Genomic DNA, 72,089 nt, shown 5'->3' with positions numbered 1-72,089 from the left:
GAAAAGGTCCGTCTGGTGTATGGGAAATAGACAGTTCACTGTGAGCAGGCTAAACTCCATGTCTGAAGAGGACCTCACCAGCAGGAGAACCTCTCTGTATATAACACATAGACAAGGTCCGTCTGGTGTATGGGAAATAGACAGTTCACTGTGAGCAGGCTAAACCCCATGTCTGAAGAGGACCTCACCAGCAGGAGAACCTCTCTGTAGATAACGCATAGAAAAGGTCCGTCTGGTGTATGGGAAATAGACAGTTCACTGTGAGCAGGCTAAACTCCATGTCTGAAGAGGACCTCACCAGCAGGAGAACCTCTCTGTATATAACACATAGACAAGGTCCGTCTGGTGTATGGGAAATAGACAGTTCACTGTGAGCAGGCTAAACCCCATGTCTGAAGAGGACCTCACCAGCAGGAGAACCTCTCTGTAGATAACGCATAGAAAAGGTCCGTCTGGTGTATAGGAAATAGACAGTTCACTGTGAGCAGGCTAAACTCCATGTCTGAAGAGGACCTCAGCAGCAGGAGAACCTCTCTGTATATAACACATAGAAAAGGTCCATCTGGTGTATGGGAAATAGTACACTGTGAGCAGGCTAAACTCCATATCTGAAGAGGACCTCACCAGCAGGAGAACCTCTCTGTAGATAACGTATAGAAAAGGTCCGTCTGGTGTATGGGAAATAGACAGTTCACTGTGAGCAGGCTAAACTCCATGTCTGAAGAGGACCTCACCAGCAGGAGAACCTCTCTGTATATAACACATAGACAAGATCCGTCTGGTGTATGGGAAATAGACAGTACACTGTGAGCAGGCTAAACTCCATGCCTGAAGAGGACCTCACCAGCAGGAGAACCTCTCTGTATATAACACATAGAAAAGGTCCGTCTGGTGTATGGGAAATAGACAGTTCACTGTGAGCAGGCTAAACTCCATGTCTGAAGAGGACCTCACCAGCAGGAGAACCTCTCTGTATATAACACATAGAAAAGTTCTGTCTGGTGTATGGGAAATAGTTCACTGTGAGCAGGCTAAACTCCATGTCTGAAAAGGACCTCTCCAGCAGGAGAACCTCTCTGTATATAACACATAGAAAAGTTCTGTCTGGTGTATGGGAAATAGTTCACTGTGAGCAGGCTAAACTCCATGTCTGAAGAGGACCTCAGCAGCAGGAGAACCTCTCTGTATATAACACATAGAAAAGGTCCGTCTGGTGTATGGGAAATAGACAGTTCACTGTGAACAGGCTAAACCCCATGTCTGAAGAGGACCTCACCAGCAGGAGAACCTCTCTGTAGATAACGCATAGAAAAGGTCCGTCTGGTGTATGGGAAATAGACAGTTCACTGTGAGCAGGCTAAACTCCATGTCTGAAGAGGACCTTAGAAGCAGGAGAACCTCTCTGTATATAACACATAGAAAAGGTCCATCTGGTGTATGGGAAATAGTACACTGTGAGCAGGCTAAACTCCATATCTGAAGAGGACCTCAGCAGCAGGAGAACCTCTCTGTATATAACACATAGAAAAGGTCCGTCTGGTGTATGGGAAATAGACAGTTCACTGTGAGCAGGCTAAACTCCATGTCTGAAGAGGACCTCACCAGCAGGAGAACCTCTCTGTATATAACACATAGACAAGGTCCGTCTGGTGTATGGGAAATAGACAGTTCACTGTGAGCAGGCTAAACTCCATGCCTGAAGAGGACCTCACCAGCAGGAGAACCTCTGTATATAACTCATAGAAAAGGTCCGCCTGGTGTATGGGAAATAGACAGTTCACTGTGAGAAGGCTAAACTCCATGTCTGAAGAGGACCTCACCAGCAGGAGAACCTCTCTGTATATAACACATAGAAAAGTTCTGTCTGGTGTATGGGAAATAGACAGTTCACTGTGAGCAGGCTAAACTCCATGTCTGAAGAGGACCTCAGCAGCAGGAGAACCTCTCTGTATATAACACATAGAAAAGGTCCGTCTGGTGTATGGGAAATAGTTCACTGTGAGCAGGCTAAACTCCATGTCTGAAGAGGACCTCTCCAGCAGGAGAACCTCTCTGTATATAACACATAGAAAAGTTCTGTCTGGTGTATGGGAAATAGTTCACTGTGAGCAGGCTAAACTCCATGTCTGAAGAGGACCTCACCAGCAGGAGAACCTCTCTGTATATAACACACAGAAAAGGTCCGTCTGGTGTATGGGAAATAGACAGTACACTGTGAGCAGGCTAAACTCCATACCTGAAGAGGACCTCTCCAGCAGGAGAACCTCTCTGTATATAACACATAGAAAAGGTCCGTCTGGTGTATGGGAAATAGACAGTTCACTGCGAGCAGGCTAAACTCCATACCTGAAGAGGACCTCACCAGCAGGAGAACCTCTCTGTATATAACACATAGAAAAGGTCCGTCTGGTGTATGGGAAATAGACATTACACTGTGAGCAGGCTAAACTCCAGGCCTGAAGAGGACCTCACCAGCAGGAGAACCTCTCTGTAGATAACGCATAGAAAAGGTCTGTCTGGTGTATGGGAAATAGACAGTTCACTGTGAGCAGGCTAAACTCCATGCCTGAAGAGGACCTCACCAGCAGGAGAACCTCTCTGTATATAACACATAGACAAGGTCCGTCTGGTGTATGGGAAATAGACAGTTCACTGTGAGCAGGCTAAACCCCATGTCTGAAGAGGACCTCACCAGCAGGAGAACCTCTCTGTATATAACACATAGAAAAGGTCCGTCAGGTGTATGGGAAATAGACAGTTCACTGTGAGCAGGCTAAACTCCATGTCTGAAGAGGACCTCACCAGCAGGAGAACCTCTGTATATAACACATAGAAAAGGTCCGCCTGGTGTATGGGAAATAGACAGTTCACTGTGAGCAGGCTAAACTCCATGTCTGAAGAGGACCTCAGAAGCAGGAGAACCTCTCTGTATATAACACACAGAAAAGGTCCATCTGGTGTATGGGAAATAGTACACTGTGAGCAGGCTAAACTCCATGTCTGAAGAGGACCTCACCAGCAGGAGAACCTCTCTGTATATAACACACAGAAAAGGTCCGTCTGGTGTATGGGAAATAGACAGTTCACTGTGAGCAGGCTAAACTCCATGTCTGAAGAGGACCTCACCAGCAGGAGAACCTCTCTGTATATAACACATAGACAAGGTCCGTCTGGTGTATGGGAAATAGACAGTTCACTGTGAGCAGGCTAAACCCCATGTCTGAAAAGGACCTCACCAGCAGGAGAACCTCTCTGTATATAACACATAGAAAAGGTCCGTCTGGTGTATGGGAAATAGACATTACACTGTGAGCAGGCTAAACTCCATGTCTGAAGAGGACCTCAGCAGCAGGAGAACCTCTCTGTATATAACACATAGAAAAGTTCTGTCTGGTGTATGGGAAATAGTTCACTGTGAGCAGGCTAAACTCCATGTCTGAAGAGGACCTCACCAGCAGGAGAACCTCTCTGTATATAACACATAGACAAGGTCCGTCTGGTGTATGGGAAATAGACAGTTCACTGTGAGCAGGCTAAACCCCATGTCTGAAGAGGACCTCACCAGCAGGAGAACCTCTCTGTATATAACACATAGACAAGGTCCGTCCGGTGTATGGGAAATAGACAGTTCACTGTGAGCAGGCTAAACCCCATGTCTGAAGAGGACCTCACCAGCAGGAGAACCTCTCTGTAGATAACGCATAGAAAAGGTCCGTCTGGTGTATAGGAAATAGACAGTTCACTGTGAGCAGGCTAAACTCCATGTCTGAAGAGGACCTCACCAGCAGGAGAACCTCTCTGTATATAACACATAGAAAAGGTCCGTCTGGTGTATGGGAAATAGACAGTTCACTGTGAGCAGGCTAAACTCCATGTCTGAAGAGGACCTCACCAGCAGGAGAACCTCTCTGTATATAACACATAGAAAAGGTCCGCCTGGTGTATGGGAAATAGACAGTTCACTGTGAGCAGGCTAAACTCCATGTCTGAAGAGGACCTCAGAAGCAGGAGAACCTCTCTGTATATAACACATAGAAAAGGTCCATCTGGTGTATGGGAAATAGTACACTGTGAGCAGGCTAAACTCCATGTCTGAAGAGGACCTCACCAGCAGGAGAACCTCTCTGTATATAACACACAGAAAAGGTCCGTCTGGTGTATGGGAAATAGACAGTTCACTGTGAGCAGGCTAAACTCCATGTCTGAAGAGGACCTCACCAGCAGGAGAACCTCTCTGTATATAACACATAGACAAGGTCCGTCTGGTGTATGGGAAATAGACAGTTCACTGTGAGCAGGCTAAACCCCATGTCTGAAGAGGACCTCACCAGCAGGAGAACCTCTCTGTATATAACACATAGAAAAGGTCCGTCTGGTGTATGGGAAATAGACAGTTCACTGTGAGCAGGCTAAACTCCATGTCTGAAGAGGACCTCAGCAGCAGGAGAACCTCTCTGTATATAACACATAGAAAAGGTCCGTCTGGTGTATGGGAAATAGACAGTTCACTGTGAGCAGGCTAAACTCCATGTCTGAAGAGGACCTCACCAGCAGGAGAACCTCTCTGTATATAACACATAGAAAAGGTCCGTCTGGTGTATGGGAAATAGACAGTTCACTGTGAGCAGGCTAAACTCCATGTCTGAAGAGGACCTCACCAGCAGGAGAACCTCTCTGTAGATAACGCATAGAAAAGGTCCGTCTGGTGTATAGGAAATAGACAGTTCACTGTGAGCAGGCTAAACTCCATGTCTGAAGAGGACCTCACCAGCAGGAGAACCTCTCTGTATATAACACATAGAAAAGGTCCGTCTGGTGTATGGGAAATAGACAGTTCACTGTGAGCAGGCTAAACTCCATGTCTGAAGAGGACCTCACCAGCAGGAGAACCTCTCTGTATATAACACATAGAAAAGGTCCGTCTGGTGTATGGGAAATAGACAGTTCACTGTGAGCAGGCTAAACTCCAGGCCTGAAGAGGACCTCACCTGAAGGAAAACTGATGGGGCTCATGCTGAGCTTTCCCTTGACCATGATGATGGTGAGATCCCAGGTTACCGCCAGAGTCCTGCAATCTGAATGTTATACTTTGATGGGAACATTTCACAGATGACTCTTGATAAATAGAGAATTTGAGCCGATACTTTAGTTTCCTCGCACACTGGAAGGCGGACATTTCTCAGTGATTAGAGGCTCCTCTGCAGCATCATCTGAGCTCAGACCCTGTTCTCACAGGACTCGGGGTGAAGTGCGTCCATGATATGGATTCATGTTTTATGGTGATATTAAACAGTCAGGCCTCCTGCACACAAAAGTTTTTGGTTCCGTTTGGCAGAAAGCTTTTTTAATTCCATATATGGAACCATTCATTTCAATGGGTCTGCAAAAAAACGGAATGTACTCCGTATGCATTCAGTTTCCGTTTTTCATTTCAGTTCAAAGATAAAACAGGTCATATTATTGCCCGTAAGTCATGTCCCGTGGCTCCATTCAAGTCAATGGGGCTGTAAAATGAACGGATACAGAATGCATCCGTATGTTTTCCGTATCTGTTCCATTTTTTGCGGAACCGTCTATTGAAAATGTTATGCCCAGCCGAATTTTAGAATGTAATTACTGTATATGCCTTGTTTCCGTTCCTCAAAATACGGAAACCAAACGGAACGGAAACTGAGACAGTACTGAAACCAAAAAAAATGTAAAAACGGATCAGTTTAAAATGGACTGCAAAACCATCCAGTCTTCTGCAGGAGGCCTTATCATTAAAAATAAAAAACTGATTTTCTACCACTCATCTGTTCAACTTTATTTGGGCAAAATTAATTGTAATTGATCCCATACCACAAAGGGTTAAGAAGGTCCTTACGGAGTATGGAGTTTAGCCAATTCACTTTGAATCAGCTAAATGCCATCATAGTTCTGTACCTGACCACCAGGGGGCGAGAGGTCCGTGCCGTGTATGGAGTTTAGCCAAATCAATGTGAACTGGCTAAACACTAGCTCTGTTCCGGACCCGTCCACTAGGGGGCTGAGAGGCCCGTGCCGCGCATGGAGTTTAGCCAAATCAATGTGAGCTGGCTATTCCCCATACTGCAAAACGACCAGATCCGTTTGGTGTCTGGAGTTTAGACACAACCGTTCCCTTTAACCTCTCCACTGCTCGGCCCCGGCCCCGGCCCCGCCCCCTGCACTGATCACATGATGGTGACGTCACCCAAGGTCCTTCAGGTCTGGCAGTGCAGCAAATACTGGGCAGGTCCTTCACCACCTCTTATACTCACGACTGCCTAGCCCCGCCCCCTGCACTGATCACATGATGGTGATGTCACCCCAGGTCCTTCAGGTCTGGCAGTGCAGCAAATACTGGGCAGGTCCTTCACCACCTCTTATACTCACAACTGCCTAGCCCCGCCCCCTGCACTGATCACATGATGGTGACATCATCACAGGTCCTTCACCACCTCCACTGCTGAGCCCCGCCCCCTGCACTGATCACATGACAGTGACGTCACCCCAGGTCCTTCAGCTCTGGCAGTGCAGCAGATACTGGGCAGGTCCTGGTCGGTAGTCAGGGCTCTTGTTCTCTCTGGTATCAGCCATTCCTCCAGCCTGCAGGTAAGATGAGCTGTGAGGAGACAGTTCCTGACCTGTTACTTTTATTCTCCGGGTCACTGCGATTACAATGAAATCACATACGTATAATAAAAAAAAAAAATGTAATACTGAATTTTTTTTTAAGGGGTTCTGCAGTTTGTTTTAACTGATGATCTATCCTTTGGTTAGATCATCAGCATCTGACCGGCGGGGGTCCGACACCCGGGACCCCCGCCGATCAGCTGTTTGAGAAGGCCGCCGGTCAGATGCCAAAGGATTTCTCATCATTTAAAACAAAGCGCAGAACGTCTTTAAAAAGTGAAATGAGTGTTTCCTTTGTATTTCCATGTGTACTGAGCTTGTGGGGCTCATGTTTGGTGAAACGATCTGTATTTGTCATTGATCCCATTCTGGGGCGTGTAAGACTTTTACATCACTTTTTGTGGTAGGTGAAGCGACCCAAAAATGTAAAAAAATTTAAAATCGGCCATTTTTACCTTTCTTCAGTTTTGCTGATAGTTTTACATTTGAATAGGCGATGTCCATGATGTTAATTTTTTATATATTTAGATTTTTTATTTCGGGGATGTTTTAATCATTTTCCTAAAGTAGAACTGGCTTAGTTGCCGGTAGCAACCAGATTCCACCTTTTATTTTTCACAGCTCCTTTAGAAAATGATAGGTGGAATCTGATTGGTTGCTATGGGCAACTAAGCCAGTTCTACTTTACACCAGTTTGATAAATCTCCCCCTATGTTGCTGTGGAGCCTCACGTAGGCTCTCCATAGTAACTGGTGTGCAGCAGTCTGAGTACAAGAGCTGCGCACACCGCTTCCTGCTCCCCGATCCTCGCCGAGGGGAGCCCAGAGCACGGCTGGGAGACAATGCTCCCAGTTGTTACCTGCACAAATGACCACATTTGACCATGGCATCTGAAGGCTTAACCCGTAGGATACCAGAGCCTTAACTATAAGGCAATGGGAACTGTGTCTTAAATCCCACCGCCATACAGCTATCAGCGGCAGGGGTCCGGCAGTCACCGATAGCCGGACCCCTGCTGTATGCATCGGCATCGGTGAAAACACTGATGCAGACGCATTATCCCTTGTAATGCCACGGTCTGCACTGACCGCGGCATATGTGGTATCCATATCGGGTCTCCGCACTGTTATGGCGGGGACCTGATGGCTGAGACGGCAGCCCGATGCCTTCCTTAGGCTTATTGCACACGAACATGTGCGCTCCGTGGCCGTATTGTGGACAGCATTTGCGGATCCGCAATACACGGGCACCGTTTCGTGTGCATTCTGTATCACGGATGCGGACCCATTTACTTCAAAGGGTCCGCAAATCCGGAGATGCGGAACGGAAGCACGGAACCCTCCAGAAGCACTACGGAGTGCTTCCATAGGGTTTCGTCCCGTACTTCCATTCCGCAAAAAGATAGAACATGTCCTATCTTTTTACGGAATGGACGGACTTCAATGTGTCCGCGATCCGCTGCAGCTGCCCCACGGTGGGTGTTCATGCATTGCGGCCTGCAGCACGGCCACGGGGCGCACACGTTTGCGTGTAAGAGGCCTTAGACATCATGCCCGTGAGACCCAGCCCCCTGTATTACACAGAGTAATACACTTGCAGCCAATGCATTACAGTACAGATGCATTGTACTGGGGATCAGACCCCCAAAAGTTGAAGTCGAAGAGTGGGACAAAAAATTTGTAAAAAAAAAAAAAAAAGTTTTACACAATAAAAATTAAAAGTTTCAAGTAAAAAAAAAAAGTGTTCTTTTCCCAAAATTAAGTTAAATAAAAAAATTTAAAAAAATGCCACGTGACCATAGAGCAGTTTACCACCATATTTGGGGTATTCCTGTAAACTGCAGAATCAGAGCAATGGATATTGAGGTTTATTTTGCAGTTAACCCTTGCTGTGTTGCAAGAAAAAATTGACTAACATAAAAAATCTACTAAAAAAATTACATTTTAAAATTTCCCTTCCATTTTCCTTTAATTCTTGTGGAACACCTCAAGGGTTAATAAAGTTTGTAACATCGGTTTTTAATAATTTGAGGGGTGTAGTTTCTAAAATGGGGTAATTCATGGTTGGTCTCTATCATGTAAGCCCCTCAAAAATCACTTTATAACTTAGTTGGTGCTTAAAATTTAGAAAAATTGCTTCTAAAATTCTAAGGGTACTTTAACACTAGCGACAAGGAACTACGGCAGGCTGTTCTGGCGGGTGAACAGCCTGTCGCATCCGTGCATACGTGCCCCCGGACTACCGCTCCGGCCCCATTGACTATAATGGGGGCTTGACGGAGTTCTAGAGGCAGCGCGGCAAACATGCCGAGAGGCGGCCGGACTAAAAGTACGACATGTACATAAGGATGCCAACATAAAACAGACATATGGGGAATGTTGATTGACAATAATTGAATAATGGGAAAACCTTAAAACATAGGCCCAGTAATTAATCAAACAAAACTACCTAAAAAGGTGGTCATCTACTGCCAACCAGAGTGACATGGCGGAGAGTATAAGCAGCCACAAGGTGTGCTCACTGGCTTAGGCCTCATGCACACTGTCAGTGATTTGGCTTCAGTGGTCCGTGTCCGATTTTGCTTCAGTTGTGTTTCCTTGTGTTTTCCTCTTTTTTTGTCTGAAAGGGGAAAAAAAAGGAAGGTTAATGAAAAAGTGTAATTTTGTAGAAAAAAACGGACACGGATGACATACCAGTTGTGCATCCGTTTTTTTTTTACGGACCCATTGACTTGAATGGGTCAGTCCTCCGTTTTCCACTGACAAGAATAGGACAGGTTATATTTTTCTGACGGGCTGGAATCACGGATCACGGACGCAGAGAAAAAACTGAGGACTATCAGTTTTTTTTCACAGCTCCATAGAAATGAATGGGACCTCCGCTAAACTGTGAAAAATTACGGAACGGATGCGGATGCACACAACGGTCGTGTGCATGAGGCCTTACTCAGAGGGTGAGTGCGGAAACAAAGGGATACAATAAAAGAGGGAGACAGATACTGGGTCTCTTCCCCTAAAACATCCCTTAATCCTCACTCATGAACAAAAACACCCCTCTCTGTCTGTCCCTTGGTGTCCCTTATAGTAGTGACTGCCCAGCTTCGTCAGAGTTTAAAGACCAATCACACCCTGGGGCAGACAAACAAACATATATCGTATATACTGTCCCGACGCGTTTTCTCTGGCAATGGGCCAGGTCATCAGGGGACCAATGAATATCAAGAAATCAGTAAATACACATAGTGGACGCTCCTCCTCCAGCATCAGACACTACCAAATATGCCGGCGCCAGCAAGTAAAGAACAATGCTATGAGTGAATAGAGAGTACTTAGCTCGCCATGTGTATAGGATTCCTGGGTCCGCTCCTCTCCTGCGTATGGCAGTGTGGAGCGATTACTCGTGCTGGCGTTCTTTTTAAGACAGCGCGGGTTTAATTGAGTCCGCCCCTAAGATCACGTGGTCGGTCACGTAACTGGTCACAAGGTACCCGCGTCACGGCGCAGAGTCACATGATCGGGATCGGCACCAACTATGTGTCAGTACTATATACTACATACTGTGTGGTGTTATATACTGCATACTGTGGGATGTTATATACTATATACTGTGGGGTGTTATATACTATATACTGCTTACTGTGGGGTGTTATATATTATATATACTGTGGGGTGTTATATATTATATATACTGTGGGGTGTTATATACTGTGGGGTGCTATATACTCTCTACTGTGAGGTGTTATATACTATATACTACATACTGTGGGGTGTTATATACTATATACTGTAGGGTGTTATATTCTATATACTGTATACTGTGGGGTGTTATATTCTATATACTGTATACTGTAACGTGTTATATACTATATACTGCATACTGTGGGGTGTTATATTCTATATACTGTATAGTGTTATATACTATATACTGCATACTGTGGGGTGTTATATACTATATATTGTGGGGTGCTATATACTATATACTGCACACTGTGAGGTGTTATATACTATATATTGTGGGGTGTTATATACTATTTGTGGTCAGGGTTAATGATGGCGAGAAGGAACTGACCCCATCTGCGGCCCCCTCAACTCTAAAGCGGCTAGAATTATGCCGTAACCGCGGCGATGTAGGGACTCCTGAATAGAGGGCAAAAACAGCAAACTGAAAGGCAGGATTTCCTTTATTACAACACAAAATTACAGAACCAGATTCTGAAAAGCAAGCGACATTTCGACCTTAGGATGAGGAATATACCTGCTAAAACACGATGACCGCCAGCGACCTAACTTTTGGATGACGTGCGTCGGCACCTGATTTTTTGAAGCTGCGGATGCAGCCCTGATGCGGAATGAATGACCCGACACCGAAGCTGGATCCACACCTAAGCTGGCCAACAGAGGGCATATATGGGACACAAATTGGTGGGTTGTGAGAGGCGATTGGCCGAAAGGCAATAATGAACTACTCGGCCCAAGGCCATCTAATGCTGCCAGTAACTGATGGAGTACACGGACGGGGCACCAACAGTGTTCTGTGGGGAAGAATTATTATTTACAATTGGCCACTAGGACCATCAATGTCCCTTGATTTACACGTGTTACTGATTTATAAAAAATAGCTTTTATTACTTGTCATTAAAACAATTCGCTTAGAACTCTATATCTCCTTATCATTAAAATTGTCGGCATGGAATGATAATTAAAGTGTAATCCAGCAAGGTGGCAGAGTAGCTTGCACGCTGTGAGCGCAACAGCGTGTAACATATAAGCAGTGGAATTCCTGCATAAAGGACGAACAAAATAAGCCATATAGAGGCTTTGAGCCACCTAGTGGACAAACTCATGAATTATAGATAGTATTGTGAAAACTGTAATAGGCAGGTAGGCTATGCTGACAATTTTAATGATAAGGAGATATAGAGTTCTAAGCGAATTGTTTTAATGACAAGTAATAAAAGCTATTTTTTATAAATCAGTAACACGTGTAAATCAAGGGACATTGATGGTCCTAGTGGCCAATTGTAAATAATAATTTAACAAAGTCCCAACACGTGTTAGGGAGACTTGTGTAAACTAACTGTGGGGAAGAATGACACCTGAGCTGGAGGACCCACCTGTGCCATTTTCGACACTGGCAATAGTAAAGAGAAACCCTCAACACTTGGAACCAGTTGGCTAATCGCTACGAACTTACTGCTGTTGGAGGAGCTCGTGAACTCACCAGGTCTCAAAAACCCATAAAAGGCTAAATAAATAGCAGCTTTGAGCACTAGGCTAAGGAGGAAACCATAAGGACCCTTGTCTAAGGCGTCAGAGAGATCACGGAAAACCTGACCTGAAATGGCTTGTCTACGGACCCGTCCTTTCACGCTACATTTACCCCTCAAAGCGGCCTTAACAGCGTGGACAGAGAATAAGGAACCCCGATCCGGGTAGCTCACAGCCAGAAAGTGCTGAACCTCTGCTAGGTAGGACCTAACCGTATTATGGGATAACTTCAACTCGGAGTGACAAAACCCTATGAAAGCAAGAACATATTCTACAAAGCTGGACTGCCCCTGAGGGAACCGCTCCTGGAACCTACAATATGTGTTCCACCCTGTGTGGTCAGCTCTGGCCGTATTAGGTGAGAGAGATTTAGCAAGCAACATATGAGCAGTAGCTAGGTGTTCAGTTAGAGCAGGACTAGTGACTCGTGCGGAGGAATCATGGCACCTGTGATGTCCGCTTCTGGCATGATCTGAAAGAAAAGGGAGGTATTAGCTCGTGACAAGGCATCCGCTGCCATGTTTGTGTACCAGGCAAGTGTGCACAACAGAAATGGAAATGATGTGTTAATGAAAGTTGTACTAGACGCCTTAGGAGACTCATAATATGTAAGGACTTAGACAAACCGCTGGTTAAAATATCGATAACAGCTGCGTTATCTGTTACAAACAAAACTGAGCAATTAGACCAATTGCTACCCCAAACACGGGTGGCCGCGACAATGGGATACAACTCAAATAGTGCGGAGGTCCGCAAGAAACCCGGGATTCGTCTGACTTCAACTGGCCACTCGCCTGCCAAACAATGGGTGCCAAAAATGGCTGCAAACCCTGAACTTGCAGGTGCGCCAGAAAAAATTACAGCAGAACTACTACATATTGCGGGAATTCCATTCCACTGGTGGAGAAAGTGATCCCACATGTGAAGATCCGCTAGAGCCAGACTGTCTAAGTGCACCGAGCTGTCCTGACAAGGTGCTGAGGGGAGGAGTGTCAACAGACGAGAAATGAATGACCTGCCTTGTGGGATTATACGCATGGCAAAGTTCAGCATGCCCAACAGTGATTGTAACTCGGCCTTAGTGGTCACAGTAGTAACCGTGAACCTGTGTATCACTTCCCTGATCCTGTTCAGTTTAGCTGTGGGTAACTTCGCTAGCATGTTCTGCGAGTCTAAAACATTGTCCAGGAAGGTGATGACAGTGGACGGACCCTCAACCTTCTTAGGGGACACTGGGACATCTAACCGAGAGAAACAATCCAGAAGCTTCTTGAGACCTACTGGGGCAACTCCTGGCCTCTCTATCAGCAAGAAGTCGTCTAAATAATGGATGACACGCTCACACTGTACCTTGTTCTCTAAAACCCAGTGGAGGGCCTGTGCCAACTGATCGAATAGCCACGGGCTGCTTTTAGAGCCAAACGCGAGCTTCGAAGAGAAGTAATACTGGTCTCTCCACTTAATGCCATGCCACTGCCAGAGGGCCGGCATGATCGGGAGAAGCTTAAAGGCGTCGGATATATCCGCCTTAGATAACGCTGCTCCAGGACCTAAGCGCATGATGATAGCTATGGCTTGGTCAATGGAGGAATACTTCATGCTAACCTCCTCCGATGGGATGAGGGAGTTGAGACTAGCTACATGGGACCCATGCGGGGCTGACAAATCAATGATGAGTCTTCCTTTCTTGCTGAATTTGCCTGTGACTACCCCAACCGGGCTGACTCGCCACTGTTGAAAAGGGGGGGTTTTAAGGGGACCGATGAGGAAACCTTTGTCCAACTCAGCTTTAATCAATGTGTCTACTGCGCTGCCTGAAATTAGCACACACAGACACCAAACACTTACCCGAACTGGATTAGCCTTGAAGACTGACAGCTGTGATAGGAAGAAAATAGCACACCCTGATCTGAAAGAAAAACTCTGGCGATACTCGAGAAAAGGGAAGCACGGACCTAGAAACGAACGTCAAATCATGAAACACCAGTGTACGAGCGTAAACAGGAATTAAAACGAAACAATAGTAATGCGGAAACCAAAAGTGACTAAATTGAGTGGAACAAACGCTGCGCTGCGTATACGACTGAGCCTAGTGCAAAGAATCATACGGCGTAAGACCATGCTGTGTAGCAGTACTATAATATAGTACCAAACTGAGAGTAAATCCTGATTAACCTACACAAACAGCCTCAGCCTCTTCCTTTTTTTTTTTTTTTTTTTTTTTAAATATGACACAATGTGCTGCAGAAACTACAAACCTGCTGAGCCTGCTGAGAAACTACAAACAGGGTGCTTAACATAATTGCCTAAACCACATATGTACCCCCCTTATATACAAAATATTTTATTTTAACCCCTTAGTGACCATTAATACACCTTTCACTGACTTAAACAAAGGAGGATTTAGCTAAAACAGCTTGCTTTAATCAATCAGTACATGTACTTAAAATGGTGCATTAAAAACTATAACTTGTCCTGCAAAAAATAAGTACATTGATGAAAAAACACTTGGTCACTAAGAGGTTAATCTTCACCAGCAAGCAGGGATCTGACCTGTGCACTGAGCTGGAGCAGGCAGACCTGACTAATAGACCACCGAGCCTGCTCCAGCTCAGGCTCACTACCTTCCTATCTAACTGCACGCCGGCCCCTGCAAGACTTTACGGCTGCGTCGAAGTTGGGAACACGCTGTCCCCTGTAACCCTACGATGAATGGCCGCGTGGGGAGCCGCACGTAGCTCCCTTGCCGATCGTTCCGGTGCAGTGGTGCTCCCCCTCACCTTGGGGAGCCGAAACTCCGCCGGCCGGACTACGTGGACATGGCTGCTGGATGAGGCAGCATACTCACCTTTGACCGCAGAATCGTGAGCCAGGAACGCTGCCGTCACCTGCCTGCACATGTGGTAGGTAGAAACAAGACGAGACGTTCATTGAGGGAGGGGCGTATGCCGGATATAAAGGCAGCTACACCCCTCCCAAAAATGCAGGCCAATAAATCGGTCTTTACACATATTGTGGGGTGTTATATACTATGTAATGCATACTGTGGGGTGTTATATACTATGTAATGCATACTGTGAGGTACTGTATACTGTGAGGTGTTATATACTGTATACTGTGAGGTGTTATATACTATATATTGTGGGGAGTTATATACTATATACTGTGGGGTGTTATATACTGTATACTGCATACTGTGGGGTGTTATATACTGTATACTGCATACTGTGGGGTGTTATATACTGTATACTGCATACTGTGGGGTGTTATATGTTGTGCATTTTCAAAAGTACACAGTATTATCTAATGATATTATAGCCAATATGAAGGCTCATTGCCTTTAAGAGTAAAATCAGCTTGAGCCAAAGTTCTGTTATGTGGCTGAAGAGGCCAAGATGAGTTCATGGCAAGAAAACACAAAGGTTTTCTACTAATAGAAGTTTCTCAGAAAAGCTTACGTTATTCCAGGCGTCATTACTCAATAGCTTGGACAGTTATATATACAAACCCACGATGCAAGTGTAAGGCCCATTGTATTTCTTATCAAGCCCATAAATTCAAAAATCTGGGAGAATCATGATGGTCCCAGTAAGTCTGGAAAGATTACTTCAGAGTGTCAAAGAAATATCCCTCCTCTTTGATATACGTTGAAGAAAGGTAAAAAGGCACATAATAAAATAAAGCCACATCATATAAGTTTTCACTTAAAAGTCTGATGTTACAACAGTGCCACCTGGAGGCAGATGGACAATATTATATTATTTTACCATTTGTTTTATACAATATCAAGGGTTAATATGACATCATTATGTTATTAGCATACGAATACACCCACCTTACCTGATTGAATCCCTAATCCAGAAGGGGATGATTATTAGATAAGGTGGGGAATAAATACTCGTATGCAGAGCATCAGCCGACTCAAGTAAACTGACTCTCACAAACCAAAAGAAAAGCTCACAAAGGAAACCGATCACAAGAAATAATATACCAAAAGAAACTTGGATTATTTTTTTTGACTACGAAGAAAGTTCTTGACAACTGGTCCCATCTGAAACTCTGTCTACCTCTGACCCGGTAACGTATACTGTGCTTACTGCTCGTGATATTAATAAGATATTTCTCTCGGTATATAGCCAAGAGTCCCCATACTGTGGGAATATATAGTTTTAGGCGCCTCCATAATCCTAGATTATTCTCTTAGCAAAGATGCATATTGCTAATGGAAGATCTGACATTATTTGAAAAGAGGACTAAACCCTTGGAAGTTATATTCCGTAGTCTGATTGCCGAGCTGGATATTTTGTCGTATTGATATCATATATTTTTGATTGGTCATAGGGAAACAGAGTCAAGGGATAACATTTAATCCGTGTTTTATTGTTATAGCCTGTTTGGTAAACAGAAGATCCTAAGTTTCTCCTAGTATATAAATCATTGGTCTGCTTGTTAAAAGTTAGATACATTTTAAGGGGTTCTGCAGTTTATTTAAACGGATGATCTATCCTCTGGATAGATCATCAGCATTTGACCGGCGGGGGTCCGACACCCGGGACCCCCGTCGATCAGCTGTTTGAGAAGGCAGTGGCGCTCCAGCAGCACCGTGGCCTTCTCACTGTTTACCACTGGCCCAGTGATGTCACGACTAGTATCAACTGGCCTGGGCGGGGCTAAGCTCTGTTCACTTGAATGGAGCTTAGCCCCACCCAGGCAAGTTGATACTAGTCGTGACGTCACTGGGCCGGCGGTAAACAGTGAGAAGGCCGCGGCGCTGCTGGAGCACCACTGCCTTCTCAAACAGCTGATCGACGGGGGTCCCGGGTGTCGGACCCCCGCCGGTCAGAACCTCTTTAAGTTGTACTGTGCTGGTGAGATAGTGGTGTGTTTTGGGTATTATTTTACAGCTTCATTGTTTGTCTTTGCAATCGTATTGATGTTATATTCTTGATTTGTATCGTGTATAATAAATTACATATATATTTTTGCATAGACAATTGTCCCCTTATTCACTGCTTGCACAAATCAAATTAAGATACTCGATAAAAGAACTTGGAGGCGATTTATGTCCGCCTGAAGGATCATATAATTTTTATATATTTTTTTTTTTGATCCTTTCTTTTATATGAAGATTTTTTTATATATCAGTTATTCAACATATATACTGTATACTGTGAGGTGTTATATACTAAATTCTGTATACTGTGGGGTGTTATATACTGCATACTGTGCGGTGTTGTATACCTTGGGGTGTTATATACTGTGTGGTGTTATATACTATATACTGCATACTGTGGGGTGTTATCTCATATACACTCACCTAAAGAATTATTAGGAACACCTGTTCTATTTCTCATTAATGCGATTATCTAGTCAACCAATCACATGGCAGTTGCTTCAATGCATGTAGGGTTGTGGTCCTGGTCAAGACAATCTCCTGAACTCCAAACTGAATGTCAGAATGGGAAAGAAAGGTGATTTAAGCAATTTTCAGCGTGGCATGGTTGTTGGTGCCAGACGGGCCGGTCTGAGTATTGCACAATCTGCTCAGTTACTGGGATTTTCACGCACAACCATTTCTAGGGTTTACAAAGAATGGTGTGAAAAGGGAAAAACATCCAGTATGCGGCAGTCCTGTGGGCGAAAATGCCTTGTTGATGCTGGAGGTCAGAGGAGAATGGGCCGACTGATTCAAGCTGATAGAAGAGCAACGTTGGCTGAAATAACCACTCGTTACAACCGAGGTATGCAGCAAAGCATTTGTGAAGCCACAACACGCACAACCTTGAGGCGGATGGGCTACAACAGCAGAAGACCCCACCGGGTACCACTCATCTCCACTACAAATAGGAAAAAGAGGCTATAATTTGCACGAGCTCACCAAAATTGGACTGTTGAAGACTGGAAAAATGTTGCCTGGTCTGATGAGTCTTGATTTCTGTTGAGACATTCAAATGGTAGAGTCCGAATTTGGCGTAAACAGAATGAGAACATGTATCCATCATGCCTTGTTACCACTGTGCAGGCTGCTGGTGGTGGTGGTGTAATGGTGTGGGGGATGTTTTCTGGGCACACTTTAGGCCCCTTAGTGCCAATTGGCCATCGTTTAAATGCCACGGGCTACCTGAGCATTGTTTCTGACCATGTCCATCCCTTCATGACCACCATGTACCCATCCTCTGATGGTTACTTCCAGCAGGATAATGCACCATGTCACAAAGCTCGAATAATTTCAAATTGGTTTCTTGAACATGACAATGAGTTCACTGTACTAAAATGGCCCCACAGTCACCAGATCTCAACCCAATAGAGCATCTCTGGGATGTGGTGGAACGGGAGCTTCGTGCCCTGGATGTGCATCCCTCAAATCTCCATCAACTGCAAGATGCTATCCTATCAACATGGGCCAACATTTCTAAAGATGCTATCAGCACCTTGTTGAATCAATGCCACGTAGAATTAAGGCAGTTCTGAAGGCAAAAGGGGGTCCAACATCGTATTAGTATGGTGTTCCTAATAATTCTTTAGGTGAGTGTATATAAAAATGAATTTCTTTCTGTCTGTCTGGACATTCTTTATGCGCGACCAAACGACTGGACCGATCTTGACCAAATTTGGCACACAGGTACATCAGGTGTCTCGGAAGGTTCTAGGTCTCAGCTCTATAGGATGTACCGTTCCTAAGGTATTCCCCAAAAATTATCCACATTAGCCAATACAAGCCTGCAAGTCTTTCTATTCAACTGCCATAAACACAGTTTTACTCCAGGTTTCCATAACAACCCAGCCATTTTTCTTTACTGCTTAAAGGGGCGGGCACTGTGGAGGTCACTGTTATTAAATGGGCGGGCACTGTGGAGGTCACTGTTATTAAATGGGCGGGCACTGTGGAGGTCACTGTTTTAAAAGGGACGGGTGCTATGAAAGTCCCTGTTAAAGGGGCGGTCATTGTGAAAGTCACTGTTAAAGGGGCGGTTACTGTTAAAGGGGCAGTCATTGTGAAAGTCGCTGTTAAAGGGGTGGCCACTGTGAAAGTCACTGTTAAAGGTGCGGTCACTGTTAAAAGGGTGGTCACTGTTAAAGGGGCGGGCACTGTGGAAGTCACTGTTAAAGGGGCGGCCACAATGAAGGTCACTGTTAAAGGGGTGGTCAATGTGAAAGGGGCGAGCACTTTGGAGGTCACTGTTAAAGGGGCAGGCACTGTGAAGGTCATTGTTAAAGAGGCGGGCACTGTGGAGGTCAATCTTGAAGGGGCAGCCACTGTGGATGTCAATGTTAAAGGGGTGGGCACTATGGAGGTAACTGTTATATGGGAAACTGTCAATATCTTTTTACTACACATGGAAACATAAAATTAAATAGATGAAATATACCTGTGCGAAGCCGGGTCCTTCTGCTAGTATACTATATACTGCATTCTGTGAGGTGTTATATACTGTATACTGTGTGGTGTTATATACTATATACTGTGGGGTGTTATACTATATACTGTGAGGTGTTATATACTATATACTGCATACTGTGGGGTGTTGTATACTATATATTGTGGGGTGTTATATACTGTATACTGTGGGTGTTATATACTATATACTGTGGGGTGATATATGCTATTTACGCAGTCGTCTCCATGACAGCACAATCGGAGATTGACTTCCTCTGATAGGACATAAAAAAAAAACTCACCCCTTCACCTCATTGCCAGTGTATTTTCCTGTCCTGTCAAGGAAGGAGACCAGAGAGGTGCCGGGAGATCTGCTGGGTTCCTAGCCTATTTTTATTTTCACCTGGCCCTCAGAGCCCATTCGGTAAGATCCGTGTCTACTTCCTGGGCTGAGAGAGCCTCTGCGTCTCTAGAACAAATTTGCAGAGTGGCCACTTGGAAGAGGGCTCACACCTTCACCAAGCATTATAGGGTTGATGTATTTGCCAAGGAGGACATGGCCCTTGGACGCAAGGTCCTAGGTGCTGTTGTCCCCTCCCTAAAATTTACTTTGTTAGTTCTCAGTTTGTGCTGTCATGGAGACGACTGCGGAAATGAGTATTACACTCACCGGTAATCCGGTTTCCTGGAAGTCTCCATAACAGAACATATATTCCCACCTTTTTGTTGATAATGTTACTTTAATTTATGTTCTACCCCTTTTCCTAGTCCTGTTATAATACACTGGCGATGAGGGGTGGGGGTGGGGTTTTTAAACCTCTCTGTGTTTTTTCCTGTCCTATCAGAGGAAGTCAATCTCAGTTTGTGCTGTCACGGAGACTTCCAGGAAACCGGATTACCGGTGAGTGTAATACTCATATACTGTATACTGTGAGGTGTTATATACTATATACTGTGGAGTGTTATATACTATATTGCGTCGTGACGTAATATAGTCCACTGGCATGCCCAGTGGACAAAAAGAGAGCAATGCCGGTTGGAAAATGGCACCCCTGTCATTCCTCTGGCATTTCTGGTGGACGGGACCTGTGCAGCATGAGTGCCCCAATGATCTGAGCCCCCCACTACCCAGGGTCCAGTGAGTCAGGCACCCTTCATGTACTGTTGTTGCCCTGTAGTGGTTTACCCTTCTCTCCCTTATATAATTTCAGGGAGAAAAGGAGTCTTCCTCCTTTGTTAAAGTTAAGACCAGGAAGTGCGGCTTGTGTTTAAAGCGTCTGCCCTCTTCTGGGTCTAAACCGCTGTGCAAGGAGTGTACTGCTTCAGTTGTAAAATCTGAGTCCTCTAGCCTGTTGGAGGACATCAAGTCTATGGTTAGAGAGGAGGCTCAATCAGCCCTGGCCTCACAAAGGAGAGAATCTTCCCCAGGCCCCCACTTCCTAGACCGAGAATTTCTAGAGATCTTATTAGTGTGGGAAGTGATTCCGATTCAGTAAATCCTGATCTTTTGGATCTTGGATATGACCCATGAGTCCGATGAAGACCAATACAGAAGGTTTCTGTTTAACCCTGCAGACATTGAAGAGTTAAAGGGGTTGTCCCACTTCATTAAATAGGGTTTCATTAAATCATTGCCCCCCACTGAACATTTCTTCTAATACATGTCATTAAAAAAACCATAGCATTCAGCCTAAAAACGCTCCTTTCACTCCCCTTTGTTTGTGCTGGTATCCCATGGATACGGCCGCATCTCGCCGGCCGCATCCATGCCGCACCTGCGCACTGGTAACTATTGCGATCCTACAGCCGGCCTCTCACTCACACTGTGAGCGCGCACGTCGCATAGTTTTGCGCATGCGCGGGCGCCCGATCATATCAATGTATTACTGTTTTCTTGTAGCAGGAGGGAGCGCACGGCGTCATAGCAACCGAGGACGCCGTGCGCTCCCTCCTGCCGCCGGAATACAGTGATATGATCTATAAGAGAGTATCACTGTATTCCGGCGGCGCTTCCATAGAGGCAGGGGGGGGGGGGCTGCTGCTGCCGCCTCCGCCAATAAGAAGAGACATGGGAGGAGGAGGGGAGGGGCTGTGGCCACTGCGCCACCAATAATGAAAACTGACCTGTAATACAAATACAGGAGGCGGGTGCCGGAATCAAATAGCCAGCACCCGACCTCTATGACAGGGAGCGGCACCTTAGGGGTTAACTGCCGCTGATCGCAGCCCCCTATCATAGAGGTCGGGTGCCGGCTATTTCACTCCGGCACCCACCTCCTGCATTTGTATTAACATTGGTGGCGCAGTGCGCCCCCCCAACACCCCAGTATAATAAACATTGAGTGCGGCCCCCCCTCCCCCCAGTATAATAAACATTGAGTGAGGCCCCCCCCAGTATAATAAACATTGAGTGCGGCCACCCCCCCCCTCCCAGTATAATAAACATTGAGTGAGGCCGCCCCTCCCCCCAGTATAATAAACATTGAGTGAGGCCCCCCCCAGTATAATTTACATTGAGTGCGGCCCCCCCAGTATAATTTACATTGAGTGCGGCCCCCCCAGTATAATTTACATTGAGTGCGGCCCCCCCCAGTATAATTTACATTGAGTGCGGCCCCCCCAGTATAATTTACATTGAGTGCGGCCCCCCCAGTATAATGAACATTGAGTGCGCCACCCCCGGTATAATAAACATTGGTGGCGCAGTGGGAAGTGCCAATGAGGGTTAAAAAAATGTTTTTTAAATTAACTCGCCTCCACCAATTGATCGCGCAGCTGCCGGTCTCCTGTTCTTGCTTCAGGACCTGTGGTGACGTCACTGAGCTAATCACATGGTCCATTACCATGGTGATGGATCATATGATGTACCATGTGATGACCACAGTGATGTCACCACAGGTCCTTTGACAGGGTCCTAAAGAAAGAACAGGAGACCGGCAGCTGCGCAATCAATTGGTGGAGGTGAGTTAATTTTTTTTTTTTTTTTAACCCTCATTGGCACTTCCCACTGCGCCACCAATGTTTATTATACTGGGGGGGGGGGGGGGCCGCACTCAATGTATATTATACTGGGGGGGGGCCGCACTCAATGTATATTATACTGGGGGGGGGCCGCACTCAATGTATATTATACTGGGGGGGGGCCGCACTCAATGTTTATTATACTGGGGGGGGTCCGCACTCAATGTATATTATACTGGGGGGGGCCGCACTCAATGTTTATTATACTGGGGGGGCCGCACTCAATGTTTATTATACTGGGGGGGGGGCGCCGCACTCAATGTTTATTATACTGGGGGGGCGAACTCAATGTATATTATACTGGGGGGGCCGCACTCAATGTTTATTATACTGGGGCGCACTCAATGTTTATTATACTGGGGGGGGCCTCACTCAATGTTTATTATACTGGGGGGGGGCCTCACATACATTGTCGGCTCCAGAAGGATGACTCATCCACATGAACGAGCACGCAAGGACTGAGCTCTCAGGGTGAGTCATGAGGAGGCGTGGCCAGCCTTCACTAAACTGCCGGAGCCAAACCAGGAAGTTATCAGGACATCTACTGCTGGTAAGATTGAAAAAGCAAAGTGGGACAACCCCTTTAATCAGAGCCATAAGGGCCACGATCGAGATTGAAAATCCTAGGAAGCCTAGAACAGTTCAGGAGGAGATATTCGGGGGATAATGTGCAGAAGCGGATTAAAGCTGAATGGGATAAACCTGAAAATGGTTTCTTCATTCCCAGTGGCATTAAGAGGCGGTATCCCTTTAACAAAGCAGATTGCACAGACTGGGAGTCCATCCCTAGAGTCAATGCTCCTGTGGCCAAGGTCGCAAAACGCACGTTCCTTCCTTTTGAGGATGCCGCACAGCTGAAGGACCCTATGGACAGGAAGGCGGAGAGCCTTCATAAGAAGACGTGGGAAGCTACAGCAGCCCTTTTAAAACCGGGGGTAGCAGTGACATGTGTGGCCCATACCCTAAAAGTATGGCTGGAGCAGTTAGAGTTACACTTAGTTAATAAAACTCCAAGGGAACAGATCTTGGACAGCCTTCCCCTACTGAAGATGGCCGCTAGCTTCCTAGCAGACACCTCAGCGGAGTCCGTAAGACTATCCGCCCGTACGGTGGTCCTGTCTAACACAATTAGAAGGGTCCTTTTGGCTGAAGGCCTGGTCGGGGCATATGATGTCCAAGAACAAGTTGATCTCTTTTCCGTTGCATGGCTAGTATGTATTCGGTCCCTACTTGGATAAAATCCTAGAAAACACTGACCGCAAAAAAGGGTTTCCCGAAGACGGATCTAAAAAGAGCAGGCAGTTTTTTCGTTACAAACCACAACCACAGGATACCAAAACAGATAGAGGGAAATAAGGGAGGTGGAGCTATACAAAAGAGGGGAAAGGAATAAATTTCCTCTTCAATATCAATAAAGGGGATCCCTCCCCCTTCTTCCTCCAAGCAATGACTCCATCAGGGTTGGGGGAAGACTTGGCTCCTTCATAGATACCTGGGAGCGTGTCAGTGCAGACCCTTTTATTATCAACTTTATAAGAGAAGGTTATGCGATAGAATCTCTTCCTCCACAAAAATTCACCTTAACCCTGCTCCCCTTATCTCAAATGACCTTTCTGTCATACTGCATAAGAGTTATTATGCCCAGGGGCAATAGAATGTGTTCCCAGCTAGGAAGTAGGAAAGTGTCACTATTTCCCTTTATTTTTAGTTCAAAAACCAAGTGGCAAGTTCAGGACTATTATAAATTTGAAGCCACTGACCAAACATATCATCTGCCGCAGATTTAAAATGGAAACAGTGAAGTCTGCAGTGAAACTCATCAAGAAAGTGGCTATGATGGCCATGATAGACCTCAAGGATGCGTACTTCCACTTCCCGATCCATCCTCAATCCAGGAAGTATCTAAGATTCGCGGTACAGCTGGAAGGAAGGGTTCATCATTATCAGTTCAACTGCCTTCCTTTCGGAATATCTTAATATCTTCTGCCCCTCGCATCTTCTCCAAAGTTATGGCAGAAGTAGTGGCCTCCTTAAGCCAGAAGGGAATACTAATAGTTCCATATCTGGACAATCTGTTAGTCATAGCGGAAAGTACAGATCTGCTTCAATCACATATCCAGGTGGTCCTTGCTCATCTTCATAATCTTGGCTGGATAGTCAATTGGGAGAAGTCCAGCCTTCTTCTTCCAGAGTTTTTCTAGGCATCCTTCTAGATTCCATACTCCAGAAATCTTTCCTACCCTCCCCAAAGGTCCAGGATCTGAAGGTCAAAATCCGTCAATTCCTGAGAGGTCCGGCTTTCTCTGTAAGAGAAGGCATGAAAATGCTGGGTCATCTCTCGTCATGTATCGCTGCGGTTGCCTGGGCTCAACACCACATGAGACCCCTGCAAGATCTGATCCTCAGAAAATAGAACAGGTTTCAGCTAACTCTGGACCCGAAAATCTATCTACTGAGGGACTTAAAAATCTCTTTACAGTGGTGGCTCAGAGACAAAAATCTACAGACGGGGGTCTGCTGGAATCAGGAGGAAGTTTTCTCATTGACAACAGACGCCAGCTCCTGGGGTTGGGGTGCCCTTGCAGCCTGCAATTCTTTCCAGGGGACTTGGTCCGAATATCAGAGGGGGATGTCATCCAAATACAGGGAGCTTTGGGCAATATGGGAAGGTCTAAAAGCAACACAGAGCCAGTCAAGAAACCAGCATGTATTGGTCCACTCGGACAACTCCACAGCAGTGGCCTTCATCCGTCATCAAGGGGGTACAAGGCATCGTCATCTAAAGAGTCTCTCAAGACAGATATTCTTGTGGGCAGAAAAGAATCTAATATCCCTTACAGCGGTACACTTAAAGGGCTCCCTAAATCTAAGGGCAGATTTTCTCAGTCGACAGAGACTAGATCCAGGCGAATGGTCTCTTTCTCAGACAGCCTTTCAGAAGATCCAGGTTCAGTGGGGCAGTCCAAGTCTGGATCTGTTCACCTCAAAGAAAAACCACAAGATTCCTCATTACTTCTCCCTCAATCCAAGGGATCCATGCGTGGCGGTAGATGCCTTCACTCAGGATTGGACGTCGGGTCTCGTCTATGCCTTTCCACCAATCCCGATGATCCCGAAGTTCCTGCAGAAATTACTGACAGAGAAGTGTACACTAATCCTGGTGGTCCCCTTTTGGAAGAGAAGAGGCTGGTTCGGTCTTCTGAGATCCCTCAGCTGTAAGGATCCAATCCTGTTTGCCCTGATGGAGGACCTCCTAACGCCGGGCCCAATCAGCCATCCAAACCCCAGGCTTCTTAAACTATAAGCCTGGTTACTGAACAGTCCATGTGGGTTTATCTCAGAGGGTGGTAGGTACCCTAATGCTCAGCAGAAAGTCCAATACCTCCAGAGCATATCTTAAGGTGTGGAAAAAGTTTGCCTCTTGGGAGGGGGTAGGTTTATCCAGTCCACTCCCAATATCCCTCTCATTTTGGAGTTCCTCCAGGATGGGTTGGATATCGGTCTCTCCCCAAACACTCTAAGGGTGCAGGTGTCCGCCCTGGGTGCCCTCTACAACACTAGTCTTTATGATGTCCCCTGGCTTGCTAGGTTTTTGAAAGCTGCAGATAGGCTAAAGCCTAGAATTAAGAATTTGGTAGCCCCATGGAAACTGAACACAGTTCTTTTAGGCTTGTCAGATTCCCTAATTGAGCCTTTAGATTTTCTGTCTATAAAGTGGCTTATTCTTAAGACTCTTTTCCTGGTAGCAATATCTTCTGCTAAGAGAGTTTGAGAGCTTCAGGCCCTATCCATCCAGGAGCCTTTGCTTAGGGTATAAAGATAAGTTAATATTTAAGTTGGACCCCAATGTCCTCCCAAAGGTAGTATCCACCTTTCACAGGTCCCAAGATATCGTCATTCCCTCTTTCTGTGCCAATCCCAGGAACGAGCAGGAAGAAAAATTCCATAACTTAGATGTAAGAAGGGCAGTTCTTCGTTATATTGACGCTACCAGGGAATGGAGGATAGACAAAAATTTATTTGTGCAGTTTTTTGGCCCTAATAGAGGTAGGAAAGCAGCTAAGAGCTCCATATCCCGGTGGATAAGGAGTGCTGTTACAGAAGCGTATACAGCCTCTGGGAAAGAGCCTCCTCCTTCTCTCAGAGCCCATTCACCTTATCAATTTCATATTACCACCATCTACTCCGTCCAAATGTCCCGCACATGTGCGTACTAAACATGGCGATGGTAATGGCAGGATACCTAGAGTTATCGAATTGCTCCCTGTTACTTATCTGAGATCTATTTGGTTATGATGCTATGGAAGCATATACATGGCCGGAGTTCTCAGGAGGAAGCACCCGGACCAAACATGGATTAGGTCACGTATTTCTTTGATGTATATTGTACGATAGGGGTTTCATGTGTGACCTTGGCTGGAAAGGACACTAGCCTTTTCCTGACCCCCTCTAACGGTTCTGGTCTGTATAAAGCTGGTACCTGACATATGCACATCTTATGATAGGGATCTCTGGTCTCTGTGAAGTTGTTCCATCTTTCTGATTTTATGTCTAAAATCTCCTGGCCTGGAAAGGACATTGACAAGGTCATGACCTAATCCTGGAATGTAAAGGGCGGGGTGCCTACTCCTAACAATAATTTTGATATCTGGATCCCTCTATCACCACAAGCTTAGATACACCCGGAGATCAGTCTCCTTCCTCCACACACTGCATTACCAGGAGCTTAGATACACACCAAGCTCAGTGTTTTTCCCATCAGTGCAGATTTATGAGGGTCTGAGTTTTTCAGGATGATTTGTACTTTTTTTTGGACTTGTTATAGGGGACATGAGACTCACTGATTAACCTTTATTCCTTTTATTGGAAGGAGGATGAAGAAAACCAGCACTACGACCCTTCTCCTGAATGACCCCCCAAGGATGGACAGAAGAATATTAGACCTCAGCTTGGAGATCATCTCCCTGCTGAGCGGAGAGGTAAACTTTTCTAGGTTTCTCTCCTTTGTATTGTATTCTGTAACAAGTCAGACATCGGGAAGGAGAATCCATCATAGGAAGTGATAGGAAGAGTCCAGGGTCCTGTAGAACGGCCTCCAGACCTTCCAAGTGATGGAGAACCTGAAGATCAGCCCCCAATATGGTGAGTGATGTGTCATGTGACCAATAGTCATGTTGTAGGACCCATGAGAAGGTAAGTAGGCACGTTGTAACCAGGAGGAAAGGGCCGGAGGAGAGCACATGGCCCCTGAAGGGTTTATTCCCTAAATGTCTCTCTCCATCCACAGGAGTACACAATAGTTAAGAAGACATCGGGGGACTGTGTGACTCCCATCATCCATCTCCAGGAGTCAGGAGGGCGGAGAAGGACCCCTCACCCCATCACAGAGCCTCCCCCTCACCCCCAGATAAATGAGCAGAAGATCCTAGAACTCACCCACAAGATGATGGAGCTGCTGACTGGAGAGGTGACACTGCTGGGAATGCTGGGAAATTCTCCAGTAACAGCACTGGAGGGGCCTGGGTGATGACGGTGTCATTGTGTTGTCAGGTTCCTATAAGGTGTCAGGATGTCACTGTCTATTTCTCCATGAAGGAGTGGGAGTATATAGAAGGACACAAGGATCTGTACAAGGAGGCCATGATGGAGGAGCACCAGCCTCTTATATCACAAGGTAAGAGCCGTCATGTGCAGTGTATACACGTGTGTGCAGTGACATGTAATGGAGGAGCACCAGCCTCTTATATCACAGGGTAAGAGCCGTCATGTGCAGTGTATACACGTGTGTGCAGTGACATGTAATGGAGGAGCACCAGCCTCTTATATCACAAGGTAAGAGCAGTCATGTGCAGTGTATACACGTGTGTGCAGTGACATGTAATGGAGGAGCACCAGCCCCTTATATCACAAGGTAAGAGCCGTCATGTGCAGTGTATACACGTGTGTGCAGTGACATGTAATGGAGGACCACCAGCCTCTTATATCACAAGGTAAGACCCGTCATGTGCAGTGTATACACGTGTGTGCAGTGACATGTAATGGAGGAGCACCAGCCTCTTATATCACAAGGTAAGAGCCGTCATGTGCAGTGTATACACGTGTGTGCAGTGACATGTAATGGAGGATCACCAGCCTCTTATCTCACAAGGTAAGAGCCGTCATGTGCAGTGTATACACGTGTGTGCAGTGACATGTAATGGAGGAGCACCAGCCTCTTATATCACAAGGTAAGATCCGTCATGTGCAGTGTATACACGTGTGTGTGCAGTGACATGTAATGGAGGAGCACCAGCCTCTTATATCACAAGGTGAGAGCCGTCATGTGCAGTGTATACACGTGTGTGCAGTGACATGTAATGGAGGAGCACCAGCCTCTTATATCACAAGGTAAGAGCCGTCATGTGCAGTGTATACACGTGTGCGCAGTGACATGTAATGGAGGAGCACCAGCCTCTTATATCACAAGGTAAGAGCCGTCATGTGCAGTGTATACACGTGTGTGCAGTGACATGTAATTGAGGAGCACCAGCCTCTTATATCACAGGGTAATAGCCGCCATGTGCAGTGTATACACGTGTGTGCAGTGACATGTAATTGAGGAGCACCAGCCTCTTATATCACAGGGTAATAGCCGCCATGTGTAGTGTATACACGTGTGTGCAGTGACATGTAATAGAGGAGCACCAGCCTCTTATATCACAAGGTAAGAGCCGTCATGTGCAGTGTATACACGTGTGCGCAGTGACATGTAATGGAGGAGCACCAGCCTCTTATATCACAAGGTAAGAGCCGTCATGTGCAGTGTATACACGTGTGTGCAGTGACATGTAATGGAGGAGCACCAGCCTCTTATATCACAAGGTAAGAGCCGTCATGTGCAGTGTATACACGTGTGTGCAGTGACATGTAATGGAGGAGCACCAGCCTCTTATATCACAAGGTAAGAGCCGTCATGTGCAGTGTATACACGTGTGTGCAGTGACATGTAATTGAGGAGCACCAGCCTCTAATATCACAAGGTAAGAGCCGTCATGTGCAGTGATATACCGGTGTCTGTACCCCCCTTTATAAGAGGGAACCCTATTTTTTGGGCTTGTGGAAAGCACCTCTGAGTCTAGAAGTTGTGTACAGGGGGCGCTCTGTCCTGTGTGTACAGGTGGCCATACGCCCCCTAGGTAGGGGGTGGGAAGGCTGGTGCCCCCTCAGATTGTGGAGACCGGTCACTAATATAGTGATTATCATGGTGTCTGTTGGGACAGGCCCATGCAGTAATGAAGGGGTGAATATGCATTTGTTTTATTTACCAGGGAAAGGCTTTGTAAAAGTTACTATAACGGCCAGGATGGCAGGTGCGGGTGTGGAGCCCAGCTATAAGGCATGGAAGGAGTTACATTGTCATCTCTATGGGTTTGATCTGGTCGGGGGATGGGAGAAGATGTACAAGAGTCTGTGACACCCTGGATGTGGAGGGAGGGGATGCAAAGCAAGCTAATGGAGGTCTGGACAGGAGTGGCCGGGGGACCGGTGCTTCCACCTCCCTCTTCAGTTGACACCGAAAGGGGATCCTTGTAAAAATCAATTTGAATGAAGAGCAGATTTTACCAGAGAGAAGTTTTCTAGGATTTAGTAAAAAATAATAAATAAAATAAAAAGTGTCCATATACAATAAATTACCCTCGGCCAATGTTGGCGGGTCTGGCCGACTATCTGATGTGTATGGGGGGCTCCTGACTGTAGCCAAAAAAGATTATGTGAGGGTAAAGAAGGATCAGGCATATTGAATTCAGCGTGCCCATTCCTGTCCACCGCTAGTGGTGTCCGGCAGCAGCTCAAAGCCCTATCCCAATCCAGAAGACATGGAATCTGACCCCGGAGTATTTGTATGAGGAGCTGGACGAAGAGCTTCCAGGAGAAGAAAGGTTAATCCCACCGCTATTGAAGGTGTATGGCCACCTTAGGCCTGATTCACAAACGTGGATTCTCCTCCGTGTGCGATCTGTGTGTAGAGTGGACTGTGTGGTACAAGTCACAGACCGGGGGGCCCTGCCCAGAAACTCAGGACATGTCTCCTGCACTGCCAGGAGCTTAGATACATACAGAGGTCAGAGTCTTTCCCATCAGTGCAGCTTTATTAGGGTCTGAGTTTTGCAGGATGAGTTGTACTTTTTCTCGGCCTCAATATCGGGGACATGGGACTCACTGATTAACCTTTATTCCTTTTTTTTTTTGGGAGACGTCATGATGAAAACCACCAATATGACCCTTTTCCTGAATGAGCCACCAAGGATGGACAGGAAGGAGATCAGCAGAAGAATATTAGACCTCACCTTGGAGATCATCTCCCTCCTGAGCGGAGAGGTAAACGTTTCTAGATTTCTCTCCTCTTTATTGTATTCTGTAACAAGTCAGACATCGGGAAGGAGAATCCATCATAGGAAATGATTGGAAGAGTCCAGGGTCCTGGAGAACGGCCTCCAGACCTTCCTAGTGATGGAGAACCTGAAGATCAGCCCCCAGTATAGTGAGTGATGTATCCTGTGACCAATAGTCATGTTGTAGGACCCATGAGAAGGTAAGTAGGCACGTTGTAACCAGGAGGAGAGGGCCGGAGGAGAGAACATGGCCCCTGAATGGTTTATTCCCTAAATGTCTCTCTCCATCCACAGGAGTACACAATAATGAAGAAGACATCGGGGGACTGTATGACTCCCATCATCCATCTCCAGGAGTCAGGAGGGCGGAGCAGGACCCCTCACCCCATCACAGAGCCTCCCCCTCACCCCCTGATACATGAGCAGAAGATACTAGAACTCACCCACAAGATGATGGAGCTGCTGACTGGAGAGGTGACACTGCTGGGAATGCTGGGAAATTCTCCAGTAACAGCACTGGAGGGGTCTGGGTGATGATGGTGTAATTGTGTTGTCAGGTTCCTGTAAGGTGTCAGGATGTCACTGTCTATTTCTCCATGGAGGAGTGGGAGTATATAGAAGGACACAAGGATCTGTACAAGGAGGCCATGATGGAGGAGCACCAGCCTCTTACATCACAGGGTAAGAGCCGTCATGTGCAGTGTATACACGTGTGTGCAGTGACATGTAATGGAGGAGCACCGGCCTCTTATATCACAAGGTAAGAGCCGTCATGTGCAGTGTGTACACGTGTGTGCAGTGACATGTAATGGAGGAGCACCAGCCTCTTATATCACAAGGTGAGACCCGTCATGTGCAGTGTATACACGTGTGTGCAGTGACATGTAATGGAGGAGCACCAGCCTCTTATATCACAAGGTGAGACCCGTCATGTGCAGTGTATACACGTGTGTGCAGTGACATGTAATGGAGGAGCACCAGCCTCTTATATCACAAGGTAAGAGCCGTCATGTGCAGTGTATACACGTGTGTGCAGTGACATGTAATGGAGGAGAGCCAGCCTCTTATATCACAAGGTAAGAGCCGCCATGTGCAGTGTATACACGTGTGTGCAGTGACATGTAATGGAGGAGCACCAGCCTCTTATATCACAAGGTAAGAGCCGCCATGTGCAGTGTATACACGTGTGTGCTGTGACATGTAAGCTCGGGTTCTGCTCCATCTCAGAACGTATTATCACTGCGCTGTAACTCCATGCTGGGGACAGTCCAGTGACCTGGTGCTAAGATCGGAGACCTGGAGGCCATTGTCAGGTCGTAATTTGTTATGATTAGCTAATCAGCTGTTTAACCAGTTCTCAACATATGATGTAATAGTACGTCATAGTGGGAAGTGACTTGTGGGCATCAGAGCCGTGTGCCCTGTTCAGTGCAGGAGCCGGGCAGTCACTGATAGCCGAGCTGCTGTATCCACCATGCTGTAAAAGCCGATGCCGGAGGATTATCCCCTTCTATGCCACAGTCAGCACTGACTGCGGCATAGAAGGAACTTGCGGTCAGTCAGGGTTTCCATTGGGACCTGCCTTCTATTGAAGCCTAGGAGATCCAGCCCTTAATTGGGTCTTCTAGGCAACTGTTAGTGGGGTGACACAAAAGATAGTTGATTGTGATATCTAGTAGTCGAGTCATTATTGTACAGAAAGCAGTGGTGTAGGCCGATCTGCTTCAGATGTGTTGACTGTTAGAAGATCGAGTTCAGGTCTGAAGAGTTTATTTTTTTTTTCATTGGGGGGGGTTATTACTTGGGAACAGTCTTTTTTGGAAAATTAATAAGCCTGCCTGAAAAGATGTGTTTTTAAGGCACGTTTGACGGTATGGCGGTTGGAAATTAACCTGTTATTCCAGGGCAGAGCATTCCAGAGAGTAGATTCAGCTTAAGAAAAGTCCTGAAGACCGGAGTGAGAGGTACAAATTATAGTGCATTTTACACCTGGTGACTAACAGAACGGAGAGCACGAGTAGGGTGGTGGACGGAAACAAGAGAGGACATGTATAGATGTGCAGCACTTCGGAAAACTTTGTAGGTGAGAGCTTTGAACTGCATTCTGTGGTGGAAGGGGAACCAGTGACTGGCACAAGCTAGAGGAGTCAGTGTAGCGGGTGCATAGATAGATGAGCCTGGCTTCAGCATTTAGGACAGTCTGAAGGTTTAGTAAGTGGGAGAACGATTAGTAATGAATTACAGTAGTCAAGACGAGAATGAATCAAGGCAACAAGAGTTTTGTCCGTTTCCACTTTAAGAAAAGGATGGATTCTGGAGATGTTCTTGAGTTGCAGACGAGAAGAGCGAGTAAGTGATTGGATATGGGGAACAAAGGAAAGATCAGAGTCAAATGTGGCCCCAAGACAGCGGGCATGTTGCACCGGAGTTATGATAGTGCCACAGACTGAAATTGAAAAATCAAGTTTAGTTGGGTTGGTAGATGGGGAAAGACGAGAAGTTTTTTGAGGAATTCAGTTTAAGATACACAGAGGACATGTTGTTAGAAATAGCTGCCAGACATGTACTGGTGTTTTGGAGTAAAGCAGGAGTGAGGTCAGGGGATGAAGTGTATAGTTGGGTGTCGTCAGCATAGAGATGGTACCGAAAGCCAAATCTACTGATAGTCTGTCCGATGGGGGCTGTATAGAGGGAGAAGAGTAGAGGACCTAGGACTGAGCCCTGAGGAACTCCAACATCAAGAGGAAGAGGAGAAGAAGAAGAGCCAGCGAATGATACACTAATGGAGCGGCCAGACAGATAGGAAGAGAACCAGGAGAGAGCAGTGTCCTTAAGGCCAATGTAGTGGAGCATCCGAGCGCAACTTCCTCTTTATTACACTGCACTTCGTCATGGAAGTGCAGTGAAATAAAAGCCCCGGCTCCATTCAAGTGAAAGGAGCGAGATCTTGTAATTACACTACGCCACCGCTCCACTGGAGACAAGACAAGTAGTGTAAAGACCATGAAGCGGTGCTCGCATGGAGCCCTCCTCCTCGTCTCACAGCTGATCAGCAGGGTGTCGGATCTCCACCGATCAGATATTGATGACCTATCCAGAGGATAGGTCATCAGTTTTAAGCGTTGGACAACCCCTATTACTATGCCAGTGAACATCTAAATTCGGGAGTACAGCACCCACACACATACTGTGTCGCTACACTTCTTACTTCTGTGTGCCATCAGGCATCCAGTGAGAGGAAGAGCAGACACAGCTATATGTATCACCTAATTAAAGGCACTTGTGGAATGTATGGAATAACAGGAGCGCATTCAGACTTAGAGGAGGCCACTCTTCCAGGTATTGTGAAGAAAGAAGCTGGAGTGTAAAATAACCTCAAAAGAATGGACTTGTACACAAGCGTCAGACACCAATAATCCTTAAATTACTGCCGTCTTTCTAACAAATTGTGATGCGTATGGGGGGGTTACTGATTAGGGATGAGCGAATTTCATATTTTGAAATTCGAGTTCGGGTTGTGGTATAATCTGAATTGCGTTATGGATTCCGTTACCATGGACCATAACTGAATTCCATGACGGAATGCATATCGGAATGCCTTTAGAGGAATTCCGTTAATTATTCCGTCATAATAGAAGTCTATGGTCTGCATAATTGATCCGTCTGGTTTACGTTATGCTGATGTCCCCTCCTGCATAACGTAAACCGGACGGATCCGTTATGCAGGCCATAGACTTCTATTATGACAGAATGCCTCTAAGGGCATTCCGTTATGCATTCCATCATAGAATTGCGTTATGGTCCGTGGTAATGGAATCCAGAACGTAATTCAGATTATACCACAACACGAACTCAAATCTCAAAATATGAAAATCGCTCATTCCTATTAACCCTTTCTACCCTGGTCCAGTTTTCACCTTCCTGACCAGGTCATTTTTTGCAATTCTGACCAGTGTCCCTTTATGTGGTGATAACTTTAAAACGCTTTTACTTATCCAAGCCATCCTGAGTTTTGTTTTCTCGCCACATATTGTACTTCATGACAGTGGTAAAATTGAGTCAAAATTTGGTTTTATTTATAAAAAAAAATACTGTTTACCCAAAATTCTGAAAAATTAGCACATTTCCAGATTTAAATTTCTTTACTTTTATAATAGATAGTAATACCGCCAAAAATAGTTATTACTTTACATTCCCCATATGTCTGCTTGAACAGCACTTTGCGGTCACAGCTCGCAAGCAGAAAAAGTGGTGCCGAGCTGGAAAATGGTAAAAAAATTAAAATAAAAGACCCAAAAAAGTGCACAGACCAAATGGCGCCCATAGGACTAGGGGCGGGAAGGGTCAGAGACGGAGGTTGGTTTAGGGATCTGGAACAACTGCAAATGGAAAAAAAATATATCTGTGCAGCAATTTCAGATGTTGTTCTTCTTTTCAGCAGGAAGGGGTTAAAATCGCAGTGGTGTGCACCACAAGTTCCAGCAAGCCACAAGCAGCACAGAAGAACCTCTCTGCATGCAGTCACCAGCTAAAATGGCTGCATGCAGGGAAGTTCAGCCTCTTCCTGTGCAGCTATAGCGCTGCCATTGGCTGGAGCATTGTTCCAGCCAATAGCAGCGCTGGCAGTGGAACCAAAACACTGGTGTCCCCTGCCTGACCTAGGAGGAGACTGGTGCTGACTTGTTCAGCATCGGTCATCTCCAGATCAGGTCATAGTGACATTTTTCTCACACTTTTGGGGGACAAAGTGTGTCTTTTATACAGCAAAAATGAAATGAAGGGTGGAAGGTGGTAATAATATCAATGTATAGAACTAGGGGATATGAGAATGTGTAAATAGGGAGGAATATGAAGATGTATATAGACAGACATATTGAGGATCCTTAGGATAGGTCATCAGTATTAAAGTCTCCTTAAGCTATATTTGTGTAATAAGTGGTTCCCAGAAGTGGACCAGAATCCTGAACACTGCCAGGCAGTCCTATAGAAAGCTGTGTAAGGCTGAAATGACATATGCAGTGTTTCAAACCAAAGCCAGAAATGAATTAAAATGAAAGATGTATTGTAAATCTTTAGTTTTTGCTGGATCTAATTCCGGCCTATTAGGAATGTTATAAGTAGTCTACTCAAAATGATTTAATTAAAAAAAAAAAAGTCACAAATTCCAATTTTTATCTCTGCAGAGAATTCCAGTAAAGATTTTAAAGGAAACTTCTTGCTAAGACCAAATTATAAAGTAGAACATGAAGATCTCATGCAGCACTCTTCAGGAGGCAACCATGTTAATCTTAATGTATTTTCAGGACTTCCTATTACAGATCTATCACATAATCCCCCTAATCATGAGGAACCTTCTGTTAACCAATCACAGATTGTTACCAGAAGTGCAGGTCAAAAAGAGCTCCAGCCTGGTAAAGAGTTTACAAAGAGATCTAGTCACAGAACTACACACAGAAGAATTCACAGTGTGGAGAAGCGCCATTTATGTTTAGAATGTGAGAAATATTTTACGGATAAATCAAGTCTTGTTAAACAAAAGAGTAGTCATAGAGGAAAGAAGCCATATTCGTGTTCAGAATGTGGGAAATACTTTGGCTATAAATCAATTCTTGTTCAACATGAGATAAATCACACAGGAGAGAAAACATACTCCTGTTCAGAATGTGGGAAATGTTTTGCACAAAAATTTGAACTTGCTTACCATAAAATACGTCACACACAAGAGAAGCGATATTCATGTTCAGAATGTGGGAAATGTTTTGTAGATAAATCATATCTTGTTATACATGAGAGGATTCATACAGGGGAGAAACCATATTCATGTTCAGAATGTGAGAAATGTTTTGCAGATAAATCAAGTCTTGTTAAACATGAAAGAATTCACACAGGAGAGAAGCCATATGCATGCTTAGAATGTGAGAAATGTTTTTCAGATAAATCAAATCTAGTTACACATGAGAAAATTCACACAGGAGAGAAGCCATATTCTTGTTCAGAATGTGAGAAATCTTTTATACTTAAATCACATCTTACAAGACATAATAGAATTCACACAGGAGTGAAACCATATCCATGCTCAGAATGTGGAAAATGTTTTGCACGTAAAACAAATCTAGTTAGACATGAGAGACTTCACACAGGAGAGAAGCCATATTCTTGTTCAGAATGTGGAAAATCTTTCAAAAATAAATCATATCTTATTAGACATAAGAGAATGCACACAGAAGTGAAGCTGTATTCATGTTCAGAATGTGAGAAATGCTTTAGCTATAAATCAAGTCTTGTTAAACATGAGAGAATTCACACAAGAGAGAAGCCGTATGCATGCTTAGAATGTGGGAAAAGTTTTAACCAAAAATCAGGACTTTTTTCCCATGAGATTTTATCACACAAGAGAAAAGCCCTATTTATGTTCAGAATGTGGAAAATATTTTGCAGATAAATCAAGTTTTGCTAAACATAACAACAGTTTTAATGTTTTGTAAGGCATTTCAATTGTAAAACTCATTAGATCAGAAGAAATTACTTTTTGGAATATGGGAAAATGCTATAAGACAGGGATGCTCAACCTGCGGCCCTCCAGCTGTTGTAAAACTACAACTCCCAGCATGCCCTGCTGTAGGCTGATGGCTGTAAGCTGTTCGGGCATACTGGGAGTTGTAATTTTGCAACAGCTGGAGGGCCGCAGGTTGAGCATGCCGGCTTCAAGAGCAAAAATAATTTAACCCAGTTATTCACAGACTGATAAATAACTGGCTACATGTTAACGTGTCCCTGCAGACAGCAGTCCTCAGAATAGTTGCACAACTTGCTGTCATTTAGCTATTTTTAGAGCTGAGATTTGGGTTAAAAGAATTCTAAATTATAGATGGGTAACGTTGAATTGGCAAGTGATTTGCAAGTTGCTGGATTTTTTTTTTTGTGACCGCTGTGGCAAGTCACATTGACCGTTATGAATTCATATCATAAGGAAATAATACATGGACCCTATCTGGGTATTGGTATACTTAAATTAACAACAAAAAGCCATGTGGCTGAATGCCCAAACTTGACCCAGATATAAATGCTTATAAAACTTAACTTTTAATAATCACACTAAAATATGCTACGTAAGCACCGACAAGAGGTTAAAACCTGCATATTTCAGTCCATATGTATGGAATGGTGATGTGATGTGACACTTGTAGCTTTAGGGGGGCGTGCACTTCCCCCATCAAACTACCTGAACACTGTTTCTAGTGACAAAACTAGCCCTAAGTACAGCAGTGTTGCCTCAGCTATTCACTGACTAACCATACACTGGTTGCATCACTATTTGTGAGCCCTTGTAACACCATAAACTGGTACAATTGAAATGAATGATTACATAGGACCGAACAAAGACAACTAAAAACCAACTGTTTGCCTCCTGACATGTCTCACCAGAACGACTGGCTTCATCAGGGGTTGGGCAGCAAACGAAGTATAAATTACCTGATGATTAAAGTTGACATTTAAATGAACCAATAGGGGGAAGCGCAAAATTATGGCACTGACAAATCCTATTGCAGGTACATCACTCTGCCATTGGTGACCCACCACTACTTATCCTATCAGGTCCTGTCAAGGAGAGGGTGATGTGATATAATGTGCAACATGTCTATGCGCACTGACTTACCATAAAGTTCACCTTTCCGCCGGTCACTGAGAGTCTGCGCGGAGACTTAGACACGAAACAGCTCTGTGGTGACTACTGCGCATGTCCTGTGCATAGACGAGATGAGCAAGGACATAGCGCTCTGCAGATGTCCCAGATGTGCGACTCATTTATGCTCGGATGGTAGATAGCCATTGGTGCTCAGAGTGTAGGGGAGAGCTCTAGTGCTAGTGAATCAAGAATACTTAAATGTACAGTACAGACCAAAAGTTTGGACACACCTTCTCATTCAAAGAGTTTTCTTTATTTTCATGACTATGAAAATTGTAGATTCACACTGAAGGCATCAAAACTATGAATTAACACATGTGGAATTATATACATAACATCAAAACTGAAAATAAGTCATATTCTAGGTTCTTCAAAGTAGCCACCTTTTGCTATGATTACTGCTTTGCACACTCTTGGCATTCTCTTGATGAGCTTCAAGAGGTAGTCACCTGAAGTGGTCTTCCAACAATCTTGAAGGAGTTCCCAGAGATGCTTAGCACTTGTTGGCCCTTTTGCCTTCACTCTGCAGTCCAGCTCACCCCAAACCATCTCGATTGGGTTCAGGTCCGGTGACTGTGGAGGCCAGGTCATCTGGCGCAGCACCCCATCACTCTCCTTCATGGTAAAATAGCCCTTACACAGCCTGTAGGTGTGTTTGGGGTCATTGTCCTGTTGAAAAATAAATGATGGTCCAACTAAACGCAAACCGGATGGAATAGCATGCCGCTGCAAGATGCTGTGGTAGCCATGCTGGTTCAGTATGCCTTCAATTTTGAATAAATCCCCAACAGTGTCACCAGCAAATCACCCCCACGCCATCACACCTCCTCCTCCATGCTTCACGGTGGGAACCAGGCATGTAGATTCCATCCGTTCACCTTTTCTGCGTCGCACAAAGACACGGTGGTTGGAACCAAAGATCTCAAATTTGGACTCATCAGACCAAAGCACAGATTTCCACTGGTCTAATGTCCATTCCTTGTGTTCTTTAGCCCAAACAAGTCTCTTCTGCTTGTTGCCTGTCCTTAGCAGTGGTTTCCTAGCAGATATTCTACCATGAAGGCCTGATTCACACAGTCTCCTCTTAACAGTTGTTCTAGAGATGTGTCTGCTGCTAGAACTCAGTGTGGCATTGACCTGGTCTCTAATCTGAGCTGCTGTTAACCTGCGATTTCTGAGGCTGGTGACTCGGATGAACTTATCCTCCGCAGCAGAGGTGACTCTTGGTCTTCCTTTCCTGGGGCGGTCCGCATGTGAGCCAGTTTCTTTGTAGCGCTTGATGGTTTTTGTGACTGCACTTGGGGACACTTTCAAAGTTTTCCCAATTTTTCGGACTGTCTGACCTTCATTTCTTAAAGTAATGATGGCCACTCGTTTTTCGTTTTTTTAGCAGTTTTTTTCTTGCCATAATACAGATTCTAACAGTCTATTCAGTAGGACTATCAGCTGTGTATCCACCTGACTTCTCCACAACGCAACTGATGGTCCCAACCCCATTTATAAGGCAAGAAATCCCACTTATTAAACCTGACAGGGCACACCTGTGAAGTGAAGACCATTTCAGGTGACTACCTCTTGAAGCTCATCAAGAGAATGCCAAGAGTGTGCAAAGCAGTAATCAAAGCAAAAGGTGGCTACTTTGAAGAACCTAGAATATGACATATTTTCAGTTGTTTCACACTTTTTGTTATGTATATAATTCCACATGTGTTAATTCATAGTTTTGATGCCTTCAGTGTGAATCTACAATTTTCATAGTCATGAAAATAAAGAAAAGTCTTTGAATGAGAAGGTGTGTCCAAACTTTTGGTCTGTACTGTATTTGGATAATTAACAGTTTTCATTCTAGATTGTATATTTGGATTAAAAAGGTCGGTCGATGCCACATGAAAATCCTGTATACGAAGATTACATATATTTTAAGGACATATTGTAAATCTTAAAGTGTTGGAGCCATTTTGTCTGGTTTTAAAAGCCATCTTGTCTGTGTTTTTTACTAAATAAAAATATTTTAAGTTACACTACACCATTGTGCAACTATAATCCTGTGTGTTTCCTGTTCATCTCTTCTGTCTAAACCTCCAAATCCTTCCTGGTCTCTTAATGACTCACTATTAATGATCCCTGAAGTGTCCCTTCAGTCTCCTACCCTATCTCCCTCTGGGAAGCCCATAAATCAGCACTTCGAGGACTGTTAATACATGTAATAATGGCAGCCGCCAGCGTGCAGCACATCCCAGGCTATGTACCCCAGTCGAACTGCACACAAGGCTCCTCTTCTCCGCTGCAGGCTCCGGACTCACTTTCCTGCACTGTCGCAGGCGGTGACAGCTTCAGTTGCACCTTGTAGGAGCCGCACGCATCCTGTTTCTTTATGGGTTCGTGCACGCCCCTGATGCCGCCTTCTCTCCAATCCCGGCCAGGCACCACCTTTATAAGGGTGCTTCCCCCTTCCTGTGATGCCTGAGCAATATTGTAGTTTTCTACAGCGAAGGCTCCAGCTCGTAGTTCCTGTGTTGTCATCCTGCTTCCGACCTTAGCCTGTATCCTGACCTCATCTCTGCCTGATCCTCCTGTACCTCGCTGCTCTCAAGTGTGTGATTCGGATTGTCGACCATGCCTCTGTCTGCTGTTCAGCTTGTTACACCTGCTGCACCTGAGCTATTCAGCTCTGCTGTTCTAACAGCTCCAGCTCTGCTTAATCACTAGCTCAGCTCTGCTTCATCTGACTCTGCTGCTGCGCTCCTTCCATCCAGTGACAGCTCGCTCCACCTGCCTGTATCCCCAGTGCTTTCACTGGGGCGTTCTGGCCTGCTCGGCCAGCTGCCAATTAACCAGGACCACTCTTGCGGTAGCGACCTGGTGTCTCCCCTGCAGCTAAGACCAGCTTCTGCATTTTTGGATAAAGGGTGAAAACCAGGGGAACACTTAGATTCTGCTCCCAAGTTTGGCCCAAAGCCAAACTGGTAAGTGGAACAGCGGGTCCACACACCTGTTGGAGTGTTACAATGCAAATGGCAGCTCATCGTAAGCACAAATGGATACTTGAACAAAAAGTCAGGAACTTGAACAGTCTCCCAATTAGAAGCGCTGGCAAAGACGAACCACACTAAACGCCCACCAAGCCCTCTCTCACACACGGACAGAGCTCTACTTGTACTGTTGAATTAAAACTTTGAAGATCCCTCCAGATATATCAGGGCTCCAGACTAAAAAAAATATCAAGGACCCATTGGCTCCTAACCTGTAAAATTCAGGGGCCAAATAAAAATTTTAGTCGCCAAATTTTACGTGTCTTACCTTGTGTAGTTGCTCGGGTGCTCGGGTCGAACACATCGGGATGCTCGGGTGCACTACCGAGCACAATGGAAGTCAATGGGAGAACCCGAGCATTAAACCATGCACCCCCTGCTCTGAAGAGCCTGGTTCATAGGAAAAGGGAAGAAATTGATGGAAACACCACCGAAATGGTTCGGGAACAGCATGGGGAGGATGTCTGGATGCATCTTGGACTCCCAGGACGCTGCTGGGAACCATGTCGTCTGAGTCGTACGCCACTTTTACAGACTGACAATAGTATGCACAAAACCGAAAAAAAATTATATATTTTAGACGAAAAATTGTTAAGAAACATTATTTCCTGTATATTTACTGGTATATAAAGTGCAAGTGCTGCCAAAAATTATAAGGAAGAGGCACTACGATTTAACCTGCATATCACATAAAGGAGGGCCTCATTCACATTGTGGTACAATAGTTCAGGTAGTGGGACTCCTACACTCATAAAGCCTATGCACTAAGTGTAAGGGCTGCCAAAAATGACAAGGAACCGGCACTACAATACACCCTTTGTTACACATAAAGGAGGGCATCATACACATCCTTGAAAAATTATGATTGATGGCCTGATGGTGACCCTCAAAAATATTAGGAGCAAGGGCCTGCTGGTGGCCTAACCCTGTAAAACATTATATGCGAGGGCCTGCAGCTGAGCTGACCCTGTAAAACATTATATGCGAGTGCCTGCAGATCAGCTGACCCTCAAAAAAATTATATGCAACGAATAAGCATGTGTTGATATGACGGAAGAGGAGGATGAGAAAAGGAAGATTCAACCATATACCCTTGTTTGTGGTGGAAGGGGTGCATGGGAATACAGTTAGGGTTGCCACCCGTACAGGAATGACCTGGACAGCCCGGGTTTGTAATCCTGTGCCTGGGTACAAGCCTTTCTCAGACCCGGGCACAGGACATTTCAAACTGTGGACTTACTCACCTGACAGCTGGCGGTGAGCAGCAGCTGATTGACATTGTATGCTGTAATTTAATCTACCATCTACAAGGACACCCAAATCCTTCTCTATAAGTGACTCTCCCAGTGTTACATCACCTAGGACATATGAAGCACAGAGATTATTACTACCAAGATGCAGATCTTTACATTTGTCCACATTGAACCTCATTTGCCAAGTTGATGCCCAATCACTCAGAGTGTTCAAGTCAGCTTGTAGTTTATGAACATCTTCCATAGACTGTACAGTTCTACACAGGTTAGTGTCATCTGCAAAAATAGAAATGGTGCTATTAATCCGGTCCTCGATATCATTAATAAATAAATTAAATAATAGAGGACCCAGCACTGAACCTTGGGGTCACCACTTATAACCCGTGTAAGCGACCACTCTCTCACAGGGGTCGCAATCACAGACTTCTCCTCTGACAGCGGGGTTCGAGTCTCCATGGTGCTTTACTGTAGCACTTCAGCACCAGCATGAACATAAACATAAAACAAAAATAAACACCTACCCATCTAGGCTCTACCTAATACATAGGTCGTCTCTACGTCACCTATAGAGCGCAGGTCACACAAGGAATTAGATCCGGCTTTCCTCAGCCAAACGGTCCACCAGCCTCCAGGCTGACCGTGCAACCCTCTTTCCGCAGGCGTCACAGGGCCCACCAAAACACAGGCTTTACACAGCCTCGTAGCCCCTCAGCCCTCCTGGCTGAGACCACACAGACCCTCTGCAAGCTTCCTTTTCCAAATTCTCTCTCTCTCTCCCTGTCATACACAGAGGGTTGTTTCATCCCTAGAGTATCTAGAGAATCTTTAAAAAAATATAAACAGGGGCACATCAATGATTGAAATGACCTCTTTAAGCACTCTTGGGTGTAATCCATCTGGACCCGGAGATTTGTTCACATTTACCTTATTTAACTTATCTTGGAACATATCTACAGTTAGCCAATTGAGTATATTACTGGGTGTACTAACAGCAGCAGCACCACAGATATCAGCTCTTCTTTTGCATATACAGAGCTAAAAAAAAAAAAATTGGTAACTCTGCCTTTTCCTTCTCTTCAGTGACTAACCCCCCTTTACCATTATTTAGGGGGACTTACCAGCTCAGTCCTCCTTTTTTTTTTTTTTAGCATTTAAATATTTAAATAATTTTTGGGGATTTGTTCTGCTCTCATTTGCCACCTGCTGTTTGTTTTGTATTTTTGCTAATTTTATCTCCTTTTTACAGATTTTATTAAGCCCTTTCTAAACTTCAAACGCTCCAGCTGACCCCTCAGATTTGTATTTTTTAAATGCCCTTTTTTTTGTCTTTTATTGCCCTTTTTACAGTACAGGTAGCTGTAACCCACGAGGGGTTTAATTTTAGCCATTTATTCTTGTTAGGCCTCATGCACACGACCGTTGTGTGCATCCGTGTCCGTTGTTCCGTTTTCCGTGATTTTCTGCGGACCCATTGACTTTCAATGGGTCCGTTGAAAACTCGGAAAATGCACCGTTCATCCGTGTTTCCTGTCCGTCAAAAAAATATGACCTGTCCTATTTTTTTGACGGACAACGGTTTGCGGACCTATTCAAGTCAATGGGTCCGTGAAAAAACACGGATGCACACAAGATTGTCATCCGCGTCCGTGATCCGTGTCCGTAGGCTACTTTCACACAGACGGATCGCAGATCCATCTGCATAAAAGCTTTTTCAGAGCTGAGTTTTCACTTCGTAAGAACTCAGATCCGACAGTATATTCTAACACAGAGGCGTTCCCATGGTGATGGGGACACTTCAAGTTAGAATATACTAAGAACTGTGTACATGACTGCCCCCTGCTGCCTGGCAGCACCCGATCTCTTACAGGGGGCTGTGATCCGCACAATTAACCCCTCAGGTGCCGCACCTGAGGGGTTAATTGTGCGTATCATAGCCCCTGTAAGAGATCAGGTGCTGCCAGGCAGGAGGGGGCAGACCCCCCCTCCCTCCCCAGTTTTAAATTCATTGGTGGCCAATGCGGCCCCCCTCCCTCCCCTGTATTACATTCATTGGTGGCCAGTGCGGCCTCCCCTCTCCCCCCCTCCTAATTAAAATCCCCCCCATATACTATGGCCCCAGTTGTGCCCCCATCTTTATATTATGGCCCCAGTTGTGCCCTCATACATATACTATGACCCCAGATGTGTCCCTATACATATATTATGGCCCCAGTTGTGCCCCCATCTTTATATTATGGCCCCAGTTGTGCCCTCATACATATACTATGACCCCAGATGTGTCCCTATACATATATTATGGCCCCAGTTGTGCCCCCATCTTTATATTATGGCCCCAGTTGTGCCCTCATACATATACTATGACCCCAGATGTGTCCCTATACATATATTATGGCCCCAGTTGTGCCCACATACATATATTACGGCCCCAGTTGTGCCCCCATACATATACGATGGCCCCAGTTGTGCCCCCATAGATATATTATGGCCCCAGTTGGTGGCAGCGGAGAGTTCCGCTGCTACTGCAGTCCTGGCTGCCATGGTTACTTAGCAATTTTAGAAGAGTTATACTTACCTGCGCTGTCTGTGGCCGGCCGGGCGCTCCTCCTACTGGTAAGTGACAGGTCTGTACTATAAGCAATGCGCCGCACAGGCCTTTCACTTACCAGTAGGAGGAGCGCCCGGCCGGCCACAGACAGCGCAGGTAAGTATAATGCTTCTAAAATTGCTAAGTACCCATGGCAGCCAGGACTGCAGTAGCGTCTTGGTTGCCATGGTTACCGATCAGAGCCCCAGCGATTAAACTGGGACTCCGATCGGAACGCTCCGCTGCCACCAACTGGGGCCATAATATATCTATGGGGGCACAACTGGGGCCATCGTATATGTATGGGGGCACAACTGGGGCCATCGTATATGTATGGGGGCACAACTGGGGCCATCGTATATGTATGGGGGCACAACTGGGGCCGTAATATATGTATAGGGACACATCTGGGGTCATAGTTTATGTATGAGGGCCCAACTGGGGCCATAATATAAAGATGGGGGCACAACTGGGGCTATAGTATATGGGGGGGATTTTAATTAGGAGGGGGGGAGAGGGGAGGCCGCACTGGCCATCAATGAATGTAATACAGGGGAGGGAGGGAGGGGGGCCGCACTGGCCACCAATGAATTTAAAACTGGGGGAGGGAGGGAGGGGGGCCGCACTGGCCACCAATGAATTTAAAACTGGGGAGGGGGGGGTCTGCCCCCTCCTGCCTGGCAACACCTGATCTCTTACAGGGGGCTATGATACGCACAATTAACCCCTCAGGTGCGGCACCTGAGGGGTTAATTGTGCGGATCACAGCCCCCTGTAAGAGATCGGGTGCTGCCAGGCAGCAGGGGGCAGTCATGTACACAGTTCTTAGTATATTCTAACTTGAAGCGTCCCCGTCACTATGGGAACGCCTCTGTGTTAGAATATACTGTCGGATCTGAGTTTTCACGATATAACTCAAATCCGATGGTATATTCTAACAGAGGCGTTCCCATGGTGATGGGGACGCTTCAAGTTAAAATATACCCTGACTTTACATTGAAAGTCAATGGGGGACGGATCCGTTTGCAATTGCACCATATTGTGTCAACGTCTAACGGATCCGTCCCCATTGACTTGCATTGTAAGTCAGGACGGATCCGTTTGGCTCCGCACGGCCAGGCGGACAACAAAGCGACTTTTTTTTTAACTTTCCTTCATGTCTGTTGATCCTCCAAAAATCACGGAAGACACACGAAAAAAAAAAACGAACATGGATCACGGAACAACGGAACCCCATTTTGCGGACCGTGAAAAAAATACTGTTGTGTGCATGAGGCCTTACCTGAAGGAATACATTTTTAGTGCAATTACTCAATGTGGATTTGAAGCTCTCCCATTTATCCTCAGTATTATTATGTGACAGTAGCGGCCCCCAGTCTATGCCCTGAAATGCTGCCCTCAACCCAGGGAAATAAGCCTTTTAAAAATTCAGTGGTTTTGCTCTGCCTGACAGAGTTTGCTTCTTATAGTTTAGGGGGAATATAATTATATTGTGGTCACTATTACCTGGTGTTTCTCGAACAGTAACATTTCCAACAAGCTCTGCATCATTAGAGATTGCCAGATCCAACATAACATCGCCCCTAGTGGGATCTTCTACAAACTGGCCCATAAGGTGGTCCTGCAGCAAGCTGAGGAATCTTCTGCCCTTTGCGTTTGAGGTAGAACCATGACCCCAGTTAATGTCTGGGAAGTTAAAATCTCCCATTATGACCACTGTACCAGCCGGTGCCGCCCGCTCTATTTGGTTATACAGTTGAGCTTCTATCTCCTCTGTGATGTTAGGGGGTCTATAGTTTACACCAAGTATTATTTTTTCAGTGTTTATATTAATAAGGTTTCCACATCCTCACCATCCACACCCACAATTGCCTCTGTCACACTTGTCTTCAGATCACTCCTCACATACAGGCACAGACGCCACCGCCTTTTCTATTGACCCGGTCTTTCCTAAATAGCGTAAAACCCTCAATATTAACAGCCCAGTCATGCGACGAATCCAACCATGTCTCAGCCACACCAACTACATCTACAGGTGAAACTCGAAAAATTAGAATAATGGTGCAAAAGTCCATTTATTTCAGTTTTGCAAATTAAAAAGGAATTTCATTAATGCAGCTTAAAATTTTAGTTTTGTGAAAAGGTCCAATATTCTAGGCTCAGAGTGTCCCACTCCAGTCAGCGAATTAATCCATACCCCCTGAGCAAAGGGGACCTTAAAATTGTGACTTTGGGGTTTCATAAGCTGTAGCCGTAATCATCCAAATTATAACAAATAAAGGCTTGGAATATCTCGCTCTGCCTGTAATGAGTCTCATGTGTTAGTTTCACCTTTTAAGTTGCATTACTGAAATAAATGAACTTTGCACAATATTCTAATTTTTCGAGTTTCACCGGTATGTGTTCTTCTAGTACCATAGCCCCCAGCTCCCCCATTTTGCTAGCTAGACTTCTGGCATTTGTAAAAATACATTTTATATTACTATTACCTATAAAGTGAGTATCTGGGATTTTTGGGTTACCTTGGTTGATTTTTGTATGTAACAGGTTCTTGTTACCAACAGTTCTATATTTCATCTGCCCAGTCTTCTCCCTACTTTCCTCACTAACCGCAGCCCCCACTACATCCCCACTGTCCCCTCCTGTCTCCCACCCTCTATCTACCCCCTTATTAGTATGACCCCCCAGATCCTAGTTTAAAAGCTCCTCCAGCCATCTAACCATTCTTTCCCTCAGGGCAGTTCCACCCTCCCGTGCTCCTCACCTTGTGGATCCTAGATCTCTGAGATGAGGTTCCTTGTATGACAAATTCCTGCAGGTCACAAATACGCCTTGTATAGGTGATGATAACTGTTGAGAACATCTTGAAAATGATGACTCTGAGATCACAATCCTCTAACGTATTAAAGTGATGTTTAGTCAGTGCAGCAAACACTATAGACAACCACAAGAAGATGTAGGGTAATGAATGTTGGAATGAGATTCCTAAAAGGGGTTATCCAAGACTAAGTATCTCCCTCTAAGCATCTCCCCTGCATGACACAAGAGGGTAGGTCACACTGCGGCCTGCTGTAGGCTCCACTGGCACCCTCATCCCCCCTCCCGTTCTGCCGATGGATGTTTTCTGCACGGAGGGGAGGTTTCTAATTTGGTGGTTAGAAACCTTGCTTTGCAACTGTGCTTTAATGGCAGGATGGGGGTGAATTGCACCATAAGGGTTTTTTTTAAAATCTATACGACGGCTATAGGCCTTAAAGTAGCCAACATAGTGTTAATCTCTGAAAATTCTAGGTATATTAGGTTGTCTTTGCCAGTTTTCACAGCATGAGATGCATCCTACACGGATAAAGAAGAAGACACAAATTCTGGAAAAGAAGGTCTGGAATGTCTGGCAGAATCCAGTAACTCTCTCTTGAGAGTAATCACAGAAATGGGAACCAGGCGATGCAAGACCACATCTTAGGGGAACGGCTGTTCTGTCTTCTCACACGTCTGACATTCAGCATAAACCGTTCCTGTCTTCCAAATAAGAGGACTGTTCCTTGTAGTCTAACTTGTTTATTGGTCAACAGGTCGTACATATGTGATTAATGATATACGATTGCTTGATTGATTGGTAAAACTACAAGAATACAAATAGCATGTATAAGTATTACGCATGGACAGCATGTGCTATAACATGAACAGTCATCAGTGAAGGCACATGGTAAAATGACTGCCTGTACATAAGATTGCATTTATCACCACCCTGTCTCCGGGCTACAAGCTGTGAGGTCCTTCTACGGAGTCAGGATCTGGAAGTGAAGCAAACACTTGTTTATGAGTGTGTTCAAGCCGTTGTGTGAGGGCCTGGACATACCCAGCGAGATTGTCATTGTTCATCTGTAACTGCTGGGGGAAGTACAACCCAAGTCTGGGAGCGCACCCAAACAAAATCTCAAAAGGAGACAGTCCTGTTTTTCGGTTGGGAGTGGTCCTAACAGAATATAGGGCGAGGGGCAGGCATTCTGGCCACGGTCTTTGGGTTTCCTGCATTGCTTTCTGGATCTTTACCTTCAATGTGCTGTTGATACGTTATACTCGGTCGCTGCTTTGGGGATGGTAGGCCGTGAGAAACGCTTGATCTCCCTCATTACTTCTCCTGTGAAATGGGACCCCCTATCTGACTCAATGACGTCAGGAACACCGCATATCAGTTCACTGACCAGTTTCTCGGCGGTATTCTTTGCATTTGCCTTTGCTACTGGGAAGGTTTCCGGCCATCCTGAAAAGAGATCAACACACACAAGAACAGACTCATACACAGGCACCTACCTTAGGTAGCTGTATGTAGTCTATCTGCAATCTCTGAAATGGGTAAAATGGCCTCAGGTGTGCTCTTCACCACCTGACCGGGATTATTTAATGCACAAATCATGCACCCTGTACAAACCGAGCTGCTACTGTGGAAAACCCTGGTGCAATCCAGGCAGCATTTACAACACTTACCATAGCACCTTTAGACAGATGGGTAGGACCCCCCACGTCACCGCTCTCGTGACTCCTGATCTCCTCGTCTGATATCAATGGCTCCCACACAATACTCCCCGCTGACCCCATATGCCCCGAGACCAGGTACTGCACCCCAGGTCACCCCATCTAGATACACTGCTCCCCCAAGTCCTACTGTCTGATCAGGTGTCCTACAAAACGCACAATCCTCACCATGTGCCCCTTCTCTCACACAGACCTGACATAAGATATACACCATTGTCTGCACCCCACACCCACCGACCGCTGCTCCGGCCTCTCCGGAGAACTGTTCCCAAGGTACTGACAGTCCTGCCCCCGAACAGGTCGCCATCTGTGCCCGCTGCCCATAGCTCTCCCCAACATGAGTAGCAGCGAAGTCACGTGACCACTGATATCACACCTTACTTCCCATGAACCCCCACCAAAGATCTGCTCCTCATATCCCCAGAATACACCACATGTCCCCTCCCTCCCCCCTCACAGATTTACACCCCATAAAGGTCCCCAGAATACACCCGGATCTGTACTGTAAACCCCATAATTACAGCAGTTTCCACTCCATTAACCCCACGGCCCCTGAGTGCTCCACCTGCCCCTCATACATGAGCTCCATATGCCGCCCCTCATGAAGCTCTGTGTCCTCCAGGACTGCAGCACAATGAGCACATCCCCCTCACTGGGCTCCTTACACACAGCCCCTCCTCCTTCCACAAGCTGCTGCAGTCCGGGATTGTCATGTGACCAGTGACGTCACAGACCTCCTTCTAACAACTCCACTCTAGCATCTACCCTCTTTCTCCCCTGCTGAGCCCCGCCCCCTCCACTGATCACATGACAGTGACGTCACCGCAGGTCCTTCAGCTCTGGCAGTGCAGCAGATACTGGGCAGGTCCTGGTCGGTAGTCAGGACTCTTGTTCTCTCTGGTATCAGCCATTCCTCCAGCCTGCAGGTAAGATGAGCTGTGAGGAGACAGTGTGGTGGAGAGCTCAGACATGTCACCTCTGGAGATTCTCCTCCATTACACACAAGGAATCCTCTGCTCCTCAGCTTAGTATGATGGGGGGAGTAGTTGTGGGGATAGTGGGGGTTGTCATCATTCACTGGCCCCTGACTGTCCTGGTGAGGGGCCCCTGCATCCAGGAGGAGAATGAATGGAGCGGGGCCCGGCCTGAGCTCAGCTCTCTCCAGTCTCTTCTCTAGGAGTTGTGGACACAGCTGAGCACAGCCCAGAGGTGGGACCTGCATCTATCAGACATTTATCTCCTGTGGAGCCACCAGAAATCTCCATTGGGGCCCCTGGAATCCATGTGATGGGGGCTCTGAGAAGCGGGGCCCCTCCAGGCTCAGGAAGTGCGGTTCTGGAGGTGACATCTGGTCTTGTCCCCTGGATGATTTCCTCTCCTCTTCTCATAAAGGCGCCTGCAGTACTAGAAGCCTCCAGCTCCTCCAGTTCTCTCCTCCTGAACGGCCACCAAGGATGGACAGGAAGGAGATCAGCAGAAGAATATTAGACCTCACCTTGGAGATCATCTCCCTGCTGAGCGGAGAGGTAAACTTTTCTAGATTTCTCTCCTCTTTATTGTATTCTGTAACAAGTCAGACATCGGGAAGGAGAATCCATCATAGGAAGTGATAGGAAGAGTCCAGGGTCCTGGAGAACGGCCTCCAGACCTTCCAAGTGATGGAGAACCTGAAGATCAGCCCCCAGTATGGTGAGTGATGTGTCATGTGACCAGGGACCAATAGTCATGTTGTAGGAGCCATGAGAAGGTAAGTAGGCACGTTGTACCAGGAGGAGAGGGCCGGAGGAGAGCACATGGCCCCTGAAGGGTTTATTCCCTAAGTGTCTCTCTCCATCCACAGGAGTACACAATAGTGAAGAAGACATCGGGGGACTGTGTGACTCCCATCATCCATCTCCAGGAGTCAGGAGGGCGGAGCAGGACCCCTCACCCCATCACAGAGCCTCCCCCTCACCCCCTGATACATGAGCAGAAGATCCTAGAACTCACCCACAAGATGATGGAGCTGCTGACTGGAGAGGTGACACTGCTGGGAATGCTGGGAAATTCTCCAGTAACAGCACTGGAGGGTCTGGGTGATGACGGTGTCATTGTGTTGTCAGGTTCCTATAAGGTGTCAGGATGTCACTGTCTATTTCTCCATGGAGGAGTGGGAGTATATAGAAGGACACAAGGGTCTGTACAAGGAGGCCATGATGGAGGAGCACCAGCCTTTTATATCACAAGGTAAGAGCCGTCATGTGCAGTGTATACACGTGTGTGCAGTGACATGTAATGGAGGAGCACCAGCCTCTTATATCACAAGGTAAGAGCCGTCATGTGCAGTGTATACACGTGTGTGCAGTGACATGTAATGGAGGAGCACCAGCCTCTTATATCACAAGGTAAGACCCGTCATGTGCAGTGTGTACACGTGTGTGCAGTGACATGTAATGGAGGAGCACCAGCCTCTTATATCACAAGGTAAGAGCCGTCATGTGCAGTGTGTACACGTGTGTGCAGTGACATGTAATGGAAGAGCACCAGCCTCTTATATCACAGGGTAAGAGCCGTCATGTGCAGTGTATACACGTGTGTGCAGTGACATGTAATGGAGGAGCACCAGCCTCTTATATCACAGGGTAAGAGCCGTCATGTGCAGTGTATACACGTGTGTGCAGTGACATGTAATGGAGGAGCACCAGCCTCTTATATCACTAGGTAAGAGCCGTCATGTGCAGTGTGTACACGTGTGTGCAGTGACATGTAATGGAGGAGCACCAGGCTCTTATATCACAAGGTAAGACTTTTCATGTACAGTGATATACAGATGTATTTGCCCCTCTTTATAAGGGGGAACCCTTCTTTTTGGGTTTGATGGGAGACACCTGCAAGTCTAGAAGTTCTGTACATGGGGTGCTCTGTCCTGTGCAGACTTTCCAGAAGTCTGTATGTACAGGTGGCCAAATGCCCTCTAGGTAAGAGGTGGGAAGGCTAGTGCTCCCTTCAGATTGTGGAGACCGATCACAGATATAGAGATTATCATGAGGTCTGATGGGCCAGGCTGGTACAGTAATAAAGGGGTTAATACCAGTTTGTTGTATTCACCAGGGAAAGGATTTGTAAAAGTTACTTTAATGCCCAGGATGGCAGGTGCTGGGTGAAGAGTCTGGCAATAAGGCATGTAAGGGGTTAAATTGTCGTCTCTATGGGTTTGATGTGATCGGGGGATGGGGGAAGATGTCTAGTGCCCTGGAGCAGGGGTACTTTAAAGTCTGGACATTTGTGGACATTTGCCCTGTTCCCCCTACGCAAAGACATCAACTTTAATATTCAACGACTTTATTTCTCTTGAAAGGGTTAACTTGCACTGTTTAACTGCATTTTATATGTATTTTGTGATATATATCCTGTTCATTTGCACTGTATTTGCAAGGCTCTGTGGAAAGGGTTAAAGAATACTGAGAGACCTTTCAGACTTTGAATGAGAAGCTGGTAATTCTCCACAACTACCGTAAGGTTTAAAGAAGACCATGTTTTGGAGGGGAAAATCCAGATTTGTTTACCACCAAATCCAGACAGCCTGACCTTGTGACTTTCTGGTTTTGCTCTGTTGTTATGTCTGAAGACTTGTTTTTGTCTGGAAAAACTGCTGTGTCATTCCCATTAGGTATCATTGAAGCTCTAACACAGGTCTATGACAGACGAGAGTTGTAGCAATATATCTGTTTGTGCTGAGTTTCTCCACTCCACCCCTCCCACTAAAAGGGTCTAGTTTGGAAAGAGATGGTATATAAGGAGAGCAGTCATAGCGACTAGTGTGCTGCAGTTAGGGACCAGTGCTTGGAGGGGAGACTCAATCCAGTCTGCGTGAGTAACCAGAAGAAGACACTGGGATGGGGACGCTGAGCCTCAGATCATGGGTCAACAGCCCTGTGACCAAGGAGCCACCTGGACTTCTGAGCTACAGACCGTGGATCTCCAGCCTTTAGCCAGGGTAACAGCCTTCTGAGAGAGAGAGAGGGGGGGGGGGACAGCTAGGTCAGGCCTTTCCTCAGCATCAAACCTTTCTTCTGCCAGGGAGGAGACTGGAGAAGCCAGCCCTACGCCTTGCCTGTATTGTTTTTCACCTGAATTCCTTCAGTAAAGAAACACCCTGGTTATGTGACCGCCGGTGGCTCTTTATGTGTTCCGCCTCTCACTTGCTTCCTTACGGCTGATAGCTCTTCTGTGGAGTGCTCTGCTTGTGTGGTGGTTCTCCTGTTCCAGTTACATCTCAAGCTAAGTCCTTTCCCTTTTCTTGGTGTGTCTGTCCTGACTAGGCCTCAGGGAGACACTAGCTCCTTCAGTTTAGAAGGAGCCGGTTGCCTCTTTCCCTGTTCCCTAAGCTGAGGGTTTGGTGCAGTGTTTCAGCAGTCTCAGGTTCCTGTGCATGTGCATTTCTACCATTGAGATTTGCACATGTTGTTAGCAGCTTAGGGAGAGAGTCAGGGTTTGCTAGGAGGTGACCTCTGTATTCCCTAGGTTTGGGGCCTAGTCTGTTATTTAGTTGTGGTTCCCTTTTGTTGTCTTTCCTTCCCCGTACAACCCGTGACATTAAAGGCCGCCGAATACCTTTACTGTTTCCCCTGCTCTGTGTTGTCATGGATCCTGTCTCTGCACTGGTGGATCGCATGCAGGGGTTGTCGCTGGAGGTAGCAGACCTCCGTGAATCTGTTGCAAGGTGTCGGGCATCTGTCTCCGCAGTGGGGTCCAGACCTTGCTCTGAACCTAAAATCGCCCCCCCGGACCGATTTGCCAGAGGAAGTTACAACTTCATTCGGTTCAGGGAGTCTTGTAAAACTTTATTTTCGCTTACGCCCTCACTCCTCTGGTGACTAGAGTCAAAAGGTGGGGATCGTTATTTCTTTATTGAAAGGTGATGCTCAATCCTGGGCCTTTTCTTTGCCGCCCGGATCCAAATCCCTCCGGTCGGTGGATGATTTTTTCAGAGCCCTGGGACTTATTTATGACGACCCAGACCGAGTTTCTCTGGCTGAATCTATGTTGCGCGGCTTGCAACAGGGAAATCGGTCTGCTGAGTCCTAGTGCTCTGAATTCAGGAGGTGGGCAACTGATTCAGAGTGGAATGACCCTGCTCTCTGGAGTCAGTTCTGTCAGGGGCTATCTGAGAGACTAAAAGATGCCCTAGCACTCCATGAAAATCCTGTTTCATTAGAAGCTGCCATGTCTCTTGCGGTACGAATTGATAGACGTCTGAGGGAAAGGTGCAAAACTCTGTTCTCTCGGGACATATGACCTGAAGGGTGGTCGGTCCCCTCTGACACTCTGGGTACTGAGACACCTGAGCCCATATTTGGAGATGAACCTATGCAATTGGGACGGGTCTCTCCAGACCCTGGTGATAAGAACTTCAGGGCTAGAAAGAAACGTTATTTTTTGTGTGGTAAAGAGGGTCGTTTCGTTAATGTTTGTCCCTATCTAAAATATCAAGGCGAGAATAAAATAAAAAAAGGAGTTACCAATAAGTTTTGTTCTCTAACTCTTGGCAGAGTAGTTGGGGAATCTGAGAGCATGATCTTGTCTTTTACCGGTAGTACCTGTTTTCTCCTGCCTGCCAGGGTGGCGCTAGATTCCAAAAATATTAATGTAGAGGTATTTTTGGACAGCGGGGCAGGGGTTAACCTTGTGGATTACCAGTTTGTCCTGATGCATGGTTTTAAATCTAATGCACTGGACAAAGAGATCTCAGTGTTCACTATTGATTCTGCTCCCCTTTCTCAAAGATATTTGACTCACATGGTGCAGGATATCCATTTAAGAATGGGGGATTCTTATGTTGAGGGTATTTCTTGTTTTATAATGAAGGGTCTGCCGGCTCCTCTGGTGCTAGGGTTGCCATGGTTGTCCAAACATAACCCTACCATTGATTGGCAAGCGAGACAGATCAAAGGCTGGAGTGATTACTGTATGGACAACTGTCTCGTCACATCTCTTGCTGGGATATCCACTAAAATGTTACCCCCGTTTCTCTCAGATTTTTCTGATGTGTTCGCTGAGAGTGTGGATCAGGAGTTACCCCCTCATAGAGAATATGATTGCCCTGTCAATCTGATTCCTGGAGCTAAGTTGCCAAAGTCTTGGTTGTATAACCTTTCTGGACCCAAAAGAGTTGCTATGCGAAAGTATATTACTGAGAGTTTGGCAAAGGGACCCATCAGACCATCTAAGTCACCTATGGCGGCGGGGTTCTTTTTTGTAAAGAAAAAAGATGGGACATTGAGACCGTGTCTAGATTTCCGATTCTTATCCCCTTCCCCTGACACCCAGATTTGTTCAACCAGATTGTTGGAGCTAAGGTGTTTTCTAAATTAGACCCAAGAGGGGCATATAATCTGGTAAGGATCAGAGAGGGGGATGAATGGAAGACAGCTTTTAATACTCCTGTGGGTCATTTTGAGAACTTGGTCATGCCTTTTTGGTTTGACCAATGCCCCGGCAGTATTTCAACATTTCATCGATTACATTTTTCATCATTTGGTGGGAAGGTTTGTTGTCGTATACCTGGATGACATATTGAAGAGTCATCAGGATCATTTAAGACAAGTCTTGCTGATCCTCTGGGAGAATAAGTTACAGTTGGGTCCATAAATATTGGGACATTGACACAATTCTAAGATTTTTGGCTCTATGCACCACCACAATGGATTTGAAATGAAACAAACAAGATGTGCTTTAACTGCAGACTGTCCGCTTTAATTTGAGGGCATTTACATCCAAATCACATCCAAGTCCGTGCGGTCTTGGAATTGGATCTGTATTTTTGGCTTTTCACCCTCAGTCGAACGGACAAACTGAACGCACTAACCAGAATCTGGAGACATATTTGAGGTGTTTTGTTGCTGAGAATCAGGAGGAGTGGTCCTCATTTTTGTCTTTGGCTGAATTTGCTTTGAATAACCGTCGTCAGGAGTCCACTGATAAGTCACCATTTTTTGGTGCATATGGGTTTCACCCTCAGTTTGGTATGTTCTCTGGGAATAATTCCTCTGGTATTCCTGATGAGGAGAGATTTGCTTCTTCCTTGTCATCTATCTGGTGGAAAATTCTAATCAATTTAAAAAACATGGGCGATATGTATAAATGTATGGCTGACAAGAAACGTGTGTCTGGTCCGGACCTGAATGTGGGTGATTTGGTGTGGTTGTCCACTAAGAACATTAGGTTGAAGGTGCCATCCTGAAAGTTAGGTCCAAGATTTATTGGTCCATACAAGATCTCTGCCGTTATTAATCCGGTTTCTTTTCGCCTTGAACTTCCACAAGCTTGGAAGATCCATAATGTCTTCCATAAATCTTTGTTAAAGAGTTATGTGGAATCTGCTGTACCATCTTCCTTGCCACCTCCACCTGTCTTGGTTGACGGGAATATGGAGTTTCAAATTTCCAGAGTTGTCCTTCGGGGTTCCCTTCAATACCTCGTTCATTGGAAGGGTTACGGTCCGGAGGAGAGAATGTGGGTCCGGGGGACTGATGTGAATGCCAGTTGGCTTCTGACGGCCTTTCACATAGCCCATCCTGATAAAGTTGGTCCTGGGTGCCCAGAGGTCACCTGTAGAAGGAGGGGGGGTACTGTCACCGCCGGCCCTGGGAGAGATCTTAGAAGTTCAAATAGACGGAAGACTCAGGAGTCTATTTAACAGATCTCTCTTGTTTTCATTGTTGCTGACAGGTTTCCACCCTTCGCAGATGCTGCTCATTATCAGTCAGGTGGCTCTTTATGTGTTCCACCTCTCACTTGCTTCCTTGCGGCTGATAGCTCTTCTGTGGAGTGCTCTGCTTGTGTGGGGGTTCTCCTTTTCCAGTTACATCTCAAGCTAAGTCCTTTTCTTAGTGTGTCTGTCCTGACTAGGCCTCAGGGAGACACTAGCTACTTCAGTTGGGAAAGAGCCGGTTGCCTCTTTCCCTGTTCCCTAAGCTGAGGGTTTGGTGCAGTGTTTCAGCAATCTCAGGTTCCTGTGCATGTGCATTTCTACCATTGAGATTTGCACATGTTGTTAGCAGCTTAGGGAGAGTATCAGGGAATGCTAGGAGGTGACCTCTTTATTCCCTAGGTATGGGGCCCGGTCTGTCGTTGTTTAGTTGTGGTTCCCTTTGGTTGTCTTTCCTTCCCCGTACTACTTGTGACAGGTTACTGCAGACCCAGACTCTCTGGACTTATTTCCCATTGGAAAGCAGAAACACATGGTGACACCTCGACAGTGTCTGAGGGACCCAGCGTGGCATTGGGGCCACCACAAACCCTGCCACTGCAGATGTATGGGACGTCTGTGACTACCTAGATGTGGGGGGAGGAGATAGAGAGTTAATAGAGGTCTGGACAGGAGTGACCCCGGACTGCCACCTCCTGTTTCTGCTCACACTGAGGGGAGCTTTGTAAAAGTTAATTTGAATGAAGAGCAGAATTTACCAGAGACAAGATTTATCTGGATGTTTTATAGGATTCAATAAACAATATTGAATAAAATAAAAAGTGTCCATTCACAATAAATTACCCTCACCTGATGTTGGCAGGGCTGGGCGAGTATCTGATGTGTATGGGGGCTCCTGATTACATCCAAAAAAAGATAATGTGAGGGGAAATAATGATCAGGCATATTAAATTCAGCGTGCCCATTCCTGGCAGCAGCTCACTGCCCTCTCCCGATCCAGAAGACATGACACTGGAGTATTTGTATGAGGTCCTGGAGGAAGAGCTTCCAGGAGGAGAAGGGTTAATCCCACCTCTATTGAAGGTCTACAGCTTCCTTAGGCCTGATTCAGACACAAGTATTCTTCTCCAAGTGCGATCTGTGTGTGCAGTGGACTATGCGCCGACCGGCCCAAGTCACCAACTGAGAAACTCGAGACATGCTGGGAGCATAGTCTCCTGCCTCCACACACTGCACTGCCAGGAGCTTAGATACACACAGAGCTCAGGGTTTTCCCATCAGTGCAGCTTTATAAGGGTCTCAGTTTTGCAGGATGATTTGTACTTTTTCTCAGCTTCATTATAGCGGACATGGGACTCACTGATTAACCTTTATTTCTTTTTTTGCAGACGTCATGAAGAAAACCAGCAATACGAGCCTTCTCCTGAATGAGCCACCAAGGATGGACAGGAAGGAGATCAGCAGAAGAATATTAGACCTCACCTTGGAGATCATCTCCCTGCTGAGCGGAGAGGTAAACTTTTCTAGATTTCTCTCCTCTTTATTGTATTCTGTAACAAGTCAGACATCGGGAAGGAGAATCCATCATAGGAAGTGATATGAAGAGTCCAGGGTCCTGGAGAACGGCCTCCAGACCGTCCAAGTGATGGAGAACCTGAAGATCAGCCACCAGTATGGTGAGTGATGTGTCATGTGACCAGTGACCAATAGTCATGTTGTAGGAGCCATGAGAAGGTAAGTAGGCACGTTGTACCAGGAGGAGAGGGCCGGAGGAGAGCACATGGCCCCTGAAGGGTTTATTCCCTAAGTGTCTCTCTCCATCCACAGGAGTACACAATAGTGAAGAAGACATCGGGGGACTGTGTGACTCCCATCATCCATCTCCAGGAGTCAGGAGGGTGGAACAGGACCCCTCACCCCATCACAGAGCCTCCCCCTCACCCCCTGATACATGAGCAGAAGATCCTAGAACTCACCCACAAGATGATGGAGCTGCTAACTGGAGAGGTGACAGTGCTGGGAATGCTGGGAAATTCTCCAGTAACAGCACTGGAGGGGTCTGGGTGATGACGGTGTCATTGTGTTGTCAGGTTCCTATAAGGTGTCAGGATGTCACTGTCTATTTCTCCATGGAGGAGTGGAAGTATATAGAAGGACACGAGGATCTGTACAAGGAGGCCATGATGGAGGAGCACCAGCCTCTTATATCACAAGGTAAGACCCGTCATGTGCAGTGTATACACGTGTGTGCAGTGACATGTAATGGAGGAGCACCAGCCTCTTATATCACAAGGTAAGAGCCGTCATGTGCAGTGTATACACGTGTGTGCAGTGTCATGTAATGGAGGAGCACCAGCCTCTTATATCACAGGGTAAGAGCCGTCATGTGCAGTGTATACACGTGTGTGCAGTGACATGTAATGGAGGAGCACCAGCCTCTTATATCACAAGGTAAGAGCCGTCATGTGCAGTGTATACATGTGTGTGCAGTGACATGTAATGGAGGAGCACCAGCCTCTTATATCACAGGGTAAGACCCATCATGTGCAGTGTATACAGGTGTGTGCAGTGACATGTAATGGAGGAGCACCAGCCTCTTATATCACAAGGTAAGAGCCGTCATGTGCAGTGTATACACGTGTGTGCAGTGACATGTAATGGGGGAGCACCAGCCTCTTATATCACAAGGTAAGACCCGTCATGTGCAGTGTATACACGTGTGTGCAGTGACATGTAATGGAGGAGCACCAGCCTCTTATATCACAAGGTAAGACCCGTCATGTGCAGTGTATACACATGTGTGCAGTGACATGTAATGGAGGAGCACCAGCCTCTTATATCACAAGGTAAGAGCCGTCATGTGCAGTGTATACACGTGTGTGCAGTGACATGTAATGGAGGAGCTCCAGCCTCTTATATCACAAGGTAATAGCCGTCATGTGCAGTGTATACACGTGTGTGCAGTGACATGTAATGGAGGAGCTCCAGCCTCTTATATCACAAGGTAATAGCCGTCATGTGCAGTGTATACACGTGTGTGCAGTGACATGTAATGGAGGAGCACCAGCCTCTTATATCACAGGGTAAGACCCGTCATGTGCAGTGTATACACGTGTGTGCAGTGACATGTAATGGAGGAGCACCAGCCTCTTATATCACAAGGTAATAGCCGTCATGTGCAGTGTATACACGTGTGTGCAGTGACATGTAATGGAGGAGCTCCAGCCTCTTATATCACAAGGTAATAGCCGTCATGTGCAGTGTATACACGTGTGTGCAGTGACATGTAATGGAGGAGCACCAGCCTCTTATATCACAAGGTAATAGCCGTCATGTGCAGTGTATACACGTGTGTGCAGTGACATGTAATGGAGGAGCTCCAGCCTCTTATATCACAAGGTAAGAGCCGTCATGTGCAGTGTATACACGTGTGTGCAGTGACATGTAATGGAGGAGCACCAGCCTCTTATATCACAGGGTAAGACCCGTATGGTAAGTGGTGTCCTGCTGGTATCGTAAACTACAATGTTTACATCCGCACACATGACACGCTGCACCGTACGCAACACACGCACCACACGCTGCACCGCACATATCACACGCATGTATGTGCTGCAGTATGTAGTGAATGCAGACAGGCTATTATAGCCAAGTGATAAAGTACAGGGAAGATCCGCCATATTGGACTGGACTTGGCTATGAGTCCTTGCTGTTAGACCAGTAATGGTCCCTGCATAAATCCCCACCTCTTAGGCCCCATTCACACCAGCGCTATTTATTTCTGTTGTTCTTCTCATCTAATGGAGCAGAACAATGAAAATAACGGAAGTGCTGGATCGGGTACGTAAGGCTGGGTTTTTGTCATCCGATCAACATACACAACAGATGCCGTACTGGGACATCCAGCACCATGGAGCTCTATTGTAAATAAAATAATAACTTTTCTTTGAGGACTCTGCAACATGGGGAAGCGTAGCGCAGCACGTTTTTCCATCCTACACTCAGGCTCTGATGTTTCGTGTACAGAGCCGGGCCCCTCGCTCAGGCAGGGATAAGCCTGTACATAAAACGTCCGCACAGGGAGCCCGGTGGATGACGTCGCTGGTCACAGGACCCGCATCGGTTCTGCAGAATCCCCTTTTAATGTATTTTATTTGGATTTTATGTGAAAGAGAAGCACAAAGTACTATTGTACTGATTAGAGAAGCAGCCACGAGGCCCATGTCCACCCTTGAGGAGCTGTAGACTTCCACAGCAGAAGTGGGAGAATCTGTCCACCGAAACGTTTATTCAAAGAAACAAAGTATAAAAGGCATACAGTACAAAAGATGCAGTAAAAAAAATATATAACAATGATGGGGAGGGGGGTCTGGAAGTGCAACCGTCTATGAGAGACTTGATCGGGGAGTCACAGGTCCCAGGCCAGTGGGAGACCCGTAACCAAGGTTCCCAAACATAATCACATTTATCCGGGCAACCTCTGCACAATGAGGTAACTTTATACAGTGGGAGCACCAGTCACCGGTGTAAGGCAGGCATTTCTAGCTGGACTTAGGTGTTCAGGCGCCCTGTGTGCAGAGGTATACTGTATATTGTGGGGCACAGTGTAGCGGTATACTGTATATTGTGGGGCACAGTGTAGCGGTATACTGTATATTGTGGGGCACAGTGTAGAGGTATACTGTATATTGTGGGGCACAGTGTAGAGGTATACTGTACATTGTGGGGCACAGTGTAGCGTATACTGTATATTGTGGGGCACAGTGTAGAGGTATACTGTATATTGTGGGGCACAGTGTAGAGGTATACTGTACATTGTGGGGCACAGTGTAGCGTATACTGTATATTGTGGGGCACAGTGTAGAGGTATACTGTATATTGTGGGGCACAGTGTAGAGGTATACTGTATATTGTGGGGCACAGTGTAGCGTATACTGTATATTGTGGGGCACAGTGTAGAGGTATACTGTATATTGTGGGGCACAGTGTAGAGGTATACTGTATATTGTGGGGCACAGTGTAGAGGTATACTGTATATTGTGTGGCACAGTGTAGCGGTATACTGTATATTGTGGGGCACAGTGTAGAGGTATACTGTATATTGTGGGGCACAGTGTAGCGGTATACTGTATATTGTGGGGCACAGTGTAGCGGTATACTGTATATTGTGTGGCACAGTGTAGAGGTATACTGTATATTGTGTGGCACAGTGTAGCGGTATACTGTATATTGTGGGGCACAGTGTAGCGGTATACTGTATATTGTGGGGCACAGTGTAGCGGTATACTGTATATTGTGTGGCACAGTGTAGAGGTATACTGTATATTGTGTGGCACAGTGTAGAGGTATACTGTATATTGTGGGGCACAGTGTAGCGGTATACTGTATATTGTGGGGCACAGTGTAGAGGTATACTGTATATTGTGGGGCACAGTGTAGAGGTATACTGTATATTGTGTGGCACAGTGTAGAGGTATACTGTATATTGTGGGGCACAGTGTAGAGGTATACTGTATATTGTGGAGCACAGTGTAGCGGTATACTGTATATTGTGGGGCACAGTGTAGCGGTATACTGTATATTGTGGGGCACAGTGTAGAGGTATACTGTATATTGTGTGGCACAGTGTAGGGTATACTGTATATTGTGGGGCACAGTGTAGGCTATATGTGTATAAGAAACATATTTCACATGAACACTCACAGTTACTTGGCTTGGCCCTTGGGGATCTCGGACGCCACTTCCACACTTTGGCCGGGGGCTCGGCGGAGCTGATGTTGTGTTTTATCCTAATGAGAAAGATTTCATAATAAGGATTTGGAGAAGGGGCAGAGGGGTCGCAGAGCAGGGAGAGGCCGGTGCTGCTACTAGGGGGTCATACCCTGGGGGAGTAATAAAGCCCACCATAATGCCCCCCAGTAGAAATAATTCTCCTTATAATGTGACAGTGCAAAAAATGCCCCCTTGTAATGCCCCCAGTTGAGCTAATGTCCCCATAGTGCCCCTATAATGTGCCAGTATAAAATACCCCTATACAGTGCCCCCATAGTGCTCCTCTCCCCCCTTCCTTCTAGTGCCCCCCATAATGTACCAGTATAAAATGCCCCAGTAGATGCCCTCAGTGTCCCCCTTAATTTCCAAGTATAAAATACCCCTTCTTAGTGCCCCCTGTAGATGACCCCATAGTACTCCTCTCCCTTCTTCCCCATAGTGCCCACCATAATGTGTCCCAGTATAAAATTCTACTGTACAGAGCTCCCATATAAAATCCCCCTTCTTTGTGGCCTCAGTAGATGCCCCTATAGTGCCCCTAATCATGTGCCAGTAACAAGAGCAACCCCCCAATCATGTGCCAGTATTAACAGCCCCCCCATGTGCCAGTAATAACAGCGCCCCTCCATCATGTGCCAGTAATAACAGCCCCCCCAATGTGCCAGTAATAACAGCCCCCCCCCATCATGTGCCAGTAATAACAGCCCCCCATCATGTGCCAGTAATAACAGCCCCCCCATCATGTGCCAGTAATAACAGCCCCCCATCATGTGCCAGTAATAACAGCCCCCCCATCATGTGCCAGTAATAACAGCCCCCCCATCATGTGCCAGTAATAACAGCCCCCCCATCATGTGCCAGTAATAACAGCCCCCCCATCATGTGCCAGTAATAACAGCCCCCCCCATCATGTGCCAGTAATAACAGCCCCCCCCATCATGTGCCAGTAATAACAGCCCCCCCCCCATCATGTGCCAGTAAAAGTATTGCATATACAGTACAGACCAAAAGTTTGGACACACCTTCTCATTCAAAGAGTTTTCTTTATTTTCATGACTATGAAAATTGTAGATTCACACTGAAGGCATCAAAACTATGAATTAACACATGTGAAATTATATACATAACAAAAAAGTGTGAAACAACTGAAAATATGTCATATTCTAGGTTCTTCAAAGTAGCCACCTTTTGCTTTGATTACTGCTTTGCACACTCTTGGCATTCTCTTGATGAGCTTCAGGAGGTAGTCACCTGAAATGGTCTTCACTTCACAGCTGTGCCCTGTCAGGTTTAATAAGTGGGATTTCTTGCCTTATAAATGGGGTTGGGACCATCAGTTGCGTTGTGGAGAAGTCAGGTGGATACACAGCTGATAGTCCTACTGAATAGACTGTTAGAATTTGTATTATGGCAAGAAAAAAGCAGCTAAGTAAAGAAAAACGAGTGGCCATCATTATTTTAAGAAATGAAGATCAGTTAGTCCGAAAAATTGGGAAAACGTTGAAAGTAAGGGCTATTTGACCATGAAGGAGAGTGATGGGGTGCTGCACCAGATGACCTGGCCTCCACAGTCACCGGACCTGAACCCAATCGAGATGGTTTGGGGTGAGCTGGACCGCAGAGTGAAGGCAAAAGGGCCAACAAGTGCTAAGCATCTCTGGGAACTCCTTCAAGACTGTTGGAAGACCATTTCAGGTGACTACCTCTTGAAGCTCATCAAGAGAATGCCAAGAGTTTGCAAAGCAGTAATCAAAGCAAAAGTTGGCTACTTTGAAGAACCTAGAATATGACATATTTTCAGTTGTTTCACACTTTTTTGTTATGTATATAATTCCACATGTGTTAATTCATAGTTTTGATGCCTTCAGTGTGAATCTACAATTTTCATAGTCATGAAAATAAAGAAAACTCTTTGAATGAGAAGGCGTGTCCAAACTTTTGGTCTGTACTGTATAAAAATGTAAAAAAAATACTTCTACTTACCTCAGTGTCAGTGATGCGATGCAGGCCTCTTCCGGCCTGTGTTCCACGCTGAGGCGGCGAGATGTCATTGCGCCGCCCTCTGATAGGCTGCAGGCACTAGGCCTGCAGCCTATCAGAGGAAGGGAAAGGGAGACGCCTCTCCCTCCCCTGGCTCAGCACAGCCTTCTGTATCGCTGTCCTGAGGACGGCGATACAGATGACTATGGAGATGAGCGCTTCCACAATGGAAGCGTTCATCTCCCGCCGCCACCCCCTACCGCGCCCCTAGATCCACCAGTGGCTGTGTCGGGCGCCCCTGTTGCCATGGCGCCCTGTGTGGCCGCACAGCTTGCACACCCCAAAGACTGGCCCTGGTCAGGCGTTTTTAGTTGGTCTCTTCGGATTCTTCCAGTTATACAGAATAACCTTTTTAGCATAGTCCAGTAGTAACTTAAAGTGCGTAGTGCCACGGTAAGGGGAAGATCGTCAACTAATCCAAAGAGGCAAACTTTAGGGTTTAATAAGTTTTGGCTTCTCCAAAGAAGTCTCCATAAACTCCAAAACCTCTCTCTAGTACGCCTGCAAGACTCTAAAGTCCCAAAACATGTGCAGTATCGTACCCTATGCCAGACGACATCTGGGGAACTCAGCTAAGGGGAACGTACCCATAATATAGAGTCTAAGCGGGGTATAGTAGATCCTATGTGTGAACTTAACATGCACCAGTTTATCCCTAACAGTAATCAATCGGGGGCCTGAGATGGTCAGAAGAGCTTTACAATCATCCTCATCTTATTTGGGCATATCTTTTGTCAAGTTCTGAAGCACTTTATCTCGTATGGGCGCACACTGGAAAACTATTAGGCCTCTTTCACATGAGCGTGGCGGATTAGGTCCGGATGCGTTCAGTGAAACTCGCACCATTTTGCAAGCAAGTTCAGTCAGTTTTGCAATTGCGTTCAGTTTTTTCACGCGCGTGATAAAAAAACTGAAGGTTTACAAACAACATCTCCTAGCAACCATCAGTGAAAAATGCATTGCATCTGCACTTGCTTCCGGATGTAATGTGTTTTTCACTGAAGCCCCATTCACTTCTATGTGGCCAGGGCTGCATGAAAAACACAGAATATAAAACATGCGTTTTTCACGCCCGATGCGTACACAGACCTATTAAAATATATAGGTCAGGATTCCGTGCTGGTGCTATGCATTCACGTCACACATTGCACTCGCGCGGAAAACTCGCTTGTGTGAAAGGGGCCTTAGTCGTGTCCTCCACAAATCTGACCTTTTATGGGAGAGTGGCAATAAGAAAGTCCTTTTTGAACGCAGCCCATAAGAAGTCCTGTTTGCAGTTTGCCACAAGCCATGTAGGGTACACAGCAAACATGTGGAAGAAGTAGGTGGCTCTAAAGGCCTAAATACAAAACGCTATGTGTGGAGGAAAACTAACACTGCACACCACCCTGAACACACCATCCTCACCGAGCTGTCTAACATTTACATCATTTTCTACACTTAAAACAGGCATAGAAAATGGTAAATGAGACAGGCCTGCCGGCCCTTCCCTGCTCACGCCACAGCCACTTTTTTAGACCTGGTATGATCGGGGAGAAGTCGCAGATTGCGGCACAAAGGGCTTTCCTTTCATAAATAACCCCCTTATTTTTAGCTGGATCCAATTCTTGCATAATAGGAATGTTATAAGTTTGTCTGCTCAATGATTTAGCAAAAAAAAAAAACAACACAAATTCCAATTTTTATCTCTACAGCGAATTCCAGTAAACATTTTAAAGGAAACTTCATGTTACGACCAAATTATAAAGTACAACGTGAAGATATCATGCAGCGCTCTTCAGGAGGCAACGTTAATGTACATTCAGAACCTCCTAATACAGATCTATCACATAATCTTCCTAATCATGAGGAACCATCTCTTAACCAATCACAGATTGTTACTAAAAGTACAGGTCAGAAAGGGGATAAAAGGTTTAAGTGTAGTAAAGAGTTTACAAAGAGATCAAGTTATTCTACACACAGAATAATTCACACAGTGGATAAGCAATATTCATGTTCAAAATGTGGGAAATGTTTTACACAAAAATCAAGTCTTGTTATACATGAAAGAAGTCACACAGGGGAGAAGCCATATTCATGTTCAGAATGTGGGAAATGTTTTGCAAATAAATCCGGTTTTGTTAAACATGAGAGAATTCACACAGGAGAGAAGCCATATTCGTGTTCAGAGTGTGGGAAATGTTTTAAACAAAAATCAGAACTTGTAACACATAAGAGAAGTCACACAGGGGAGAAACCATATTCATGTACAGAATGTGGGAAATGTTTTGCACAGAAAACAAGTCTTATTTCACATAAAAGAGGTCACAGAGGAGAGAAGCCTTATTCTTGTTCAGAATGTGGGAAATCTTTTCTACAGCAATCAAGTCTTTTTTCACATAAGAGAATTCACACAGGGGAGAAACCATATTCATGTACAGACTGTGGGAAATGTTTTGCACAGAAGTCAAGTCTGGTTTCACATAAGAGAACTCACACAGGAGAGAAGCCATATTCATGTTCAGAATGTGAGAAATGTTTTACACATAAATCAAGTCTAGTTGCACATGAGAGAATTCACAAAGGAGAGACGCCATATTCATGTTCAGAATGTGGAAAATGTTTTACACGTAAATCAAGTTTTGTTACACATGAGAGAAATCACACAGGAGAGAAGCCATATTCATGTTCAAAATGTGGGAAATGTTTTGCAAATAAATCAGATTTTGTTAAACATGAGAGAATTCACACAGGAGAGAAGCCATATTCATGTTCAGAATGTGAGAAATCTTTTACAGATAAATCAAGTCTTGCTAGACATAAGAGAATTCACACAGGTGAGATGCCATATGCATGCTTAGAATGTGGGAAATGTTTTAAACAAAAATCAGAACTTGTTTCCCATGAGATATGTCACACAGGAGAGAAGCCGTATTCATGTTCAGAATGTGGAAAGTGTTTTGCACAAAAATCCACTCTAGTTACACATAAGAGATTTCACACAGGAGAGAAGCCATATTCATGTTTAGAATGTGGGAAACGTTTTACAGATAAATCAAGTCTTGTTAAACATGAGAGAATGCACACAGGAGAAACTCCATATGCATGCTTAGAGTGTGGGAAATGTTTTACTACTAAAGCCAATCTTAAGAAGCATCAGGCAAGTCACAAAGGAGAGAAGCAGTTTTAAAGTTTTGTAAGGAATTCAAATGATAAAACTCATTGGATCATGTCAAAGTATATCTTTTATATAAAATAAAAATGTTAATAAAATAATAAAATATGGAAATCAGTCAGGAAATCCACTAGGCGGACATAAAACGCCTTTCTTTTATCTTGAGACTCTAAATTTAATTTATGCAATTAATGAAAACAAAGGGGCAACCAATTATGCAAATATATGTAACAATTTATTTATAAATGAGTAAAAATCCAATATAAAACTGACATAAGATCAATGGATAGACAAATTGACGCAGTACCAACAAACCACCACTAGATGGTGGTGTAATCCACTATCACTTTCTCATCATCACAGAATTATTAAAAGTAACATATGATAAGAAATAAATGCTATATCTTTATCAAACAGACCAATAATTAATACATCAAGAGAAGCTCAGGATTTTCTGTTTACCAACAGGTTATAACATGACTAAATACAGATTAATACAAGAACAATAAATGTTGTCCCTTAACTCTGTCTCAGCCTATGACAATCAAAAATATAAATGATATTAATATGATATTATATCCGACTCAGCAACCAGACTATGGAAATATAATTTCCCAGAGTTTTCCTCTACTCAGACAATGTCTAATCTCCCATTAGCAATATGCATCTTTGCTAAGAGGACAACTAGCATTAGGGAGGTGATTAACACTATACGGTCCCACAGTATGGGAACTCTTGACTATACGCTGAGAGGAATATCTTAATAATATCACAAGCTAAAATATAACATAAGTTACCAAGTCAAGGATGGACAGGTTTCGGGTGTGATTAGTTCTTAAAACTCTTCCAGTAGACAAAAATTAATCCAAGTTTCTTTTTGTTGTTGAAGTAAATTGTTAGTTGCAGTTGTTTCATTTGAAGAGTGTAGATAGATAGATCCTCCTAACCTTTTTCATGCATAGTTTATACCCCCTGTTATCTAAGAACTCCTCTCCTTCTAGATTAGGGATCTCCAATCAGACAAGATGGGTGTATTCGTATGCAGGTACCAATGATGTCATTTTAACCCTTGGAATACTGGTGAAAATGACATACTATTATCAATTTACCTCTAAATGGCACTGTCGTACCACATGACAATTTCAACATTAATTCTAAATACCTAATAATATATTCAGATGACCTTATTAACCTCCCCAATATGCATCAATATTAAGGGTTTCTTCCTGACATTTTAATTACCCCTAATCTAGACATGTTGGAGTCACCATCTCCTACTGTCTTCTTAAGGACAATGGACAATGGTTCCTTTTACTTAACATCCGGATTCATTAACTTGCCCACAAGGCTGGCTAATAATATTCAGCTCTCCTCATGAAATCCAATTAGTAGGAAGATAACTTCAATACTTTTCTAAACCTTAAAAGTCTATATGGTCAGTGGGATATACACGGCATAAAATATATATTCTAAATGATGTGTGTGTGTGTGTGTGTGTGTGTGTATGTGTATGTATGTGTATATATATATATATATATATATATTACACCTAGACGCACTGTTATACATAGATGACATATTATATAAGTCATTGGTTAAGATATGTTGCAAATTTAAATACACCACACAGGAATATAAAGAATATAATTATGAAGACATGAATGGGACAGTCACACACCCAATGCTTCCTACTAAATAGACTTTCCTAATGGTTTTGTAATTAAGTAAAATAATTCATTGCTATTCAAATGGCTGTCTCCCACAGATACATGTCTGTAGGACCCATTATAGTATTAACAGATACACTACATCTGCTCACAATAATTTTAAAAGACAATACATTCTATGTCCCTACAAACATGTTACCCAAACTGAACTCAGCATAACCTCATCTCGGCCTGTTCCAATCCTATAGAGAAATATCAGACTCTGGTTCAATCTGTGATTACACTTAAAGGCAATGGGCATTGATGTTTGGACTATAATATCTTCAGATAAGATTGTACATTTATGAAAATGCACGACAATCAGAAAAAACTATATCATTTTTTGGAATATGGGAAATGCTATAACAGCAAAAAAAGAATTTTAACCTAGTTATTAACAGACTGATAAATAACTGGCTACATGTTGTCCCTGCAGACGGCAATCCTCAGAATAGTCGCACAACTTGCTGTCATTTAGCTGTTTGTAAAGCTGAGATCTGGCTGCAAAATAAAGCAGCTGGGGCTGAGTTACATCTACCTTCTTGCTGTGTCTGTCATGGGTTCAGCAAAAAAGCACCCAGTATATAATACAACGGTCTGCACCCGTTTAGAACAGAACCGGTTGTATTATATCCCAAATGATCAGGACGGGTCCTTCACTAAATCCATTCTAAGTCAATAGGCACCAGATCCGTTTTTTCTATGTCCAAAAAAACTGATCCGTCATCATTGACTTACATCAAAGTTTCACCTTTTTAACCCTTCCCATAGCTTTCTAGCAGCCTTACAGTTAATAAAAACGTTACCTTTATGAGCAATCCTGGACTTATAAAACCGGCAAAAAACATCTTAGTAGGATATGCAAATGAGGGCTCGCAAGTGCCCAGGGGGGCGTTACCCTCATAGGTGCCCTGCTAGCTCAGCCTTATCGTCGCTTCCCCCCGCCCATTCTTTCCCTCTGCCCGCCCATCTACTTACTTCTTGTTTCGCCGAGATCCCGCACCTGCGCACTCAGTCCGTCGGCCGTGCGCAGATGGACCGCCTCCTTTGTGGTGTTTTCGCGCTGTTAGCCGGCGCATGCGCATTAATTACTGTGGTGCAGGGAATGGGCATCACAGTGCGCATGCGCCGGCTGACGGACTGAGTGCGCAGGCGCGGGATCTCGGCGAAACAAGAAGTAAGTAGATGAGTGGTCAGAGGGAAAGAATGGGTGGGGGGAAGCGACGATAAGGCTGAGCTAGCTGGGCACCTACGAGGGTAACGCCGCCCCTGGGCACTTGCGAGCCCTCATTTGCATATACTACTAAGATGTTTTTTGCCGGTTTTATAAGTCCGGGTAACGTTTTTATTAACTGTAAGGCTGTTAGAAAGCTATGGGAAGGGCTAAAAGGGTGAAACTTTGATGACAGACTCCCTTTAATTGTGTTTCATAAAGGATCTGTCTTGATCAGTATCCCATGAATCGCTCGAAAACTCTGCTTGCAGCGCCTTTGTGTGCATCATGGGAACGCTACGAAACAGAATGGAATGCATACTGGTGCTCTCTGTTCCGTTCAGTTTTGTCCCCATTGATAATTAATGAATAGAGACGAAACTGAAGGGTTTTTCTCCGGTTTTGAGATCCTATGACGGATCTCAATAGCGGAAAGGAAAGCGCAGATGTGAAAGCAGCCTAAATTACAGACGGGTCATAGTCAAATTGCATTGGCAAGTGGATTGCATGTTTTGAACTGCGGCAGCAAGTCACATTGTGACCCCATTGACCGTTATGAATTTTCATGTGAAATGTCGCAGTGTAGCTCCAGCCTGAAAGCTAATTAGAATATTTATTTTTGGGTAGGATTAGGCCCCTTTCACACGGGCGAGTATTCCGCGCGGATGCGTGAGGTGAATGCATTGTACCCGCACTGAATCCGGACCCATTCATTTCTATGGGGCTGTGCACATAAGCGGTGATTTTC

At 45.4% G+C, this 72,089-nt stretch overlaps 1 protein-coding gene and 1 long non-coding RNA gene across 3 annotated transcripts; both read left to right on the top strand.

The window, feature by feature from the left end:
• The first annotated feature begins 6,553 nt into the window (after positions 1-6,553).
• On the top strand, positions 6,554-27,639 carry LOC122937826. Of its 2 annotated transcripts, none has more exons than XR_006389929.1 (3): positions 6,554-6,615; positions 27,173-27,281; positions 27,590-27,639. It is a non-coding gene; the product is annotated as an uncharacterized LOC122937826 (long non-coding RNA). The 2 variants fall into 2 exon arrangements; XR_006389926.1 differs by lacking the exon at positions 6,554-6,615 and adding an exon at positions 14,553-14,806.
• Positions 27,640-31,318: 3,679 nt separating this feature from the next.
• LOC122930383 (zinc finger protein 260-like) lies at positions 31,319-68,437 on the top strand. The gene is made up of 3 exons (XM_044283747.1): positions 31,319-31,355; positions 35,858-37,048; positions 67,395-68,437. The coding sequence occupies exons 1-3, from the start codon at positions 31,322-31,324 to the stop codon at positions 68,435-68,437; spliced, it is 2,268 nt and encodes a 755-aa protein (XP_044139682.1). The 5' UTR covers positions 31,319-31,321.
• The last annotated feature ends 3,652 nt before the right edge of the window (positions 68,438-72,089 follow it).

The sequence above is a fragment of the Bufo gargarizans genome, chromosome 1 (assembly GCF_014858855.1).
Source record: "Bufo gargarizans isolate SCDJY-AF-19 chromosome 1, ASM1485885v1, whole genome shotgun sequence".
NCBI lineage: Eukaryota > Metazoa > Chordata > Amphibia > Anura > Bufonidae > Bufo > Bufo gargarizans.
Note: the sequence above shows the minus strand (reverse complement) of the source record. Positions and strands in the feature narration are given on the sequence as shown.

What these genes read in the sequence shown, in the direction of transcription:
- LOC122930383 (XM_044283747.1), top strand. Translation starts at nt 31,322, where the DNA reads ATGATGGAGGAGCACCAGCCTCTTACATCACAGG. An exon ending in CCAGCCTCTTACATCACAGG is followed by an intron (nt 31,356 to 35,857) that starts GTAAGAGCCGTC and finishes TTATCTCTGCAG; the next exon opens with AGAATTCCAGTAAAGATTTT. An exon ending in AAAATCAGGACTTTTTTCCC is followed by an intron (nt 37,049 to 67,394) that starts ATGAGATTTTAT and finishes GTTTTGTTAAAC; the next exon opens with ATGAGAGAATTCACACAGGA.